At 43.3% G+C, this 72,089-nt stretch overlaps 1 protein-coding gene across 1 annotated transcript; it reads left to right on the top strand.

The window, feature by feature from the left end:
- The first annotated feature begins 30,667 nt into the window (after positions 1–30,667).
- Positions 30,668–55,760, top strand: LOC137580174 (ice-structuring glycoprotein-like). Its single transcript, XM_068294094.1, has 3 exons — positions 30,668–31,465; positions 54,616–55,440; positions 55,734–55,760. Exons 1-3 carry the CDS (start codon positions 30,668–30,670, stop codon positions 55,758–55,760), a joined length of 1,650 nt encoding a protein of 549 aa, XP_068150195.1.
- Positions 55,761–72,089: the final 16,329 nt, after the last annotated feature.

Genomic DNA, 72,089 nt, shown 5'->3' with positions numbered 1-72,089 from the left:
ATATCGAAGTTAGTATTTTAAGCATCGATTGTTAGTAGTAAGTTAGTATTTCAAGTATCGAATGTTAGTATTAAGTTGCATATGGAAAATATCGGTATGCGGCCTAAGGCCACACTAGAGAGTTCCTCTTTCTTCTTGCGGCAACAATACAACGAGACAGGCGCACTAGCTGCGCAGCTCAAAATAAATCTTTTGCCATCGTGACTTATAATTATATTTTTCAGAAAATAAATTTACAACTCAGAAGTGGAATGACTACCCGAAAGGACACATATTTCGGTACAAGGCAGGCCACATGCTCCACATCCAAGGTGGCCGCCTCCACGCCCGCTGCTGGTACTGACTCCACTGCCATGTCCACTACGGTGCCTGCCCCTGCGGTGCCGGTTGCCATTGTGCCCGCTGCTGCTACGGACTCCACTGCCATGTCCACTACGGTACCTGCCGCTGCGGTGCCGGTTGCCATTGCGCCCGCCGCTGATGTCGTACCCACTGCAGTGCCGGCCGCTGCGGTACACGTGGCCGCCGCAGCCACTGCTGTACCCGTCGCATCCACTGCTGTACCCGCCGCATCATGCTGTACCCGCCGCCGCTGCACCCGCTACCGCCGCATCCAATGCTCTACACGCTGCCGCCTTACTAGCTGCTGCGCCCGCCGCTGCCGCCTCCACCTCTCTATCACACCGGCTGCGTCCGCCTACCCCAGTCTGGACGAGCAACTGACGACGCTACGGAAACAACATGAGTTGCTACAGTTGCAACAGCAGATCCTCAAGCTGCAGCAGAACATGGATGAAGTCCCAGCACCAAGGCAGCAAGTCAGTGACTTGAGTGTGATCGAGAGCATGGTGGCCCGATTCTCAGTGGATACTGCATACGATGTAAAAAAATGGTTGAACAATCTGGAGGACGCGTTTGAAATCCTGCAGTTGAATGATCGCCTACGTTTGATTGCATGCTGGAAGGGACGGCGGCGGTATTGCTGCGCACGGTATCGGTGCACAGCTATGAAGAACTTAAACAATCCTCCTCCGAGAGTTTGGACGCTCGCGCAGTGTGGAAGAAGTGTACAACGCTCTGCGGAGACGGCGCATAAAGGCAGGCGAAGGATGTTTGAGATTCGCAGTCGAGATGAAGGAGATTGCCATGAATGCTCCGATTCCGGAGAACGAGTTGGTCGACATGATTATCGATGGACTGCGGGACAATTCTACTCGAGTCGGCATGCTGTACTCAGCTCGCACGGTGGCCGAACTGAAGCCCCTACTGGAACGCTACGAGCGCTTCCGTATGCAGGCGGCTGCCTCCAAGCAAAGTTTCAGTGTGAAGGTGCAGCCAACAACAACTGCCTCGTCGCCTGGTAACAAATCCTCAGGCACTGCTATAAGTGAGACCAGATGTTTCAACTGCTCGGGATGGGTGCATTATAAAAGCCAATGCCCGAAGCCGATCAGACCGCCGAACTCCTGCTTCAAGTGTGGCATAGTGGGCCACATCTATAAGAACTCCCCGTCTCGGATGGAAACTGCCGCCGCCACCACTGCCGCCACTACTGCCGCCACCACTGCCGCCGCCGCTTCTGATGATGTGGGAGATAGATTAAAACATCTACAACTGGTGAGTGTTGCTTGTGTTTGTGATGAAGTGCACGATAGGAAGTTTATAAATATGTTTTCCCTTCTCGATTCGGGCAGTCCGAAGAGTTTTATCCGTGAATCTGAAGTCCCCCCCCAACTGCCGTCTAAGTCCAAGTAGATTGAACTGATGTGGCTTAGGAAATAGCCAACTTTGGTCTATCTTTAGGCCAAGTCCAGTGTAGTGTTCACCTCCGCAGTGCGGAGACCATACATACGTTTGAAGTTTTGCCGAACAAAGCAACCGAACTGCCGATGATTATGGGCAGAGATCTCCTGTATAAAATTAATATTAGACTTTATAAACTGAAAGAAATGAAATATGAAAAAGAATCTATGTTACTTATGAATAAACCGACTGAATGTAGAAATATGAAACTCACTGATGTTCTGAAGTCCTTTGACATATTTAGGAAAGAGATAGTGATACTGCCGTATGATAGGAATGAGATTGTATCTGCCGAATTGTTGTCTGATTCTCCCCTTCCGAAAACTTCTGTACCTCCGGAAACACTGGATGATGCACTTCTGGCTATAAATGCTATTGAGGTCCCTGCTGTCAATGATTTAGAGTTTGATATAGAGCCCACTTTACGGGAAGAGCAAGCCGCACACTTATGGTCTATTATTTCCACTGCATATGTACAGGTTGCCCCTGAGTTAGTTGAGCCCGTGAACTATGAGATGAAAATAGAACTGACTACCCAAACTCCGATTTTCTGCCGTCCCCGCCGCCTGTCACACCACGAACGCATCGAGGTGCGTGAGATCTGTGACGATCTCTTGAAAGCTGGCATTATTCACCACAGTAGTTCGCCTTGCGCTGCCGCGATTGTCCCTGTACGTAAAAAAGACAATACCATGAGAAAGTGTGTAGATTATCGGCAGTTGAACAAAATTACGGTTCGAGATAATTTTCCGATTCCTCTGTTAGATGATTGTATCGAACACCTGGGTGGTAGATCGTTCTTCACCGTCTTGGACTCAATCAAATATACTGCCTTCGTAACCCCTGACCGTCAGTTTGAATATGTACGCATGCCCTTCGGACTTTGTAATGGCCCTTCAGTGTTCGCTAGATTCGTTTATTCTGTCCTTAAGAAATTCATAAACCAAGGTCAACTGGTGATATATATGGACGATATACTAGTAGCATCGCATGACTTTGAAATCCATCTCGAAATACTGACGGAAATACTGAATACGTTAAGGGTGAACGGGCTATGCCTAAAGCTTACCAAATGCCGTTTTGCGTATAGGGAATTGGAGTACTTGGGCTACTTGGCCAATTCTGGCGGTATCACGCCTAAACCAGCTCATCTTCAGGCGATAGGAGACTTGCCCATACCAAGGAATAGCAAGGAATTAGAGCGCTGCTTAGGTTTATTCTCATACTTCCGCCGGCTTGTACTTGGTTTCGCCAAGACTGCGTATCTGATGTCCCGATTGTTAAGAAAAAATACCCCTTACGTCTTCTCCGAGGAATGCCTCGAATCCTTCCGAACTCTGAAGTCGAAACTGATGGAATCACCCGTGTTATCTATCTATACAACTACACAATTGTACACCGCTCGGGGGTTAGCATGCCCCATGCCGATGCTTTAAGTAGAATAGAAACCGCCGCATACGTTGACGATATAAACCTTGACTTCCAACTGCAGTTAACCCATAACCGTGACCCCGATGTTGTTAAACTCCGAGATGATTTAGAAAAACATGAAATAGCATCTGTCTCCGACGAGTGTTCCCCAACTTTATGTCCCTTCCGAAATGATAAATCATGTCATACGAATAGTGCATGAAAAGCTTGGCCATATGGCCGCTGAGAAGTGTTGTGCACAAATCAAGAAGTACTACTGGTTTCCGTGTATGAAGTCTAACGTCAACAATTATATTAAAAGCTGCATCACGCTACACAGTATTCCGAAAGTGACCCTGCCGTTTGATACCAATCATATTGATCATCTAGGTCCCCTTCCGTCCATACGCTCTAAGAAAAAATATCTTCTAGTTGTCATTGACGCTTTCACTAAATTTGTGAAGCTGTACCCTGCAGCCACTACTAATTCGCGTGAAGTATGTCAGACGTTAAAATCTCAGTATTTCGCGAATTACAGCAGAACCCGACGAATTATCAGTGACCGCAGTACCTGCTTTACTTCTTCCGAGTTCGCAGAATTTCTAAGGGCCAACAATATAATTCATGAGCAGAATGCCACTGCCTCACCCCGGGCCAACGGCCAAGTCGAGCGGGTTAACCGTGTCTTGGGCCCTATGCTAGGTAAATTGACGGAACCTGTGGACCACGCGGATTGGGTCCAACAACTGCCGAACATAGAGTTTGCATTGAATAACTCCGTCCATTCCACAACGAAATTTGCCGCTTCCGTACTCCTATTCGGGGTGGAACAACGAGGTGTTGTAGTAGATGAACTAACCGAACGGTTGGGTGAGAGGACGGCGGAAGTCGATGCCTCAGAGGTAGACGTCCGGAGCTTGGCCTTCCGTAACATTGTCAAGTCTTAAGAATATAATGCTGAATATTATGCGAAGCATCACCCCCTGCCGTTAGTTTTGAGGAAGGGGATTTCGTAGTTATTAAGAATGTAGATACTTCGGCAGGTACAAACAAAAAACTTATCAGACGGTATCGTGGCCCATACGTTGTTCACAAAAAACTTCCGAATGACCGATATGTAATCCGGGATGTGGAGGGCTTCCAGATCACCCAACTGCCGTATGACGGGGTACTAGAAGCCTCCAAATTAAAGCCATGGGCAGCCCCTGATCAAGATTGCACTTCAGATATCCAAACAAAGGCGACACTAGCCACTTAATGATATTATTTACCCCTTTTGTAAGCAATCGAGGTCGATTCCTTGTCAGGACGGCCGAGTTGTAAGATGTCAGTTATTTATGAATTCTGTTAAATGTTCACACATATATCGAAGTTAGTATTTTAAGCATCGATTGTTAGTAGTAAGTTAGTATTTTAAGTATCGAATGTTAGTATTAAGTTGCATATGGAAAATATCGGTATGCGGCCTAAGGCCACACTAGAGAGTTCCTCTTTCTTCTTGCGGCAACAATACAACGAGACAGGCGCACTAGCTGCGCAGCTCAAAATAAATCTTTTGCCATCGTGACTTATAATTATATTTTTCAGAAAATAAATTTACAACTCAGAAGTGGGATGACTACCCGAAAGGACACATATTTCGGTACAAGGCAGGCCACATGCTCCACATCCAAGGTGGCCGCCTCCACGCCCGCTGCTGGTACTGACTCCACTGCCATGTCCACTACGGTGCCTGCCGCTGCGGTGCCGGTTGCCATTGTGCCCGCTGCTGCTACGGACTCCACTGCCATGTCCACTACGGTACCTGCCGCTGCGGTGCCGGTTGCCATTGCGCCCGCCGCTGATGTCGTACCCACTGCAGTGCCGGCCGCTGCGGTACACGTGACCGCCGCAGCCACTGCTGTACCCGTCGCATCCACTGCTGTACCCGCCGCATCATGCTGTACCCGCCGCCGCTGCACCCGCTACCGCCGCATCCAATGCTCTACACGCTGCCGCCTTACTAGCTGCTGTGCCCGCCGCTGCCGCCTCCACCTCTCTATCACACCGGCTGCGTCCGCCTACCCCAGTCTGGATGAGCAACTGATGACACTACGGAAACAACATGAGTTGCTACAGTTGCAACAGCCGATCCTCAAGCTGCAGCAGAACATGGATGAAGTCCAAGCACCAAGGCAGCAAGTCAGTGACTTGAGTGTGATCGAGAGCATGGTGGCCCGATTCTCAGTGGATACTGCATACGATGTAAAAAAATGGTTGAACGATCTGGAGGACGCGTTTGAAATCCTGCAGTTGAATGATCGCCTACGTTTGATTGCATGCTGGAAGGGACGGCGGCGGTATTGCTGCGCACGGTATCGGTGCACAGCTATGAAGAACTTAAACAATCCTCCTCCGAGAGTTTGGACGCTCGCGCAGTGTGGAAGAGGTGTACAACGCTCTGCGGAGCCGGCGCATAAAGGCAGGCGAAGGATGTTTGAGATTTTCAGTCGAGATGAAGGAGATTGCCATGAATGCTCCGATTCCGGAGAACGAGTTGGTCGACATGATTATCGATGGACTGCGGGACAATTCTACTCGAGTCGGCATGCTGTACTCAGCTCGCACGGTGGCCGAACTGAAGCCCCTACTGGAACGCTACGAGCGCTTCCGTATGCAGGCGGCTGCCTCCAAGCAAAGTTTCAGTGTGAAGGTGCAGCCAACAACAACTGCCTCGTCGCCTGGTAACAAATCCTCAGGCACTGCTATAAGTGAGACCAGATGTTTCAACTGCTCGGGATGGGTTCATTATAAATGCCAATGCCCGAAGCCGATCAGACCGCCGAACTCCTGCTTCATGGCATAGTGTGGCATAGTGGGCCACATCTATAAGAACTGCCCGTCTCGGATGGAAACTGCCGCCGCCACCACTGCCGCCACCACTGCCGCCGCCGCTCCTGATGATGTGGGAGATAGATTAAAACATCTACAACTGGAAGCTAGGAAGCTTATAAATATGTTTTCCCTTCTCGACTCGGGCAATCCGAAGAGTTTTATCCGTGAATCTGAAGTCCCCCCCCACTGCCGTCTAAGTCCAAGTAGATTGAACTGATGTGGTTTAGGAAATAGCCAACTTTGGTCTTTAGGCCAAGTCCAGTGTAGTGTTCACCTCCGCAGTGCGGAGACCATACATACGTTTGAAGTTTTGCCGAACAAAGCAACCGAACTGCCGATGATTATGGGCAGAGATCTCCTGTATAAAATTAATATTAGACTTTATAAACTGAAAGAAATGAAATATGAAAAAGAATCTATGTTACTTATGAATAAACCGACTGAATGTAGAAATATGAAACTCACTGATGTTCTGAAGTCCTTTGACATATTTAGGAAAGAGATAGTGATACTGCCGTATGATAGGAATGAGATTGTATCTGCCGAATTGTTGTCTGATTCTCCCCTTCCGAAAACTTCTGTACCTCCGGAAACACTGGATGATGCACTTCTGGCTATAAATGCTATTGAGGTCCCTGCTGTCAATGATTTAGAGTTTGATATAGAGCCCACTTTACGGGAAGAGCAAGCCGCACACTTATGGTCTATTATTTCCACTGCATATGTACAGGTTGCCCCTGAGTTAGTTGAGCCCGTGAACTATGAGATGAAAATAGAACTGACTACCCAAACTCCGATTTTCTGCCGTCCCCGCCGTCTGTCACACCACGAACGCATCGAGGTGCGTGAGATCTGTGACGATCTCTTGAAAGCTGGCATTATTCGCCACAGTAGTTCGCCTTGCGCTGCCGCGATTGTCCCTGTACGTAAATAAGACAATACAATGAGAAAGTGTGTAGATTATCGGCAGTTGAACAAAATTACGGTTCGAGATAATTTTCCGATTCCTCTGTTAGATGATTGTATCGAACACCTGGGTGGTAGATCGTTCTTCACCGTATTGGACTCAATCAAATATACTGCCTTCGTAACCCCTGACGGTCAGTTTGAATATGTACGCATCCCCATCGGACTTTGTAATGGCCCTTCCGTGTTCGCTAGATTCGTTTATTCTGTCCTTAAGAAATTCATAAACCAAGGTCAACTGGTGATATATATGGACGATATACTATTAGCATCGCATGACTTTGAAACCCATCTCTAAATACTGACCGAAATACTGAATACGTTAAGGGTGAACGGGCTATGCCTAAAGCTTACCAAATGCCGTTTTGCGTATAGGGAATTGGAGTACTTGGGCTACTTGGCCAATTCTGGCGGTATCACGCCTAAACCAGCTCATCTTCAGGCGATTGGAGACTTGCCCATACCAAGGAATAGCAAGGAATTAGAGCGCTACTTAGGTTTATTCTCATACTTCCGCCGGCTTGTACTTGGTTTCGCCAAGATTGCGTATCTGATGTCCCGATTGTTAAGAAAAAATACCCCTTACGTCTTCTCCGAGGAATGCCTCGAATCCTTCCGAACTCTGAAGTCGAAACTGATGAAATCACCCGTGTTATCTATCTATAACACGAAGTCTGAAACGGAGTTACACTGTGACGCTAGCCTAACTGGTTTCGGAGCAGTGCTCCTCCAGAAACAACCCGACGGTAAATTGCGCCCAGTGTTCTACTTCTCTAAGTTAGCCTCCGCTGCCGAATCGAAACTACACAGTTATGATGGTGGGCATTCCGCGAAAATTGCTCGCTGGGCCCTGCTGTTAGAAAATTACAACTACACAATTATACACCGCTCGGGGGTTAGCATTCCCCATGCCGATGCTTTAAGTAGAATAGAAACCGCCGCATACGTTGACGATATAAACCTTGACTTCCAACTGCAGTTAACCCATAACCGTGACCCCGATATTGTTAAACTCCAAGATGATATAGAAAAACATGAAATAGCATCTGTCCCCGACGAGTGTTCCCCAACTTTATGTCCCTTCCGAAATGATAAATCATGTCATACGAATAGTGCATGAAAAGCTTGGCCATATGGCCCCTGAGAAGTGTTGTGCACAAATCAAGAAGTACTACTGGTTTCCGTGTATGAAGTCTAACGTCAACAATTATATTAAAAACTGCATCAAGTGTATTTATTATTCCGCTTCCGCTTAAGACAACCGCATCACGCTACACAGTATTCCGAAAGTGACCCTGCCGTTTGATACCAATCATATTGATCATCTAGGTCCCCTTCCGTCCATACGCTCTAAGAAAAAATATCTTCTAGTTGTCATTGACGCTTTCACTAAATTTGTGAAGCTGTACCCTGCAGCCACTACTAATTCGCGTGAAGTATGTCAGACGTTAAAATCTCAGTATTTCGCGAATTACAGCAGAACCCGACGAATTATCAGTGACCGCAGTACCTGCTTTACTTCTTCCGAGTTCGCAAAATTTCTAAGGGCCAACAATATAATTCATGAGCAGAATGCCACTGCCTCACCCCGGGCCAACGGCCAAGTCGAGCGGGTTAACCGTGTCTTGGGCCCTATGCTAGGTAAATTGACGGAACCTGTAGACCACGCGGATTGGGTCCAACAACTGCCGAACATAGAGTTTGCATTGAATAACTCCGTCCATTCCACAACGAAATTTGCCGCTTCCGTACTCCTATTCGGGGTGGAACAACGAGGTGTTGTAGTAGATGAACTAACCGAACGGTTGGGTGACGGCGGAAGTCGATGCCTCAGAGGTAGACGTCCGGAGCTTGGCCTTCCGTAACATTGTCAAGTCTTAAGAATATAATGCTGAATATTATGCGAAGCATCACCCCCTGCCGTTAGTTTTGAGGAAGGGGATTTCGTAGTTATTAAGAATGTAGATACTTCGGCAGGTACAAACAAAAAACTTATCAGACGGTATCGTGGCCCATACGTTGTTCACAAAAAACTTCCGAATGACCGATATGTAATCCGGGATGTGGAGGGCTTCCAGATCACCCAACTGCCGTATGACGGGGTACTAGAAGCCTCCAAATTAAAGCCATGGGCAGCCCCTGATCAAGATTGCACTTCAGATATCCAAACAAAGGCGACACTAGCCACTTAATGATATTATTTACCCCTTTTGTAAGCAATCGAGGTCGATTCCTTGTCAGGACGGCCGAGTTGTAAGATGTCAGTTATTTATGAATTCTGTTAAATGTTCACACATATATCGAAGTTAGTATTTTAAGCATCGATTGTTAGTAGTAAGTTAGTATTTTAAGTATCGAATGTTAGTATTAAGTTGCATATGGAAAATATCGGTATGCTGCCTAAGGCCACACTAGAGAGTTCCTCTTTCTTCTTGCGGCAACAATACAACGAGACAGTCGCACTAGCTGCGCAGCTCAAAATAAATCTTTTGCCATCGTGACTTATAATTATATTTTTCAGAAAATAAATTTACAACTCAGAAGTGGAATGACTACCCGAAAGGACACATATTTCGGTACAAGGCAGGCCACATGCTCCACATCCAAGGTGGCCGCCTCCACGCCCGCTGCTGGTACTGACTCCACTGCCATGTCCACTACGGTGCCTGCCGCTGCGGTGCCGGTTGCCATTGTGCCCGCTGCTGCTACGGACTCCACTGCCATGTCCACTACGGTACCTGCCGCTGCGGTGCCGGTTGTTATTGCGCCACCCACTGCCGTGCCGGCCGCTGCGGTACACGTGGCCGCCGCAGCCACTGCTGTACCCGTCGCATCCACTGCTGTACCCGCCGCATCATGCTGTACCCGCCGCCGCTGCACCCGCTACCGCCGCATCCAATGCTCTACACGCTGCCGCCTTACTAGCTGCTGTGCCCGCCGCTGCCGCCTCCACCTCTCTATCACACCGGCTGCGTCCGCCTACCCCAGTCTGGATGAGCAACTGATGACGCTACGGAAACAACATGAGTTGCTACAGTTGCAACAGCAGATCCTCAAGCTGCAGCAGAACATGGATGAAGTCCAAGCACCAAAGCAGCAAGTCAGTGACTTGAGTGTGATCGAGAGCATGGTGGCCCGATTCTCAGTGGATTCTGCATACGATGTAAGAAAATGGTTGAACGATCTGGAGGACGCGTTTGAAATCCTGCAGTTGAATGATCGCCTACGTTTGATTGCATGCTGGAAGGGACGGCGGCGGTATTGCTGCGCACGGTATCGGTGCACAGCTATGAAGAACTTAAACAATCCTCCTCCGAGAGTTTGGACGCTCGCGCAGTGTGGAAAAAGGTGTACAACGCTCTGCGGAGCCGGCGCATAAAGGCAGGCGAAGGATGTTTGAGATTCGCAGTCGAGATGAAGGAGATTGCCATGAATGCTCCGATTCCGGAGAACGAGTTGGTCGACATGATTATCGATGGACTGCGGGACAATTCTACTCGAGTCGGCATGCTGTACTCAGCTCGCACGGTGGCCGAACTGAAGCCCCTACTGGAACGCTACGAGCGCTTCCGTATGCAGGCGGCTGCCTCCAAGCAAAGTTTCAGTGTGAAGGTGCAGCCAACAACAACTGCCTCGTCGCCTGGTAACAAATCCTCAGGCACTGCTATAAGTGAGACCAGATGTTTCAACTGCTCGGGATGGGTTCATTATAAATGCCAATGCCCGAAGCCGATCAGACCGCCGAACTCCTGCTTCATGGCATAGTGTGGCATAGTGGGCCACATCTATAAGAACTGCCCGTCTCGGATGGAAACTGCCGCCGCCACCACTGCCGCCGCCGCACCTGATGATGTGGGAGATAGATTAAAACATCTACAACTGGTGAGTGTTGCTTTTGTTTGTGATGAAGTGCACGATAGGAAGCTTATAAATATGTTTTCCCTTCTCGACTCGGGCAGTCCGAAGAGTTTTATCCGTGAATCTGAAGTCCCCCCCCAACTGCCGTCTAAGTCCAAGTAGATTGAACTGATGTGGTTTAGGAAATAGCCAATTTTGGTCTTTAGGCCAAGTCCAGTGTAGTGTTCACCTCCGCAGTGCGGAAACCATACATACGTTTGAAGTTTTGCCGAACAAAGCAACCGAACTGCCGATGATTATGGGCAGAGATCTCCTGTATAAAATTAATATTAGACTTTATAAACTGAAAGAAATGAAATATGAAAAAGAATCTATGTTACTTAAGAATAAACCGACTGAATGTAGAAATATGAAACTCACTGATGTTCTGAAGTCCTTTGACATATTTAGGAAAGAGATAGTGATACTGCCGTATGATAGGAATGAGATTGTATCTGCCGAATTGTTGTCTGATTCTCCCCTTCCGAAAACTTCTGTACCTCCGGAAACACTGGATGATGCACTTCTGGCTATAAATGCTATTGAGGTCCCTGCTGTCAATGATTTAGAGTTTGATATAGAGCCCACTTTACGGGAAGAGCAAGCCGCACACTTATGGTCTATTATTTCCACTGCATATGTACAGGTTGCCCCTGAGTTAGTTGAGCCCGTGAACTATGAGATGAAAATAGAACTGACTACCCAAACTCCGATTTTCTGCCGTCCCCGCCGTCTGTCACACCACGAACGCATCGAGGTGCGTGAGATCTGTGACGATCTCTTGAAAGCTGGCATTATTCGCCACAGTAGTTCGCCTTGCGCTGCCGCGATTGTCCCTGTACGTAAATAAGACAATACAATGAGAAAGTGTGTAGATTATCGGCAGTTGAACAAAATTACGGTTCGAGATAATTTTCCGATTCCTCTGTTAGATGATTGTATCGAACACCTGGGTGGTAGATCGTTCTTCACCGTCTTGGACTCAATCAAATATACTGCCTTCGTAACCCCTGACGGTCAGTTTGAATATGTACGCATCCCCATCGGACTTTGTAATGGCCCTTCAGTGTTCGCTAGATTCGTTTATTCTGTCCTTAAGAAATTCATAAACCAAGGTCAACTGGTGATATATATGGACGATATACTAGTAGCATCGCATGACTTTGAAACCCATCTCGAAATACTGACCGAAATACTGAATACGTTAAGGGTGAACGGGCTATGCCTAAAGCTTACCAAATGCCGTTTTGCGTATAGGGAATTGGAGTACTTGGGCTACTTGGCCAATTCTGGCGGTATCACGCCTAAACCAGCTCATCTTTAGGCGATAGGAGACTTGCCCATACCAAGGAATAGCAAGGAATTAGAGCGCTGCTTAGGTTTATTCTCATACTTCCGCCGGCTTGTACTTGGTTTCGCCAAGATTGCGTATCTGATGTCCCGATTGTTAAGAAAAAATACCCCTTACGTCTTCTCCGAGGAATGCCTCGAATCCTTCCGAACTCTGAAGTCGAAACTGATGGAATCACCCGTGTTATCTATCTATAACACGAAGTCTGAAACGGAGTTACACTGTGACGCAAGCCTAACTGGTTTCGGAGCAGTGCTCCTCCAGAAACAACCCGACGGTAAATTGCGCCCAGTGTTCTACTTCTCTAAGTTAGCCTCCGCTGCCGAATCGAAACTACACAGTTATGATGGTGGGCATTCCGCGAAAATTGCTCGCTGGGCCCTGCTGTTAGAAAATTACAACTACACAATTATACACCGCTCGGGGGTTAGCATGCCCCATGCCGATGCTTTAAGTAGAATAGAAACCGCCGCATACGTTGACGATATAAACCTTGACTTCCAACTGCAGTTAACCCATAACCGTGACCCCGATATTGTTAAACTCCGAGATGATATAGAAAAACATGAAATAGCATCTGTCCCCGACGAGTGTTCCCCAACTTTATGTCCCTTCCGAAATGATAAATCATGTCATACGAATAGTGCATGAAAAGCTTGGCCATATGGCCGCTGAGAAGTGTTGTGCACAAATCAAGAAGTACTACTGGTTTCCGTGTATGAAGTCTAACGTCAACAATTATATTAAAAACTGCATCAAGTGTATTTATTATTTCGCTTCCGCTTAAGACAACCGCATCACGCTACACAGTATTCCGAAAGTGACCCTGCCGTTTGATACCAATCATATTGATCATCTAGGTCCCCTTCCGTCCATACGCTCTAAGAAAAAATATCTTCTAGTTGTCATTGACGCTTTCACTAAATTTGTGAAGCTGTACCCTGCAGACACTACTAATTCGCGTGAAGTATGTCAGACGTTAAAATCTCAGTATTTCGCGAATTACAGCAGAACCCGACGAATTATCAGTGACCGCAGTACCTGCTTTACTTCTTCCGAGTTCGCAGAATTTCTAAGGGCCAACAATATAATTCATGAGCAGAATGCCACTGCCTCACCCCGGGCCAACGGCCAAGTCGAGCGGGTTAACCGTGTCTTGGGCCCTATGCTAGGTAAATTGACGGAACCTGTGGACCACGCGGATTGGGTCCAATAACTGCCGAACATAGAGTTTGCATTGAATAACTCCGTCCATTCCACAACGAAATTTGCCGCTTCCGTACTCCTATTCGGGGTGGAACAACGAGGTGTTGTAGTAGATGAACTAACCGAACGGTTGGGTGACGGCGGAAGTCGATGCCTCAGAGGTAGACGTCCGGAGCTTGGCCTTCCGTAACATTGTCAAGTCTTAAGAATATATGCGAAGCATCACCCCCTGCCGTTAGTTTTGAGGAAGGGGATTTCGTAGTTATTAAGAATGTAGATACTTCGGCAGGTACAAACAAAAAACTTATCAGACGGTATCGTGGCCCATACGTTGTTCACAAAAAACTTCCGAATGACCGATATGTAATCCGGGATGTGGAGGGCTTCCAGATCACCCAACTGCCGTATGACGGGGTACTAGAAGCCTCCAAATTAAAGCCATGGGCAGCCCCTGATCAAGATTGCACTTCAGATATCCAAACAAAGGCGACACTAGCCACTTAATGTTATTATTTACCCCTTTTGTGAGCAATCGAGGTCGATTCCTTGTCAGGACGGCCGAGTTGTAAGATGTCAGTTATTTATGAATTCTGTTAAATGTTCACACATATATCGAAGTTAGTATTTTAAGCATCGATTGTTAGTAGTAAGTTAGTATTTTAAGTATCGATTGTTAGTATTAAGTTGCATATGGAAAACATCGGTATGCGGCCTAAGGCCATACTAGAGAGTTCCTCTTTCTTCTTGCGGCAACGATACAACGAGACAGGCGCACTAGCTGCGCAGCTCAAAATAAATCTTTTGCCATCGTGACTCATAATTATATTTTTCAGAAAATAAATTTACAACTCAGAAGTGGGATGACTACCCGAAAGGACACATATTTCGGTACAAGGCAGGCCACACGCTCCACATCCAAGGTGGCCGCCTCCACGCCCGCTGCTGGTACTGACTCCACTGCCATGTCCACTACGGTACCTGCCGCTGCGGTGCCGGTTGCCATTGCGCCCGCCGCTGATGTCGTACCCACTGCAGTGCCGGCCGCTGCGGTACACGTGGCCGCCGTGCCAACCACCGCGGTACCCGCTGCCGCCGCTGAGGTACACGTGGCCGCCGCAGCCACTGCTGTACCCGCTGCCGCCGCTGCTGTACCCGCCGCATCCACTGCTATATATGGTGCCGCTCACCCGCTGCCGCCGCATCCACTGCCGCACCCACCGCATCCACTGCTGTACCCGCCGCCGTATCCACTGCTGTACCCGCCGCATCCACTGCTGTACCCGCCGCATCAACTGCTGTACCCGCCGCCGCTGCACCCGCTACCGCCGCATCCAATGCTCTACCCGCTGCCGCCTTACTAGCTGCTGTGCCCGCCTCTATCACACCGGCTGCGTCCGCCTACCCCAGTCTGGACGAGCAACTGACGACGCTACGGAAACAACATGAGTTGCTACAGTTGCAACAGCAGAGCTGCAGCAGAACATGGATGATAAGAACTGCCCGTCTCGGATGGAAACTGCCGCCGCCACCACTGCCGCCACTACTGCCGCCACCACTGCCGCCGCCGCTCCTGATGATGTGGGAGATAGATTAAACCATCTACAACTGGTGAGTGTTGCTTTTGTTTGTGATGAAGTGCACGATAGGAAATTTATAAATATGTTTTCCCTTCTCGACTCGGGCAGTCCGAAGAGTTTTATCCGTGAATCTGAAGTCCCCCCCAACTGCCGTCTAAGTCCAAGTAGATTGAACTGATGTGGTTTAGGAAATAGCCAACTTTGGTCTTTAGGCCAAGTCCAGTGTAGTGTTCACCTCCGCAGTGCGGAGACCATACATACGTTTGAAGTTTTGCCGAACAAAGCAACCGAACTGCCGATGATTATGGGCAGAGATCTCCTGTATAAAATTAATATTAGACTTTATAAACTTTATAAACGGTTTACTTATAAATAAACCGACTGAATGTAGAAATATGAAACTCACTGATGTTCTGAAGTCCTTTGACATATTTAGGAAAGAGATAGTGATACTGCCGTATGATAGGAATGAGATTGTATCTGCCGAATTGTTGTCTGATTCTCCCCTTCCGAAAACTTCTGTACCTCCGGAAACACTGGATGATGCACTTCTGGCTATAAATGCTATTGAGGTCCCTGCTGTCAATGATTTAGAGTTTGATATAGAGCCCACTTTACGGGAAGAGCAAGCCGTACACTTAAGGTCTATTATTTCCACTGCATATGTACAGGTTGCCCCTGAGTTAGTTGAGCCCGTGAACTATGAGATGAAAATAGAACTGACTACCCAAACTCCGATTTTCTGCCGTCCCCGCCGTCTGTCACACCACGAACGCATCGAGGTGCGTGAGATCTGTGACGATCTCTTGAAAGCTGGCATTATTCGCCACAGTAGTTCGCCTTGCGCTGCCGCGATTGTCCCTATACGTAAAAAAGACAATACCATGAGAAAAAGTGTAGATTATCGGCAGTTGAACAAAATTACGGTTCGAGATCATTTTCCGATTCCTCTGTTAGATGATTGTATCGAACACCTGGGTGGTAGATCGTTCTTTACCGTCTTGGACTCAATCAAATATACTGCCTTCGTAACCCCTGACGGTCAGTTTGAATATGTACGCATGTCCTTCGGACTTTGTAATGGCCCTTCAGTGTTCGCTAGATTCGTTTATTCTGTTCTTAAGAAATTCATAAACCAAGGTCAACTGGTGATATATATGGACGATATACTAGTAGCATCGCATGACTTTGAAACCCATCTCGAAATACTGACGGAAATACTGAATACGTTAAGGGTGAACGGGCTATGCCTAAAGCTTACCAAATGCCGTTTTGCGTATAGGGAATTGGAGTACTTGGGCTACTTGGCCAATTCTGGCGGTATCACGCCTAAACTAGCTCATCTTCAGGCGATAGGAGACTTGCCCATACCAAGGAATAGCAAGGAATTAGAGCGCTGCTTAGGTTTATTCTCATACTTCTGCCGGCTTGTACTTGGTTTCGCCAAGATTGCGTATCTGATGTCCCGATTGTTAAGAAAAAATACCCCTTACGTATTCTCCGAGGAATGCCTCGAATCCTTCCGAACTCTGAAGTCGAAACTGATGGAATCACCCGTGCTATCTATCTATAACACGAAGTCTGAAACGGAGTTACACTGTGACGCTAGCTTAACTGGTTTCGGAGTAGTGCTCCTCCAGAAACAAACCGACGGTAAATTGCGCCCAGTGTTCTACTTCTCTAAGTTAGCCTCCGCTGGCGAATCGAAACTACACAGTTATGATGGTGGGCATTCCGCGAAAATTGCTCGCTGGGCCCTGCTGTTAGAAAATTACAACTACACAATTGTACACCGCTCGGGGGTTAGCATGCCCCATGCCGATGCTTTAAGTAGAATAGAAACCGCCGCATACGTTGACGATATAAACCTTGACTTCCAACTGCAGTTAACCCATAACCGTGACCCCGATATTGTTAAACTCCGAGATGATTTAGAAAAACATGAAATAGCATCTATCCCCGACGAGTGTTCCCCAACTTTATGTCCCTTCCGAAATGATAAATCATGTCATACGAATAGTGCATGAAAAGCTTGGCCATATGGCCGCTGAGAAGTGTTGTGTACAAATCAAGAAGTACTACTGGTTTCCGTGTATGAAGTCTAACGTCAACAATTATATTAAAAACCGCATCAAGTGTATTTATTATTCCGCTTCCGATTAAGACAATCGCATCACGCTACACAGTATTCCGAAAGTGACCCTGCCGTTTGATACCAATCATATTGATCATCTAGGTCCCCTTCCGTCCATACGCTCTAAGAAAAAATATCTTCTAGTTGTCATTGACGCTTTCACTAAATTTGTGAAGCTGTACCCTGCAGCCACTACTAATTCGCGTGAAGTATGTCAGACGTTAAAATCTCAGTATTTCGCGAATTACAGCAGAACCCGACGAATTATCAGTGACTGCAGTACCTGCTTTACTTCTTCCGAGTTCGCAAAATTTCTAAGGGCCAACAATATAATTCATGAGCAGAATGCCACTGCCTCACCCCGGGCCAACGGCCAAGTCGAGCGGGTTAACCGTGTCTTGGGCCCTATGCTAGGTAAATTGACGGAACCTGTGGACCACGCGGATTGGGTCCAACAACTGCCGAACATAGAGTTTGCATTGAATAACTCCGGCCATTCCACAAAGAAATTTGCCGCTTCCGTACTCCTATTCGGGGTGGAACAACGAGGTGTTGTAGTAGATGAACTAACCGAACGGTTGGGTGACGGCGGAAGTCGATGCCTCAGAGGTAGACGTCCGGAGCTTGGCCTTCCGTAACATTGTCAAGTCTTAAGAATATATGCGAAGCATCACCCCCTGCCGTTAGTTTTGAGGAAGGGGATTTCGTAGTTATTAAGAATGTAGATACTTCGGAAGGTACAAACAAAAAACTTATCAGACGGTATCGTGGCCCATACGTTGTTCACAAAAAACTTCCGAATGACCGATATGTAATCCGGGATGTGGAGGGCTTCCAGATCACCCAACTGCCGTATGACGGGGTACTAGAAGCCTCCAAATTAAAGCCATGGGCAACCCCTGATCAAGATTGCACTTCAAATATCCAAACAAAGGCGACACTAGCCACTTAATGTTATTATTTACCCCTTTTGTAAAGAATCGAGGTCGATTCCTTGTCAGGACGGCCGAGTTGTATATACCATCACAAGAACCAATGGTATTGTTAGCGCTACGTAGGAGACTATAACATGATGAGCCGGCTGGCTGGGGTCTTCTGGCAATTTCCAGTTTTGCTTAGTTTCCAGTTTTCCTTGAATGTTGCTTAGTTCATCGTAGCTTAGCTGCATCTTTGTGAATTGTGTTGTTGTTGGCGCTACTTTTGTTGGGCCCATGCTGAAGTTGCCAAATCGGACATATGACAATTTCATTGTGTCTGTCGTAGTTATACGGTGACCTGTTATTCGTATACCAGAACTCCTAGCTGTACACGTCGGGTCTAGAGTTAACAATCCAGTCTTCCTAATAGTGACACCTTGTATATTATCGTCACAGGTCACTGCGAGTTCAATTGGTCTAGTGGTGGCAAAAATCCACTGATTTTTGTGATACATGTCGTACCACACGAATGATCTGTTTGTGTGTTGTATTTGGCAAGTTGATGATTTTGTGTTTTTGAATAGCTGGAACTCACAGTTGCTATTAGCCGAAAACGTCGTTTGTTTATCAAAACAAATATATTGCTCGTTGTTGAGCTGATGGCATTGTTCCAAATCGGCTCTTGAGCGCCCAATGTATTGATTCTGTTCCTTGTTGACAGCAATGATGGGAATTTTAATGTTCATGATTACAATCCCATGAGTTCCAATTGCTGGAATGGGTACCAGGTTATACAGTTGCACTGCCTGCGTTGCCACTAATGGAAATGTGACCTTAAATATCACATGATTGTTTGCGATTGTTCCTTGTGCCTTCATTAAGCCATATAGTTGCAAGACGTCGTTATCTGGAACTGGCAAATCCAAACCAAACGGAAGATGTCTCTTCAGTTGGTTCAGATGTTCCCGAAGCTGGCCTGGTGATAATAGTAACGGGCTTATTTTGCTATGATGGGCATCTGTAAATAATCGGGAAATTTCGGTTTGAATTCGTTGCAAATTCCCTGCAATAACTGTCATCTGAGTAGTTAGCGTGATATACCATTGCAACGCCTTTACCGCATTGTCCTGGACTTTGGTCATGTCGTTCATTTGTTGTTCCATTAGTTTCATCTGATTTTCAATTGTGGCTTCATCTCGCTTAATGATATTTATCGTTGAATCAATTACAGATGTCTGATTTTGCAGCAAGTTCAATAAGTAATCTTCATTTGATTTAACCTTTCTTATGGTGCCTGACATCTCTGTTGCATACTTTGAGTCCAGCACACCAAATAAGCCGTTCGCAATGTTCCCAATTATATCTAAAGGCGATCGTCGTTGGCGTTCTATGTGAAGGAGATCATTTCCTGTCCGTAGCTCTGAGTTGACATGCTCGAAGTGCCTCTGCATTGCGGTGCATGCCTCTGGAACCTTCATTAATACGCATATTTCTCCAACCTTTACTACTCCGTCTGAAAATGTCTTCAGGTCGGCCCAATATGGTTCGAGATCGTAGAATGCCACAATAGTCCAGTCAGACGTTGCCATCCTTCCTGTGCCAATACTTTCATATTATATGCCTGGTTTGGGGTTGAATCGAGTTACATTAGTTCTTTGAGCAAATGCTATAGGCAATAACAACAGCATTAGGCAGATCGTCATTGCCAACGGTGGCAGACCGATCGATAAGCGTCTTTTTGTTTTTGGTTCTGCGTTGTCCTCGATACCAGGGTCTTTTTTGGGAATTCGCTTCTGTGTCATCTGCCTCGATTTTACGTTTTGTTGCCGTCTCTCTAAACAAGGTAGGTGCCTCTGGCTGTTTTAACGTCTACCATGCGGACGTATCCATCCAAGCCTGGATATAACTTAACAATTCGTCCAATTGGCCACTGCAAAATTGGCACATTATCCTCCTTTAGAATTACCATCATGCCTTCTTTGACATTGTTATATGGTTTTTTCCACTTGGATGTACCCTGCAATTCTTGTAAGTACTCTTGAGACCATTGTGTCCAGAATGTATGCTTAAGCCGTTGCACTAATTCCCATTGCTCTGGAATCGATCGCTGTGTTATTGGTTCTGCATCTGGTTGGGCTACTAATGGTTCTCCGATCAATAGGTGGCCTGGGGTTAGAGCTGTTAAGTCGTTGGGATCGTCTGAGTTCGGCGTTAACGGACGAGAGTTCAGCACTGCTTCAACATTGACAATGATGGTAGACAGTTGTTCGAACGTTAAGTTTGCTGTCGATACGTTTTTCAACAGTAAATGCTTAGCGGACTTTACCGCAGCTTCCCATAATCCTCCGAAATGTGGAGACCGTGGTGGTATAAACTTAAATTGCACTCCTTTTTGATTGCAAAATTCCTTGATACTACCTGCTGCCGTTTCTGAGTGTATTGTATCGGTCAGTTCCTTAAGTTGGTTGTTTGCTCCAACAAAGTTTGTTGCATTATCGCAGTATAATGTCTGGCATCTTCCTCTGCGCCCAATAAAGCGCTGAAGCGCGCCCACAAATGAAGAGGTGGACAGGTCTCCGACCAACTCCAAGTGTACTGCCTTGGTTGCAAAGCATACAAATACTGCAATGTAGGCTTTGTCGGGACGTTTTCCTTGAATCTTATGGTGGATCCAGAATGGTCCACAATAGTCTACTCCGGCATTGAGAAAGGGTCTATTCTGAGATACCCGATGCTCAGGTAAGTCGCCCATGACTTGTTTAAAGAACTGAGGCCGGTACTTGGTGCATACTACGCAGCCCTGAATCACATTCCGGACCATCGGTTTCACCTTAATGATGTGGTACTGTTGCCGAGCTATTCCGCGTAGTGCCTCATGTAAACAATGAAGATTATCTTCATGAAGTTTCCGTAGCATCATTTTTACCACCGGATCATTATACGGCAAGAGATATGGATTCCTTGTTTCCGTTGATACTGGTGCTTGTTGTAGCCTAGTTGCTACTCGTATCATTGAATCTTCATCCAGTATTAGTGGCAATGTTGCCACCGTGCTTTTGCGATCTAGCGGTTGATCAGGTCGTTTCTTTAAGTGCAGTAATTCATATGCAAATCCTGTTTCTTGAATTTGCTTAATGATCACTCTCCGTGCTTGGTCTAACTCTTCCAACTCTAACTGAGCCGTTGGTTTCCTGCTCTGCTTGTGACAAAACCGTAGCACATACGCCACTATTCGCTGTAGCCGGTAAAACGAATTTTTGTGATTTACCGTATATATCCATTCACTCTTGTTGTTTGCCGTGGCAGTCACCATGCTGAATACCTTGGTTTTCTTCTCAGCGGTATCCATCGTGTGCTCTGTAGGCTTAAATGGTGCTGGCCAGCCACGTTGTGGTCCATGCAGAAATAGTGGTCCATACAACCATAATGTATGTGTGCTAAGCTGAACTGCTGATATGCCTCGAGACAGAACATCAGCTGCGTTGAGCGCTGATGACACATGCCGCCATTGCCTTGGATGTGATACTGCGTGTATTTTTGTCAACCGATTAGCCACAAACGTGTGGAAATGTGATGCCCTTGAATTAATCCACGAGAGTACTACTGTTGAGTCTGACCAGAGGAATGATTCTACACTTTCTGATCCGAATTGGAGATCCTGTCGAACTCTATCCGTGAGTTCAGCTCCAAGTAGAGCTGCACATAGTTCCAGCCGGGGCAGTGTCTGTTTTTCCAGGGGAGCCACTCTCGACTTGGCGCACAACAATCTGACCGAAATTTGTCCATTTTTATAGGTTGATCGGACATAAACTGCCGCACCATACGCCCTTTCTGATGCATCAACAAATGTATGCAATTCCTTTGTAGTGGGGACCTTGCCATCAAAAATATGCCTTGGAATTTTCATGTGGCTTAGTGCCTGTACATCCTCTCGGTAAGCTTCCCATTGCTTCTCCAAATACGGCGGTAGGTCACCATCCATCTCAATTCGTTCGGTAGCAACATGTTGAAGAAACATTTTCGCTCTTACCACTACCGGTGCGAACAGTCCTAGAGGATCAAAGATACTGCCTTCGTAACCCCTGACGGTCAGTTTGAATATGTACGCATGCCCTTCGGACTTTGTAATGGCCCTTTGTAATGGCCCTTCCGTTGACCAAGGTCAACTGGTGATATATATGGACGATATACTAGTAGCATCGCATGACTTTGAAACCCATCTCGAAATACTGACGGAAATACTGAATACGTTAAGGGTGAACGGGCTATGCCTAAAGCTTACCAAATGCCGTTTTGCGTATAGGGAATTGGAGTACTTGGGCTACTTGGCCAATTCTGGCGGTATCACGCCTAAACCAGCTCATCTTCAGACGATAGGAGACTTGCCCATACCAAGGAATAGCAAGGAATTAGAGCGCTGCTTAGGTTTATTCTCATACTTATGCCGGCTTGTACTTGGTTTCGCCAAGATTGCGTATCTGATGTCCCGATTGTTAAGAAAAAATACCACTTACGTCTTCTCCGAGGAATGCCTCGAATCCTTCCGAACTCTGAAGTCGAAACTGATGGAATCACCCGTGTTATCTATCTATAACACGAAGTCTGAAACGGAGTTACACTGTGACGCTAGCTTAACTGGTTTCGGAGCAGTGCTCCTCCAGAAACAAAACGACGGTAAATTGCGCCCAGTGTTCTACTTCTCTAAGTTAGCCTCCCCTGCCGAATCGAAACTACACAGTTATGATGGTGGGCATTCCGCGAAAATTGCTCGCTGGGCCCTGCTGTTAGAAAATTACAATTATACACCGCTCGGGGGTTAGCATGCCCCATGCCGATGCTTTAAGTAGAATAGAAACCGCCGCATACGTTGACGATATAAACCTTGACTTCCAACTGCAGTTAACCCATAACCGTGACCCCGATATTGTTAAACTCTGAGATGATATAGAAAAACATGAAATAGCATCTGTCCCCGACGAGTGTTCCCCAACTTTATGTCCCTTCCGAAATGATAAATCATGTCATACGAATAGTGCATGAAAAGCTTGGCCATATGGCCGCTGAGAAGTGTTGTGCACAAATCAAGAAGTACTACTGGTTTCCGTGTATGAAGTCTAACGTCAACAATTATATTAAAAACTGCATCAAGTGTATTTATTATTCCGCTTCCGATTAAGACAACCGCATCACGCTACACAGTATTCCGAAAGTGACCCTGCCGTTTGATACCAATCATATTGATCATCTAGGTCCCCTTCCAACCATACGCTCTAAGAAAAAATATCTTCTAGTTGTCATTGACGCTTTCACTAAATTTGTGAAGCTGTACCCTGCAGCCACTACTAATTCGCGTGAAGTATGTCAGACGTTAAAATCTCAGTATTTCGCGAATTACAGCAGAACCCGACGAATTATCAGTGACCGCAGTACCTGCTTTACTTCTTCCGAGTTCGCAGAATTTCTAAGGGCCAACAATATAATTCATGAGCAGAATGCCACTGCCTCACCCCGGGCCAACGGCCAAGTCGAGCGGGTTAACCGTGTCTTGGGCCCTATGCTAGGTAAATTGACGGAACCTGTGGACCACGCGGATTGGGTCCAATAACTGCCGAACATAGAGTTTGCATTGAATAACTCCGTCCATTCCACAACGAAATTTGCCGCTTCCGTACTCCTATTCGGGGTGGAACAACGAGGTGTTGTAGTAGATGAACTAACCGAACGGTTGGGTGACGGCGGAAGTCGATGCCTCAGAGGTAGACGTCCGGAGCTTGGCCTTCCGTAACATTGTCAAGTCTTAAGAATATATGCGAAGCATCACCCCCCTGCCGTTAGTTTTGAGGAAGGGGATTTCGTAGTTATTAAGAATGAAGATACTTCGGCAGGTACAAACAAAAAACTTATCAGACGGTATCGTGGCCCATACGTTGTTCACAAAAAACTTCCGAATGACCGATATGTAATCCGGGATGTGGAGGGCTTCCAGATCACCCAACTGCCGTATGACGGGGTACTAGAAGCCTCCAAATTAAAGCCATGGGCAGCCCCTGATCAAGATTGCACTTCAGATATCCAAACAAAGGCGACACTAGCCACTTAATGTTATTATTTACCCCTTTTGTAAAGAATCGAGGTCGATTCCTTGTCAGGACGGCCGAGTTGTATATACCATCACAAGAACCAATGGTATTGTTAGCGCTACGTAGGAGACTATAACATGATGAGCCGGCTGGCTGGGGTCTTCTGGCAATTTCCAGTTTTGCTTAGTTTCCAGTTTTCCTTGAATGTTGCTTAGTTCATCGTAGCTTAGCTGCATCTTTGTGAATTGTGTTGTTGTTGGCGCTACTTTTGTTGGGCCCATGCTGAAGTTGCCAAATCGGACATATGACAATTTCATTGTGTCTGTCGTAGTTATACGGTGACCTGTTATTCGTATACCAGAACTCCTAGCTGTACACGTCGGGTCTAGAGTTAACAATCCAGTCTTCCTAATAGTGACACCTTGTATATTATCGTCACAGGTCACTGCGAGTTCAATTGGTCTAGTGGTGGCAAAAATCCACTGATTTTTGTGATACATGTCGTACCACACGAATGATCTGTTTGTGTGTTGTATTTGGCAAGTTGATGATTTTGTGTTTTTGAATAGCTGGAACTCACAGTTGCTATTAGCCGAAAACGTCGTTTGTTTATCAAAACAAATATATTGCTCGTTGTTGAGCTGATGGCATTGTTCCAAATCGGCTCTTGAGCGCCCAATGTATTGATTCTGTTCCTTGTTGACAGCAATGATGGGAATTTTAATGTTCATGATTACAATCCCATGAGTTCCAATTGCTGGAATGGGTACCAGGTTATACAGTTGCACTGCCTGCGTTGCCACTAATGGAAATGTGACCTTAAATATCACATGATTGTTTGCGATTGTTCCTTGTGCCTTCATTAAGCCATATAGTTGCAAGACGTCGTTATCTGGAACTGGCAAATCCAAACCAAACGGAAGATGTCTCTTCAGTTGGTTCAGATGTTCCCGAAGCTGGCCTGGTGATAATAGTAACGGGCTTATTTTGCTATGATGGGCATCTGTAAATAATCGGGAAATTTCGGTTTGAATTCGTTGCAAATTCCCTGCAATAACTGTCATCTGAGTAGTTAGCGTGATATACCATTGCAACGCCTTTACCGCATTGTCCTGGACTTTGGTCATGTCGTTCATTTGTTGTTCCATTAGTTTCATCTGATTTTCAATTGTGGCTTCATCTCGCTTAATGATATTTATCGTTGAATCAATTACAGATGTCTGATTTTGCAGCAAGTTCAATAAGTAATCTTCATTTGATTTAACCTTTCTTATGGTGCCTGACATCTCTGTTGCATACTTTGAGTCCAGCACACCAAATAAGCCGTTCGCAATGTTCCCAATTATATCTAAAGGCGATCGTCGTTGGCGTTCTATGTGAAGGAGATCATTTCCTGTCCGTAGCTCTGAGTTGACATGCTCGAAGTGCCTCTGCATTGCGGTGCATGCCTCTGGAACCTTCATTAATACGCATATTTCTCCAACCTTTACTACTCCGTCTGAAAATGTCTTCAGGTCGGCCCAATATGGTTCGAGATCGTAGAATGCCACAATAGTCCAGTCAGACGTTGCCATCCTTCCTGTGCCAATACTTTCATATTATATGCCTGGTTTGGGGTTGAATCGAGTTACATTAGTTCTTTGAGCAAATGCTATAGGCAATAACAACAGCATTAGGCAGATCGTCATTGCCAACGGTGGCAGACCGATCGATAAGCGTCTTTTTGTTTTTGGTTCTGCGTTGTCCTCGATACCAGGGTCTTTTTGGGAATTCGCTTCTGTGTCATCTGCCTCGATTTTACGTTTTGTTGCCGTCTCTCTAAACAAGGTAGGTGCCTCTGGCTGTTTTAACGTCTACCATGCGGACGTATCCATCCAAGCCTGGATATAACTTAACAATTCGTCCAATTGGCCACTGCAAAATTGGCACATTATCCTCCTTTAGAATTACCATCATGCCTTCTTTGACATTGTTATATGGTTTTTTCCACTTGGATGTACCCTGCAATTCTTGTAAGTACTCTTGAGACCATTGTGTCCAGAATGTATGCTTAAGCCGTTGCACTAATTCCCATTGCTCTGGAATCGATCGCTGTGTTATTGGTTCTGCATCTGGTTGGGCTACTAATGGTTCTCCGATCAATAGGTGGCCTGGGGTTAGAGCTGTTAAGTCGTTGGGATCGTCTGAGTTCGGCGTTAACGGACGAGAGTTCAGCACTGCTTCAACATTGACAATGATGGTAGACAGTTGTTCGAACGTTAAGTTTGCTGTCGATACGTTTTTCAACAGTAAATGCTTAGCGGACTTTACCGCAGCTTCCCATAATCCTCCGAAATGTGGAGACCGTGGTGGTATAAACTTAAATTGCACTCCTTTTTGATTGCAAAATTCCTTGATACTACCTGCTGCCGTTTCTGAGTGTATTGTATCGGTCAGTTCCTTAAGTTGGTTGTTTGCTCCAACAAAGTTTGTTGCATTATCGCAGTATAATGTCTGGCATCTTCCTCTGCGCCCAATAAAGCGCTGAAGCGCGCCCACAAATGAAGAGGTGGACAGGTCTCCGACCAACTCCAAGTGTACTGCCTTGGTTGCAAAGCATACAAATACTGCAATGTAGGCTTTGTCGGGACGTTTTCCTTGAATCTTATGGTGGATCCAGAATGGTCCACAATAGTCTACTCCGGCATTGAGAAAGGGTCTATTCTGAGATACCCGATGCTCAGGTAAGTCGCCCATGACTTGTTTAAAGAACTGAGGCCGGTACTTGGTGCATACTACGCAGCCCTGAATCACATTCCGGACCATCGGTTTCACCTTAATGATGTGGTACTGTTGCCGAGCTATTCCGCGTAGTGCCTCATGTAAACAATGAAGATTATCTTCATGAAGTTTCCGTAGCATCATTTTTACCACCGGATCATTATACGGCAAGAGATATGGATTCCTTGTTTCCGTTGATACTGGTGCTTGTTGTAGCCTAGTTGCTACTCGTATCATTGAATCTTCATCCAGTATTAGTGGCAATGTTGCCACCGTGCTTTTGCGATCTAGCGGTTGATCAGGTCGTTTCTTTAAGTGCAGTAATTCATATGCAAATCCTGTTTCTTGAATTTGCTTAATGATCACTCTCCGTGCTTGGTCTAACTCTTCCAACTCTAACTGAGCCGTTGGTTTCCTGCTCTGCTTGTGACAAAACCGTAGCACATACGCCACTATTCGCTGTAGCCGGTAAAACGAATTTTTGTGATTTACCGTATATATCCATTCACTCTTGTTGTTTGCCGTGGCAGTCACCATGCTGAATACCTTGGTTTTCTTCTCAGCGGTATCCATCGTGTGCTCTGTAGGCTTAAATGGTGCTGGCCAGCCACGTTGTGGTCCATGCAGAAATAGTGGTCCATACAACCATAATGTATGTGTGCTAAGCTGAACTGCTGATATGCCTCGAGACAGAACATCAGCTGCGTTGAGCGCTGATGACACATGCCGCCATTGCCTTGGATGTGATACTGCGTGTATTTTTGTCAACCGATTAGCCACAAACGTGTGGAAATGTGATGCCCTTGAATTAATCCACGAGAGTACTACTGTTGAGTCTGACCAGAGGAATGATTCTACACTTTCTGATCCGAATTGGAGATCCTGTCGAACTCTATCCGTGAGTTCAGCTCCAAGTACAGCTGCACATAGTTCCAGCCGGGGCAGTGTCTGTTTTTCCAGGGGAGCCACTCTCGACTTGGCGCACAACAATCTGACCGAAATTTGTCCATTTTTATAGGTTGATCGGACATAAACTGCCGCACCATACGCCCTTTCTGATGCATCAACAAATGTATGCAATTCCTTTGTAGTGGGGACCTTGCCATCAAAAATATGCCTTGGAATTTTCATGTGGCTTAGTGCCTGTACATCCTCTCGGTAAGCTTCCCATTGCTTCTCCAAATACGGCGGTAGGTCACCATCCATCTCAATTCGTTCGGTAGCAACATGTTGAAGAAACATTTTCGCTCTTACCACTACCGGTGCGAACAGTCCTAGAGGATCAAAGATACTGCCTTCGTAACCCCTGACGGTCAGTTTGAATATGTACGCATGCCCTTCGGACTTTGTAATGGCCCTTTGTAATGGCCCTTCCGTTGACCAAGGTCAACTGGTGATATATATGGACGATATACTAGTAGCATCGCATGACTTTGAAACCCATCTCGAAATACTGACGGAAATACTGAATACGTTAAGGGTGAACGGGCTATGCCTAAAGCTTACCAAATGCCGTTTTGCGTATAGGGAATTGGAGTACTTGGGCTACTTGGCCAATTCTGGCGGTATCACGCCTAAACCAGCTCATCTTCAGACGATAGGAGACTTGCCCATACCAAGGAATAGCAAGGAATTAGAGCGCTGCTTAGGTTTATTCTCATACTTATGCCGGCTTGTACTTGGTTTCGCCAAGATTGCGTATCTGATGTCCCGATTGTTAAGAAAAAATACCACTTACGTCTTCTCCGAGGAATGCCTCGAATCCTTCCGAACTCTGAAGTCGAAACTGATGGAATCACCCGTGTTATCTATCTATAACACGAAGTCTGAAACGGAGTTACACTGTGACGCTAGCTTAACTGGTTTCGGAGCAGTGCTCCTCCAGAAACAAAACGACGGTAAATTGCGCCCAGTGTTCTACTTCTCTAAGTTAGCCTCCCCTGCCGAATCGAAACTACACAGTTATGATGGTGGGCATTCCGCGAAAATTGCTCGCTGGGCACTGCTGTTAGAAAATTACAATTATACACCGCTCGGGGGTTAGCATGCCCCATGCCGATGCTTTAAGTAGAATAGAAACCGCCGCATACGTTGACGATATAAACCTTGACTTCCAACTGCAGTTAACCCATAACCGTGACCCCGATATTGTTAAACTCTGAGATGATATAGAAAAACATGAAATAGCATCTGTCCCCGACGAGTGTTCCCCAACTTTATGTCCCTTCCGAAATGATAAATCATGTCATACGAATAGTGCATGAAAAGCTTGGCCATATGGCCGCTGAGAAGTGTTGTGCACAAATCAAGAAGTACTACTGGTTTCCGTGTATGAAGTCTAACGTCAACAATTATATTAAAAACTGCATCAAGTGTATTTATTATTCCGCTTCCGATTAAGACAACCGCATCACGCTACACAGTATTCCGAAAGTGACCCTGCCGTTTGATACCAATCATATTGATCATCTAGGTCCCCTTCCGTCCATACGCTCTAAGAAAAAATATCTTCTAGTTGTCATTGACGCTTTCACTAAATTTGTGAAGCTGTACCCTGCAGCCACTACTAATTCGCGTGAAGTATGTCAGACGTTAAAATCTCAGTATTTCGCGAATTACAGCAGAACCCGACGAATTATCAGTGACCGCAGTACCTGCTTTACTTCTTCCGAGTTCGCAGAATTTCTAAGGGCCAACAATATAATTCATGAGCAGAATGCCACTGCCTCACCCCGGGCCAACGGCCAAGTCGAGCGGGTTAACCGTGTCTTGGGCCCTATGCTAGGTAAATTGACGGAACCTGTGGACCACGCGGATTGGGTCCAATAACTGCCGAACATAGAGTTTGCATTGAATAACTCCGTCCATTCCACAACGAAATTTGCCGCTTCCGTACTCCTATTCGGGGTGGAACAACGAGGTGTTGTAGTAGATGAACTAACCGAACGGTTGGGTGACGGCGGAAGTCGATGCCTCAGAGGTAGACGTCCGGAGCTTGGCCTTCCGTAACATTGTCAAGTCTTAAGAATATAATGCTGAATATTATGCGAAGCATCACCCCCTGCCGTTAGTTTTGAGGAAGGGGATTTCGTAGTTATTAAGAATGTAGATACTTCGGCAGGTACAAACAAAAAACTTATCAGACGGTATCGTGGCCCATACGTTGTTCACAAAAAACTTCCGAATGACCGATATGTAATCCGGGATGTGGAGGGCTTCCAGATCACCCAACTGCCGTATGACGGGGTACTAGAAGCCTCCAAATTAAAGCCATGGGCAGCCCCTGATCAAGATTGCACTTCAGATATCCAAACAAAGGCGACACTAGCCACTTAATGTTATTATTTACCCCTTTTGTGAGCAATCGAGGTCGATTCCTTGTCAGGACGGCCGAGTTGTAAGATGTCAGTTATTTATGAATTCTGTTAAATGTTCACACATATATCGAAGTTAGTATTTTAAGCATCGATTGTTAGTAGTAAGTTAGTATTTTAAGTATCGATTGTTATTATTAAGTTGCATATGGAAAACATCGGTATGCGGCCTAAGGCCATACTAGAGAGTTCCTCTTTCTTCTTGCGGCAACGATACAACGAGACAGGCGCACTAGCTGCGCAGCTCAAAATAAATCTTTTGCCATCGTGACTCATAATTATATTTTTCAGAAAATAAATTTACAACTCAGAAGTGGGATGACTACCCGAAAGGACACATATTTCGGTACAAGGCAGGCCACACGCTCCACATCCAAGGTGGCCGCCTCCACGCCCGCTGCTGGTACTGACTCCACTGCCATGTCCACTACGATACCTGCCGCTGCGGTGCCGGTTGCCATTGCGCCCGCCGCTGATGTCGTACCCACAGCAGTGCCGGCCGCTGCGGAACACGTGGCCGCCGTGCCAACCACCGCGGTACCCGCTGCCGCCGCTGCGGTACACGTGGCCGCCGCAGCCACTGCCGTACCCGCTGCCGACGCTGCTGTACCCGCCGCATCCACTGCTATACCCGGCGCCGCTGCACACGCTGCCGCCGCATCCACTGCCGCACCCGCCGCATCCACTGCTGTACCCGCCGCCGTATCCACTGCTGTACCCGCCGCATCCACTGCTGTACCCGCCGCATCAACTGCTGTACACGCCGCCGCTGCACCCGCTACCGCCGCATCCAATGCTCTACCCGCTGCCGCCTTACTAGCTGCTGTGCCCGCCGCTGCCGCACCCACCTCTGCTGTGCCCGCCACTATCACACCGGCTGCGTCCGCCTACCCCAGTCTGGACGAGCAACTGACGACGCTACGGAAACAACATGAGTTGCTACAGTTGCAACATCAGATCCTCAAGCTGCAGCAGAACATGGATGATAAGAACTGCCCGTCTCGGATGGAAACTGCCGCCGCCACCACTGCCGCCACCACTGCCGCCACTACTGCCGCCACCACTGCCGCCGCCGCTCCTGATGATGTGGGAGATAGATTAAACCATCTACAACTGGTGAGTGTTGCCTTTGTTTGTGATGCCAATAGCCAACTTTGGTCTTTAGGCCAAGTCCAGTGTAGTGTTCACCTCCGCAGTGCGGAGACCATACATACGTTTGAAGTTTTGCCGAACAAAGCAACCGAACTGCCGATGATTATGGGCAGAGATCTCCTGTATAAAATTAATATTAGACTTTATAAACTGAAAGAAATGAAATATGAAAAAGAATCTATGTTACTTATGAATAAACCGACTGAATGTAGAAATATGAAACTCACTGATGTTCTGAAGTCCTTTGACATATTTAGGAAAGAGATAGTGATACTGCCGTATGATAGGAATGAGATTGTATCTGCCGAATTGTTGTCTGATTCTCCCCTTCCGAAAACTTCTGTACCTCCGGAAACACTGGATGATGCACTTCTGGCTATAAATGCTATTGAGGTCCCTGCTGTCAATGATTTAGAGTTTGATATAGAGCCCACTTTACGGGAAGAGCAAGCCGTACACTTAAGGTCTATTATTTCCACTGCATATGTACAGGTTGCCCCTGAGTTAGTTGAGCCCGTGAACTATGAGATGAAAATAGAACTGACTACCCAAACTCCGATTTTCTGCCGTCCCCGCCGTCTGTCACACCACGAACGCATCGAGGTGCGTGAGATCTGTGACGATCTCTTGAAAGCTGGCATTATTCGCCACAGTAGTTCGCCTTGCGCTGCCGCGATTGTCCCTATACGTAAAAAAGACAATACCATGAGAAAAAGTGTAGATTATCGGCAGTTGAACAAAATTACGGTTCGAGATCATTTTCCGATTCCTCTGTTAGATGATTGTATCGAACACCTGGGTGGTAGATCGTTCTTCACCGTCTTGGACTCAATCAAATATACTGCCTTCGTAACCCCTGACGGTCAGTTTGAATATGTACGCATGTCCTTCGGACTTTGTAATGGCCCTTCAGTGTTCGCTAGATTCGTTTATTCTGTTCTTAAGAAATTCATAAACCAAGGTCAACTGGTGATATATATGGACGATATACTAGTAGCATCGCATGACTTTGAAACCCATCTCGAAATACTGACGGAAATACTGAATACGTTAAGGGTGAACGGGCTATGCCTAAAGCTTACCAAATGCCGTTTTGCGTATAGGGAATTGGAGTACTTGGGCTACTTGGCCAATTCTGGCGGTATCACGCCTAAACTAGCTCATCTTCAGGCGATAGGAGACTTGCCCATACCAAGGAATAGCAAGGAATTAGAGCGCTGCTTAGGTTTATTCTCATACTTCTGCCGGCTTGTACTTGGTTTCGCCAAGATTGCGTATCTGATGTCCCGATTGTTAAGAAAAAATACCCCTTACGTATTCTCCGAGGAATGCCTCGAATCCTTCCGAACTCTGAAGTCGAAACTGATGGAATCACCCGTGCTATCTATCTATAACACGAAGTCTGAAACGGAGTTACACTGTGACGCTAGCTTAACTGGTTTCGGAGTAGTGCTCCTCCAGAAACAAACCGACGGTAAATTGCGCCCAGTGTTCTACTTCTCTAAGTTAGCCTCCGCTGGCGAATCGAAACTACACAGTTATGATGGTGGGCATTCCGCGAAAATTGCTCGCTGGGCCCTGCTGTTAGAAAATTACAACTACACAATTGTACACCGCTCGGGGGTTAGCATGCCCCATGCCGATGCTTTAAGTAGAATAGAAACCGCCGCATACGTTGACGATATAAACCTTGACTTCCAACTGCAGTTAACCCATAACCGTGACCCCGATATTGTTAAACTCCGAGATGATTTAGAAAAACATGAAATAGCATCTATCCCCGACGAGTGTTCCCCAACTTTATGTCCCTTCCGAAATGATAAATCATGTCATACGAATAGTGCATGAAAAGCTTGGCCATATGGCCGCTGAGAAGTGTTGTGTACAAATCAAGAAGTACTACTGGTTTCCGTGTATGAAGTCTAACGTCAACAATTATATTAAAAACCGCATCAAGTGTATTTATTATTCCGCTTCCGATTAAGACAATCGCATCACGCTACACAGTATTCCGAAAGTGACCCTGCCGTTTGATACCAATCATATTGATCATCTAGGTCCCCTTCCGTCCATACGCTCTAAGAAAAAATATCTTCTAGTTGTCATTGACGCTTTCACTAAATTTGTGAAGCTGTACCCTGCAGCCACTACTAATTCGCGTGAAGTATGTCAGACGTTAAAATCTCAGTATTTCGCGAATTACAGCAGAACCCGACGAATTATCAGTGACTGCAGTACCTGCTTTACTTCTTCCGAGTTCGCAAAATTTCTAAGGGCCAACAATATAATTCATGAGCAGAATGCCACTGCCTCACCCCGGGCCAACGGCCAAGTCGAGCGGGTTAACCGTGTCTTGGGCCCTATGCTAGGTAAATTGACGGAACCTGTGGACCACGCGGATTGGGTCCAACAACTGCCGAACATAGAGTTTGCATTGAATAACTCCGGCCATTCCACAAAGAAATTTGCCGCTTCCGTACTCCTATTCGGGGTGGAACAACGAGGTGTTGTAGTAGATGAACTAACCGAACGGTTGGGTGACGGCGGAAGTCGATGCCTCAGAGGTAGACGTCCGGAGCTTGGCCTTCCGTAACATTGTCAAGTCTTAAGAATATATGCGAAGCATCACCCCCCTGCCGTTAGTTTTGAGGAAGGGGATTTCGTAGTTATTAAGAATGTAGATACTTCGGAAGGTACAAACAAAAAACTTATCAGACGGTATCGTGGCCCATACGTTGTTCACAAAAAACTTCCGAATGACCGATATGTAATCCGGGATGTGGAGGGCTTCCAGATCACCCAACTGCCGTATGACGGGGTACTAGAAGCCTCCAAATTAAAGCCATGGGCAACCCCTGATCAAGATTGCACTTCAAATATCCAAACAAAGGCGACACTAGCCACTTAATGTTATTATTTACCCCTTTTGTAAAGAATCGAGGTCGATTCCTTGTCAGGACGGCCGAGTTGTATATACCATCACAAGAACCAATGGTATTGTTAGCGCTACGTAGGAGACTATAACATGATGAGCCGGCTGGCTGGGGTCTTCTGGCAATTTCCAGTTTTGCTTAGTTTCCAGTTTTCCTTGAATGTTGCTTAGTTCATCGTAGCTTAGCTGCATCTTTGTGAATTGTGTTGTTGTTGGCGCTACTTTTGTTGGGCCCATGCTGAAGTTGCCAAATCGGACATATGACAATTTCATTGTGTCTGTCGTAGTTATACGGTGACCTGTTATTCGTATACCAGAACTCCTAGCTGTACACGTCGGGTCTAGAGTTAACAATCCAGTCTTCCTAATAGTGACACCTTGTATATTATCGTCACAGGTCACTGCGAGTTCAATTGGTCTAGTGGTGGCAAAAATCCACTGATTTTTGTGATACATGTCGTACCACACGAATGATCTGTTTGTGTGTTGTATTTGGCAAGTTGATGATTTTGTGTTTTTGAATAGCTGGAACTCACAGTTGCTATTAGCCGAAAACGTCGTTTGTTTATCAAAACAAATATATTGCTCGTTGTTGAGCTGATGGCATTGTTCCAAATCGGCTCTTGAGCGCCCAATGTATTGATTCTGTTCCTTGTTGACAGCAATGATGGGAATTTTAATGTTCATGATTACAATCCCATGAGTTCCAATTGCTGGAATGGGTACCAGGTTATACAGTTGCACTGCCTGCGTTGCCACTAATGGAAATGTGACCTTAAATATCACATGATTGTTTGCGATTGTTCCTTGTGCCTTCATTAAGCCATATAGTTGCAAGACGTCGTTATCTGGAACTGGCAAATCCAAACCAAACGGAAGATGTCTCTTCAGTTGGTTCAGATGTTCCCGAAGCTGGCCTGGTGATAATAGTAACGGGCTTATTTTGCTATGATGGGCATCTGTAAATAATCGGGAAATTTCGGTTTGAATTCGTTGCAAATTCCCTGCAATAACTGTCATCTGAGTAGTTAGCGTGATATACCATTGCAACGCCTTTACCGCATTGTCCTGGACTTTGGTCATGTCGTTCATTTGTTGTTCCATTAGTTTCATCTGATTTTCAATTGTGGCTTCATCTCGCTTAATGATATTTATCGTTGAATCAATTACAGATGTCTGATTTTGCAGCAAGTTCAATAAGTAATCTTCATTTGATTTAACCTTTCTTATGGTGCCTGACATCTCTGTTGCATACTTTGAGTCCAGCACACCAAATAAGCCGTTCGCAATGTTCCCAATTATATCTAAAGGCGATCGTCGTTGGCGTTCTATGTGAAGGAGATCATTTCCTGTCCGTAGCTCTGAGTTGACATGCTCGAAGTGCCTCTGCATTGCGGTGCATGCCTCTGGAACCTTCATTAATACGCATATTTCTCCAACCTTTACTACTCCGTCTGAAAATGTCTTCAGGTCGGCCCAATATGGTTCGAGATCGTAGAATGCCACAATAGTCCAGTCAGACGTTGCCATCCTTCCTGTGCCAATACTTTCATATTATATGCCTGGTTTGGGGTTGAATCGAGTTACATTAGTTCTTTGAGCAAATGCTATAGGCAATAACAACAGCATTAGGCAGATCGTCATTGCCAACGGTGGCAGACCGATCGATAAGCGTCTTTTTGTTTTTGGTTCTGCGTTGTCCTCGATACCAGGGTCTTTTTGGGAATTCGCTTCTGTGTCATCTGCCTCGATTTTACGTTTTGTTGCCGTCTCTCTAAACAAGGTAGGTGCCTCTGGCTGTTTTAACGTCTACCATGCGGACGTATCCATCCAAGCCTGGATATAACTTAACAATTCGTCCAATTGGCCACTGCAAAATTGGCACATTATCCTCCTTTAGAATTACCATCATGCCTTCTTTGACATTGTTATATGGTTTTTTCCACTTGGATGTACCCTGCAATTCTTGTAAGTACTCTTGAGACCATTGTGTCCAGAATGTATGCTTAAGCCGTTGCACTAATTCCCATTGCTCTGGAATCGATCGCTGTGTTATTGGTTCGGCATCTGGTTGGGCTACTAATGGTTCTCCGATCAATAGGTGGCCTGGGGTTAGAGCTGTTAAGTCGTTGGGATCGTCTGAGTTCGGCGTTAACGGACGAGAGTTCAGCACTGCTTCAACATTGACAATGATGGTAGACAGTTGTTCGAACGTTAAGTTTGCTGTCGATACGTTTTTCAACAGTAAATGCTTAGCGGACTTTACCGCAGCTTCCCATAATCCTCCGAAATGTGGAGACCGTGGTGGTATAAACTTAAATTGCACTCCTTTTTGATTGCAAAATTCCTTGATACTACCTGCTGCCGTTTCTGAGTGTATTGTATCGGTCAGTTCCTTAAGTTGGTTGTTTGCTCCAACAAAGTTTGTTGCATTATCGCAGTATAATGTCTGGCATCTTCCTCTGCGCCCAATAAAGCGCTGAAGCGCGCCCACAAATGAAGAGGTGGACAGGTCTCCGACCAACTCCAAGTGTACTGCCTTGGTTGCAAAGCATACAAATACTGCAATGTAGGCTTTGTCGGGACGTTTTCCTTGAATCTTATGGTGGATCCAGAATGGTCCACAATAGTCTACTCCGGCATTGAGAAAGGGTCTATTCTGAGATACCCGATGCTCAGGTAAGTCGCCCATGACTTGTTTAAAGAACTGAGGCCGGTACTTGGTGCATACTACGCAGCCCTGAATCACATTCCGGACCATCGGTTTCACCTTAATGATGTGGTACTGTTGCCGAGCTATTCCGCGTAGTGCCTCATGTAAACAATGAAGATTATCTTCATGAAGTTTCCGTAGCATCATTTTTACCACCGGATCATTATACGGCAAGAGATGTGGATTCCTTGTTTCCGTTGATACTGGTGCTTGTTGTAGCCTAGTTGCTACTCGTATCATTGAATCTTCATCCAGTATTAGTGGCAATGTTGCCACCGTGCTTTTGCGATCTAGCGGTTGATCAGGTCGTTTCTTTAAGTGCAGTAATTCATATGCAAATCCTGTTTCTTGAATTTGCTTAATGATCACTCTCCGTGCTTGGTCTAACTCTTCCAACTCTAACTGAGCCGTTGGTTTCCTGCTCTGCTTGTGACAAAACCGTAGCACATACGCCACTATTCGCTGTAGCCGGTAAAACGAATTTTTGTGATTTACCGTATATATCCATTCACTCTTGTTGTTTGCCGTGGCAGTCACCATGCTGAATACCTTGGTTTTCTTCTCAGCGGTATCCATCGTGTGCTCTGTAGGCTTAAATGGTGCTGGCCAGCCACGTTGTGGTCCATGCAGAAATAGTGGTCCATACAACCATAATGTATGTGTGCTAAGCTGAACTGCTGATATGCCTCGAGACAGAACATCAGCTGCGTTGAGCGCTGATGACACATGCCGCCATTGCCTTGGATGTGATACTGCGTGTATTTTTGTCAACCGATTAGCCACAAACGTGTGGAAATGTGATGCCCTTGAATTAATCCACGAGAGTACTACTGTTGAGTCTGACCAGAGGAATGATTCTACACTTTCTGATCCGAATTGGAGATCCTGTCGAACTCTATCCGTGAGTTCAGCTCCAAGTACAGCTGCACATAGTTCCAGCCGGGGCAGTGTCTGTTTTTCCAGGGGAGCCACTCTCGACTTGGCGCACAACAATCTGACCGAAATTTGTCCATTTTTATAGGTTGATCGGACATAAACTGCCGCACCATACGCCCTTTCTGATGCATCAACAAATGTATGCAATTCCTTTGTAGTGGGGACCTTGCCATCAAAAATATGCCTTGGAATTTTCATGTGGCTTAGTGCCTGTACATCCTCTCGGTAAGCTTCCCATTGCTTCTCCAAATACGGCGGTAGGTCACCATCCATCTCAATTCGTTCGGTAGCAACATGTTGAAGAAACATTTTCGCTCTTACCACTACCGGTGCGAACAGTCCTAGAGGATCAAAGATACTGCCTTCGTAACCCCTGACGGTCAGTTTGAATATGTACGCATGCCCTTCGGACTTTGTAATGGCCCTTTGTAATGGCCCTTCCGTTGACCAAGGTCAACTGGTGATATATATGGACGATATACTAGTAGCATCGCATGACTTTGAAACCCATCTCGAAATACTGACGGAAATACTGAATACGTTAAGGGTGAACGGGCTATGCCTAAAGCTTACCAAATGCCGTTTTGCGTATAGGGAATTGGAGTACTTGGGCTACTTGGCCAATTCTGGCGGTATCACGCCTAAACCAGCTCATCTTCAGACGATAGGAGACTTGCCCATACCAAGGAATAGCAAGGAATTAGAGCGCTGCTTAGGTTTATTCTCATACTTATGCCGGCTTGTACTTGGTTTCGCCAAGATTGCGTATCTGATGTCCCGATTGTTAAGAAAAATACCACTTACGTCTTCTCCGAGGAATGCCTCGAATCCTTCCGAACTCTGAAGTCGAAACTGATGGAATCACCCGTGTTATCTATCTATAACACGAAGTCTGAAACGGAGTTACACTGTGACGCTAGCTTAACTGGTTTCGGAGCAGTGCTCCTCCAGAAACAAAACGACGGTAAATTGCGCCCAGTGTTCTACTTCTCTAAGTTAGCCTCCCCTGCCGAATCGAAACTACACAGTTATGATGGTGGGCATTCCGCGAAAATTGCTCGCTGGGCCCTGCTGTTAGAAAATTACAATTATACACCGCTCGGGGGTTAGCATGCCCCATGCCGATGCTTTAAGTAGAATAGAAACCGCCGCATACGTTGACGATATAAACCTTGACTTCCAACTGCAGTTAACCCATAACCGTGACCCCGATATTGTTAAACTCTGAGATGATATAGAAAAACATGAAATAGCATCTGTCCCCGACGAGTGTTCCCCAACTTTATGTCCCTTCCGAAATGATAAATCATGTCATACGAATAGTGCATGAAAAGCTTGGCCATATGGCCGCTGAGAAGTGTTGTGCACAAATCAAGAAGTACTACTGGTTTCCGTGTATGAAGTCTAACGTCAACAATTATATTAAAAACTGCATCAAGTGTATTTATTATTCCGCTTCCGATTAAGACAACCGCATCACGCTACACAGTATTCCGAAAGTGACCCTGCCGTTTGATACCAATCATATTGATCATCTAGGTCCCCTTCCAACCATACGCTCTAAGAAAAAATATCTTCTAGTTGTCATTGACGCTTTCACTAAATTTGTGAAGCTGTACCCTGCAGCCACTACTAATTCGCGTGAAGTATGTCAGACGTTAAAATCTCAGTATTTCGCGAATTACAGCAGAACCCGACGAATTATCAGTGACCGCAGTACCTGCTTTACTTCTTCCGAGTTCGCAAAATTTCTAAGGGCCAACAATATAATTCATGAGCAGAATGCCACTGCCTCACCCCGGGCCAACGGCCAAGTCGAGCGGGTTAACCGTGTCTTGGGCCCTATGCTAGTTAAATTGACGGAACCTGTGGACCACGCGGATTGGGTCCAACAACTGCCGAACATAGAGTTTGCATTGAATAACTCCGACCATTCCACAAAGAAATTTGCCGCTTCCGTACTCCTATTCGGGGTGGAACAACGAGGTGTTGTAGTAGATGAACTAACCGAACGGTTGGGTGACGGCGGAAGTCGATGCCTCAGAGGTAGACGTCCGGAGCTTGGCCTTCCGTAACATTGTCAAGTCTTAAGAATATATGCGAAGCATCACCCCCTGCCGTTAGTTTTGAGGAAGGGGATTTCGTAGTTATTAAGAATGAAGATACTTCGGCAGGTACAAACAAAAAACTTATCAGACGGTATCGTGGCCCATACGTTGTTCACAAAAAACTTCCGAATGACCGATATGTAATCCGGGATGTGGAGGGCTTCCAGATCACCCAACTGCCGTATGACGGGGTACTAGAAGCCTCCAAATTAAAGCCATGGGCAGCCCCTGATCAAGATTGCACTTCAGATATCCAAACAAAGGCGACACTAGCCACTTAATGTTATTATTTACCCCTTTTGTAAAGAATCGAGGTCGATTCCTTGTCAGGACGGCCGAGTTGTATATACCATCACAAGAACCAATGGTATTGTTAGCGCTACGTAGGAGACTATAACATGATGAGCCGGCTGGCTGGGGTCTTCTGGCAATTTCCAGTTTTGCTTAGTTTCCAGTTTTCCTTGAATGTTGCTTAGTTCATCGTAGCTTAGCTGCATCTTTGTGAATTGTGTTGTTGTTGGCGCTACTTTTGTTGGGCCCATGCTGAAGTTGCCAAATCGGACATATGACAATTTCATTGTGTCTGTCGTAGTTATACGGTGACCTGTTATTCGTATACCAGAACTCCTAGCTGTACACGTCGGGTCTAGAGTTAACAATCCAGTCTTCCTAATAGTGACACCTTGTATATTATCGTCACAGGTCACTGCGAGTTCAATTGGTCTAGTGGTGGCAAAAATCCACTGATTTTTGTGATACATGTCGTACCACACGAATGATCTGTTTGTGTGTTGTATTTGGCAAGTTGATGATTTTGTGTTTTTGAATAGCTGGAACTCACAGTTGCTATTAGCCGAAAACGTCGTTTGTTTATCAAAACAAATATATTGCTCGTTGTTGAGCTGATGGCATTGTTCCAAATCGGCTCTTGAGCGCCCAATGTATTGATTCTGTTCCTTGTTGACAGCAATGATGGGAATTTTAATGTTCATGATTACAATCCCATGAGTTCCAATTGCTGGAATGGGTACCAGGTTATACAGTTGCACTGCCTGCGTTGCCACTAATGGAAATGTGACCTTAAATATCACATGATTGTTTGCGATTGTTCCTTGTGCCTTCATTAAGCCATATAGTTGCAAGACGTCGTTATCTGGAACTGGCAAATCCAAACCAAACGGAAGATGTCTCTTCAGTTGGTTCAGATGTTCCCGAAGCTGGCCTGGTGATAATAGTAACGGGCTTATTTTGCTATGATGGGCATCTGTAAATAATCGGGAAATTTCGGTTTGAATTCGTTGCAAATTCCTGGACTTTGGTCATGTCGTTCATTTGTTGTTCCATTAGTTTCATCTGATTTTCAATTGTGGCTTCATCTCGCTTAATGATATTTATCGTTGAATCAATTACAGATGTCTGATTTTGCAGCAAGTTCAATAAGTAATCTTCATTTGATTTAACCTTTCTTATGGTGCCTGACATCTCTGTTGCATACTTTGAGTCCAGCACACCAAATAAGCCGTTCGCAATGTTCCCAATTATATCTAAAGGCGATCGTCGTTGGCGTTCTATGTGAAGGAGATCATTTCCTGTCCGTAGCTCTGAGTTGACATGCTCGAAGTGCCTCTGCATTGCGGTGCATGCCTCTGGAACCTTCATTAATACGCATATTTCTCCAACCTTTACTACTCCGTCTGAAAATGTCTTCAGGTCGGCCCAATATGGTTCGAGATCGTAGAATGCCACAATAGTCCAGTCAGACGTTGCCATCCTTCCTGTGCCAATACTTTCATATTATATGCCTGGTTTGGGGTTGAATCGAGTTACATTAGTTCTTTGAGCAAATGCTATAGGCAATAACAACAGCATTAGGCAGATCGTCATTGCCAACGGTGGCAGACCGATCGATAAGCGTCTTTTTGTTTTTGGTTCTGCGTTGTCCTCGATACCAGGGTCTTTTTGGGAATTCGCTTCTGTGTCATCTGCCTCGATTTTACGTTTTGTTGCCGTCTCTCTAAACAAGGTAGGTGCCTCTGGCTGTTTTAACGTCTACCACGCGGACGTATCCATCCAAGCCTGGATATAACTTAACAATTCGTCCAATTGGCCACTGCAAAATTGGCACATTATCCTCCTTTAGAATTACCATCATGCCTTCTTTGACATTGTTATATGGTTTTTTCCACTTGGATGTACCCTGCAATTCTTGTAAGTACTCTTGAGACCATTGTGTCCAGAATGTATGCTTAAGCCGTTGCACTAATTCCCATTGCTCTGGAATCGATCGATGTGTTATTGGTACTGCATCTGGTTGGGCTACTAATGGTTCTCCGATCAATAGGTGGCCTGGGGTTACAGCTGTTAAGTCGTTGGGATCGTCTGAGTTCGGCGTTAACGGACGAGAGTTCAGCACTGCTTCAACATTGACAATGATGGTAGACAGTTGTTCGAACGTTAAGTTTGCTGTCGATACGTTTTTCAACAGTAAATGCTTAGCGGACTTTACCGCAGCTTCCCATAATCCTCCGAAATGTGGAGACCGTGGTGGTATAAACTTAAATTGCACTCCTTTTTGATTGCAAAATTCCTTGATACTACCTGCTGCCGTTTCTGAGTGTATTGTATCGGTCAGTTCCTTAAGTTGGTTGTTTGCTCCAACAAAGTTTGTTGCATTATCGCAGTATAATGTCTGGCATCTTCCTCTGCGCCCAATAAAGCGCTGAAGCGCGCCCACAAATGAAGAGGTGGACAGGTCTCCGACCAACTCCAAGTGTACTGCCTTGGTTGCAAAGCATACAAATACTGCAATGTAGGCTTTGTCGGGACGTTTTCCTTGAACCTTATGGTGGATCCAGAATGGTCCACAATAGTCTACTCCGGCATTGAGAAAGGGTCTATTCTGAGATACCCGATGCTCAGGTAAGTCGCACATGACTTGTTTAAAGAACTGAGGCCGGTACTTGGTGCATACTACGCAGCCCTGAATCACATTCCGGACCATCGGTTTCACCTTAATGATGTGGTACTGTTGCCGAGCTATTCCGCGTAGTGCCTCATGTCCACAATGAAGATTATCTTCATGAAGTTTCCGTAGCATCATTTTTACCACCGGATCATTATACGGCAAGAGATATGGATTCCTTGTTTCCGTTGATACTGGTGCTTGTTGTAGCCTAGTTGCTACTCGTATCATTGAATCTTCATCCAGTATTAGTGGCAATGTTGCCACCGTGCTTTTGCGATCTAGCGGTTGATCAGGTCGTTTCTTTAAGTGCAGTAATTCATATGCAAATCCTGTTTCTTGAATTTGCTTAATGATCACTCTCCGTGCTTGGTCTAACTCTTCCAACTCTAACTGAGCCGTTGGTTTCCTGCTCTGCTTGTGACAAAACCGTAGCACATACGCCACTATTCGCTGTAGCCGATAAAACGAATTTTTGTGATTTACCGTATATATCCATTCACTCTTGTTGTTTGCCGTGGCAGTCACCATGCTGAATACCTTGGTTTTCTTCTCAGCGGTATCCATCGTGTGCTCTGTAGGCTTAAATGGTGCTGGCCAGCCACGTTGTGGTCCATGCAGAAATAGTGGTCCATACAACCATAATGTATGTGTGCTAAGCTGAACTGCTGATATGCCTCGAGACAGAACATCAGCTGCGTTGAGCGCTGATGACACATGCCGCCATTGCCTTGGATGTGATACTGCGTGTATTTTTGTCAACCGATTAGCCACAAACGTGTGGAAATGTGATGCCCTTGAATTAATCCACGAGAGTACTACTGTTGAGTCTGACCAGAGGAATGATTCTACACTTTCTGATCCGAATTGGAGATCCTGTCGAACTCTATCCGTGAGTTCAGCTCCAAGTACAGCTGCACATAGTTCCAGCCGGGGCAGTGTCTGTTTTTCCAGGGGAGCCACTCTCGACTTGGCGCACAACAATCTGACCGAAATTTGTCCATTTTTATAGGTTGATCGGACATAAACTGCCGCACCATACGCCCTTTCTGATGCATCAACAAATGTATGCAATTCCTTTGTAGTGGGGACCTTGCCATCAAAAATATGCCTTGGAATTTTCATGTGGTTTAGTGCCTGTACATCCTCTCGGTAAGCTTCCCATTGCTTCTCCAAATACGGCGGTAGGTCACCATCCATCTCAATTCGTTCGGTTGACCAAGGTCAACTGGTGATATATATGGACGATATACTAGTAGCATCGCATGACTTTGAAACCCATCTCGAAATACTGACGGAAATACTGAATACGTTAAGGGTGAACGGGCTATGCCTAAAGCTTACCAAATGCCGTTTTGCGTATAGGGAATTGGAGTACTTGGGCTACATGGCCAATTCTGGCGGTATCACGCCTAAACCAGCTCGTCTTCAGACGATAGGAGACTTGCCCATACCAAGGAATAGCAAGGAATTAGAGCGCTGCTTAGGTTTATTCTCATACTTATGCCGGCTTGTACTTGGTTTCGCCAAGATTGCGTATCTGATGTCCCGATTGTTAAGAAAAATACCACTTACGTCTTCTCCGAGGAATGCCTCGAATCCTTCCGAACTCTGAAGTCGAAACTGATGGAATCACCCGTGTTATCTATCTATAACACGAAGTCTGAAACGGAGTTACACTGTGACGCTAGCTTAACTGGTTTCGGAGCAGTGCTCCTCCAGAAACAAAACGACGGTAAATTGCGCCCAGTGTTCTACTTCTCTAAGTTAGCCTCCCCTGCCGAATCGAAACTACACAGTTATGATGGTGGGCATTCCGCGAAAATTGCTCGCTGGGCCCTGCTGTTAGAAAATTACAATTATACACCGCTCGGGGGTTAGCATGCCCCATGCCGATGCTTTAAGTAGAATAGAAACCGCCGCATACGTTGACGATATAAACCTTGACTTCCAACTGCAGTTAACCCATAACCGTGACCCCGATATTGTTAAACTCCGAGATGATATAGAAAAACATGAAATAGCATCTGTCCCCGACGAGTGTTCCCCAACTTTATGTCCCTTCCGAAATGATAAATCATGTCATACGAATAGTGCATGAAAAGCTTGGCCATATGGCCGCTGAGAAGTGTTGTGCACAAATCAAGAAGTACTACTGGTTTCCGTGTATGAAGTCTAACGTCAACAATTATATTAAAAACTGCATCAAGTGTATTTATTATTCCGCTTCCGATTAAGACAACCGCATCACGCTACACAGTATTCCGAAAGTGACCCTGCCGTTTGATACCAATCATATTGATCATCTAGGTCCCCTTCCAACCATACGCTCTAAGAAAAAATATCTTCTAGTTGTCATTGACGCTTTCACTAAATTTGTGAAGCTGTACCCTGCAGCCACTACTAATTCGCGTGAAGTATGTCAGACGTTAAAATCTCAGTATTTCGCGAATTACAGCAGAACCCGACGAATTATCAGTGACCGCAGTACCTGCTTTACTTCTTCCGAGTTCGCAAAATTTCTAAGGGCCAACAATATAATTCATGAGCAGAATGCCACTGCCTCACCCCGGGCCAACGGCCAAGTCGAGCGGGTTAACCGTGTCTTGGGCCCTATGCTAGGTAAATTGACGGAACCTGTGGACCACGCGGATTGGGTCCAACAACTGCCGAACATAGAGTTTGCATTGAATAACTCCGTCCATTCCACAACGAAATTTGCCGCTTCCGTACTCCTATTCGGGGTGGAACAACGAGGTGTTGTAGTAGATGAACTAACCGAACGGTTGGGTGACGGCGGAAGTCGATGCCTCAGAGGTAGACGTCCGGAGCTTGGCCTTCCGTAACATTGTCAAGTCTTAAGAATATATGCGAAGCATCACCCCCTGCCGTTAGTTTTGAGGAAGGGGATTTCGTAGTTATTAAGAATGTAGATACTTCGGAAGGTACAAACAAAAAACTTATCAGACGGTATCGTGGCCCATACGTTGTTCACAAAAAACTTCCGAATGACCGATATGTAATCCGGGATGTGGAGGGCTTCCAGATCACCCAACTGCCGTATGACGGGGTACTAGAAGCCTCCAAATTAAAGCCATGGGCAGCCCCTGATCAAGATTGCACTTCAGATATCCAAACAAAGGCGACACTAGCCACTTAATGTTATTATTTACCCCTTTTGTAAAGAATCGAGGTCGATTCCTTGTCAGGACGGCCGAGTTGTATATACCATCACAAGAACCAATGGTATTGTTAGCGCTACGTAGGAGACTATAACATGATGAGCCGGCTGGCTGGGGTCTTCTGGCAATTTCCAGTTTTGCTTAGTTTCCAGTTTTCCTTGAATGTTGCTTAGTTCATCGTAGCTTAGCTGCATCTTTGTGAATTGTGTTGTTGTTGGCACTACTTTTGTTGGGCCCATGCTGAAGTTGCCAAATCGGACATATGACAATTTCATTGTGTCTGTCGTAGTTATACGGTGACCTGTTATTCGTATACCAGAACTCCTAGCTGTACACGTCGGGTCTAGAGTTAACAATCCAGTCTTCTTAATAGTGACACCTTGTATATTATCGTCACAGGTCACTGCGAGTTCAATTCAAATCCACTGATTTTTGTGATACATGTCGTACCACACGAATGATCTGTTTGTGTGTTGTATTTGGCAAGTTGATGATTTTGTGTTTTTGAATAGCTGGAACTCACAGTTGCTATTAGCCGAAAACGTCGTTTGTTTATCAGAACAAATATATTGCTCGTTGTTGAGCTGATGGCATTGTTCCAAATCGGCTCTTGAGAGCCCAATGTATTGATTCTGTTCCTTGTTGACAGCAATGATGGGAATTTTAATGTTCATGATTACAATCCCATGAGTTCCAATTGCTGGAATGGGTACCAGGTTATACAGTTGCACTGCCTGCGTTGCCACTAATGGAAATGTGACCTTAAATATCACATGATTGTTTGCGATTGTTCCTTGTGCCTTCATTAAGCCATATAGTTGCAAGACGTCGTTATCTGGAACTGGCAAATCCAAACCAAACGGAAGATGTCTCTTCAGTTGGTTCAGATGTTCCCGAAGCTGGCCTGGTGATAGAAGTAACGGGCTTATTTTGCTATGATGGGCATCTGTAAATACTCGGGAAATTTCGGTTTGAATTCGTTGCAAATTCCCTGCAATAACTGTCATCTGAGTAGTTAGCGTGATATACCATTGCAACGCCTTTACCGCATTGTCCTGGACTTTGGTCATGTCGTTCATTTGTTGTTCCATTAGTTTCATCTGATTTTCAATTGTGGCTTCATCTCGCTTAATGATATTTATCGTTGAATCAATTACAGATGTCTGATTTTGCAGCAAGTTCAATAAGTAATCTTCATTTGATTTAACCTTTCTTATGGTGCCTGACATCTCTGTTGCATACTTTGAGTCCAGCACACCAAATAAGCCGTTCGCAATGTTCCCAATTATATCTAAAGGCGATCGTCGTTGGCGTTCTATGTGAAGGAGATCATTTCCTGTCCGTAGCTCTGAGTTGACATGCTCGAAGTGCCTCTGCATTGCGGTGCATGCCTCTGGAACCTTCATTAATACGCATATTTCTCCAACCTTTACTACTCCGTCTGAAAATGTCTTCAGGTCGGCCCAATATGGTTCGAGATCGTAGAATGCCACAATAGTCCAGTCAGACGTTGCCATCCTTCCTGTGCCAATACTTTCATATTATATGCCTGGTTTGGGGTTGAATCGAGTTACATTAGTTCTTTGAGCAAATGCTATAGGCAATAACAACAGCATTAGGCAGATCGTCATTGCCAACGGTGGCAGACCGATCGATAAGCGTCTTTTTGTTTTTGGTTCTGCGTTATCCTCGATACCAGGGTCTTTTTGGGAATTCGCTTCTGTGTCATCTGCCTCGATTTTACGTTTTGTTGCCGTCTCTCTAAGCAAGGGGGCCAATTTATGGATAGCCCGCTTGTAGGTGCCTCTGGCTGTTTTAACGTCTACCACGCGGACGTATCCATCCAAGCCTGGATATAACTTAACAATTCGTCCAATTGGCCACTGCAAAATTGGCACATTATCCTCCTTTAGAATTACCATCATGCCTTCTTTGACATTGTTATATGGTTTTTTCCACTTGGATGTACCCTGCAATTCTTGTAAGTACTCTTGAGACCATTGTGTCCAGAATGTATGCTTAAGCCGTTGCACTAATTCCCATTGCTCTGGAATCGATCGATGTGTTATTGGTTCTGCATCTGGTTGGGCTACTAATGGTTCTCCGATCAATAGGTGGCCTGGGGTTACAGCTGTTAAGTCGTTGGGATCGTCTGAGTTCGGCGTTAACGGACGAGAGTTCAGCACTGCTTCAACATTGACAATGATGGTAGACAGTTGTTCGAACGTTAAGTTTGCTGTCGATACGTTTTTCAACAGTAAATGCTTAGCGGACTTTACCGCAGCTTTCCATAATCCTCCGAAATGTGGAGACCGTGGTGGTATGAACTTAAATTGCACTCCTTTTTGATTGCAAAATTCCTTGATACTACCTGCTGCCGTTTCTGAGTGTATTGTATCGGTCAGTTCCTTAAGTTGGTTGTTTGCTCCAACAAAGTTTGTTGCATTATCGCAGTATAATGTCTGGCATCTTCCTCTGCGCCCAATAAAGCGCTGAAGCGCGCCCACAAATGAAGAGGTGGACAGGTCTCCGACCAACTCCAAGTGTACTGCCTTGGTTGCAAAGCATACAAATACTGCAATGTAGGCTTTGTCGGGACGTTTTCCTTGAACCTTATGGTGGATCCAGAATGGTCCACAATAGTCTACTCCGGCATTGAGAAAGGGTCTATTCTGAGATACCCGATGCTCAGGTAAGTCGCACATGACTTGTTTAAAGAACTGAGGCCGGTACTTGGTGCATACTACGCAGCCCTGAATCACATTCCGGACCATCGGTTTCACCTTAATGATGTGGTACTGTTGCCGAGCTATTCCGCGTAGTGCCTCATGTCCACAATGAAGATTATCTTCATGAAGTTTCCGTAGCATCATTTTTACCACCGGATCATTATACGGCAGGAGATATGGATTCCTTGTTTCCGTTGATACTGGTGCTTGTTGTAGCCTAGTTGCTACTCGTATCATTGAATCTTCATCCAGTATTAGTGGCAATGTTGCCACCGTGCTTTTGCGATCTAGCGGTTGATCAGGTCGTTTCTTTAAGTGCAGTAATTCATATGCAAATCCTGTTTCTTGAATTTGCTTAATGATCACTCTCCGTGCTTGGTCTAACTCTTCCAACTCTAACTGAGCCGTTGGTTTCCTGCTCTGCTTGTGACAAAACCGTAGCACATACGCCACTATTCGCTGTAGCCGGTAAAACGAATTTTTGTGATTTACCGTATATATCCATTCACTCTTGTTGTTTGCCGTGGCAGTCACCATGCTGAATACCTTGGTTTTCTTCTCAGCGGTATCCATCGTGTGCTCTGTAGGCTTAAATGGTGCTGGCCAGCCACGTTGTGGTCCATGCAGAAATAGTGGTCCATACAACCATAATGTATGTGTGCTAAGCTGAACTGCTGATATGCCTCGAGACAGAACATCAGCTGCGTTGAGCGCTGATGACACATGCCGCCATTGCCTTGGATGTGATACTGCGTGTATTTTTGTCAACCGATTAGCCACAAACGTGTGGAAATGTGATGCCCGTGAATTAATCCACGAGAGTACTACTGTTGAGTCTGACCAGAGGAATGATTCTACACTTTCTGATCCGAATTGGAGATCCTGTCGAACTCTATCCGTGAGTTCAGCTCCAAGTACAGCTGCACATAGTTCCAGCCGGGGCAGTGTCTGTTTTTCCAGGGGAGCCACTCTCGACTTGGCGCACAACAATCTGACCGAAATTCGTCCATTTTTATAGGTTGATCGGACATAAACTGCCGCACCATACGCCCTTTCTGATGCATCAACAAATGTATGCAATTCCTTTGTAGTGGGGACCTTGCCATCAAAAATATGCCTTGGAATTTTCATGTGGTTTAGTGCCTGTACATCCTCTCGGTAAGCTTCCCATTGCTTCTCCAAATACGGCGGTAGGTCACCATCCATCTCAAAGTTGACTGCTATTTGAACACCATTTTCGTAAGTTGAAACCCTTAGGTTTCAAGATTTCTAGAAGCTCTTGTCTTATTTGCAGGGCTTCTGGTAAACTGTCTGCTCCTGTGAGACAATCATCAACATAAAAGTCATTTTTTAATGCTGACGCTCCAGACGACAATTTTTCAATGTTTTTCAGTGTATTCCAGACACTTCGTCTAAATATGGGGCTTACGTGGTTCCATAAGTTACCGTTTTTAAACGATAAAACTTTAGTTCTTGACTTGGATCCTCTCTCCACACAATCATCTGATTGAATTGATCGGCAGGGTTTATCCAAACTTGACGATACATTTTTTCAATATCTGCCGTGAACACATATTTGTGTGTCCTGAACTGCAGAAGAATTGAGAAGAGTTGACTCTGTACAACTGGTCCAGGATATAAAATGTCGTTCAGTGATTTTCCTGATGACGTTTTGCATGAAGCATCAAATACCAGTCTTAGCTTGGTGGTGGTACTTTCTGGTTTTAGTACACAATGAAGCGGTATAAAGTAATGGTTCTTGGGAATTTGTTCTACCATTACTTGCTTCATATGTCCAAGCTGTTCATATTCTGACATAAATTTTCCTTTTTTATGTCAGGGTTCATTCGCCTCTCTAACGACATGAATCTTCTTATGGCTACTTCCCGAGATTCTCCAAGAGATGACGCCTCTTCAGCAAATGGAAGCTTTACAATTAGCCGATTGTCCGCCGCCGTGTGTAGGTTATCGAGGAAGAATTTTTCACAATACTCTTCTTCCGGACCCCTGTACCTTTTTATTGGCTCTAGTGTGTCTAGTTGCCAGAATCTTTCCAGTGATTCCTCTGGATTCGTCATGCCTACCATGCATGTGATTGAAGCTGACGTTGACATATTAATTCTGCCAGCAACAATCCATCCAAACTCTGAGTTTTGTAATGTTGGACGGTTTCGATTGCCCCGTCTCCTTTCTGGTAGCAGTATAGCATAGTGATCATCAGCTCCCAACAGCATATCAATTTTTCCGGGTTTATCAAATGTTGGGTCCGCTAATTGAATGTTGTCTGGTAATGTGACTTTCTGCGTTATTTGTTCTGTGGGTTGGTCACCTATTATGTGTGGCAATACAAATGCCTCAACTAGCATTGCGAACTTGTTGTATCTTGACCTTACAACCAAGCTTACTCGCGCCTTGCTTATCTGTGGTTGACCACCCACTCCATTTATATGAACATGAGTCTCGCTAATTTTTAACGATAACTTCTTTACCAGTCTCTCTGAGACGAGATTTACTTGAGAGCCGCTATCCAGGAGTGCTCGAAATTCTCCTTTCCTTTCATTGATCCCCTTTACAACTACCTTGGCCGTTGCCAACAGGGTGTATTTTCTGCCAATTCCATACGCAGAAGCTGCAGAATCAGATGTAGCAATTTGGTTGCCTGTTTCTAAATGCAACATTGTGTTATGTTTTTTATCGCATTTAAAGCATCCCCTCCAAGAGCAATTTTTTGCTATATGGTCCGGCTTGAAGCAATTGACACACAATTTGTGTCTCTGCACCCGATTAAGCCGCTCTGCTGCGGATTTGATTTTGAACTTTTCACATTGGAAGAGTTTGTGCTTTGCTCTTTCGCAGAAAGCACACATGGTACTGTTTGTCCCAGATGCTGTTGCGCATGTCTTCCTTGGACTTGGTTTCTCAATGCTGCGATTTTCGTTTCTCGGTTTCCCAATCGCCTCTAATGTTAGGAAGCGCTGTTCCAAGAAGGATAAGAAGTCCTTTACTTCCTGCAGATCCCTTGTGTTGGAAAGAGATTGCTCATATAGTGCGTGGTTGAATGTATCCAATTTTCTTGTCATATGAAACATTATGACAGAATCTGACGATTCCATATTGACGCCGATATTTTTTAAGGCTTGCAATGATTCAAAAATGTTATCATGCAAATTCTTTATAGAAGCTGCGTCATTTCCCACATTTGGGTGATCAAACAGCTTTGCCAGTATGGCTGTTACTAGAACTCGTTTGTTATTAAAACGTTCCTGCAACACTGACCAAGCAGTGTTGTAATTGGCTTCTGTTAATTCCAGGTGCCGTATCAGTCTCTCTGCTTCTCCAGAAAGGTTTGATTTTAGGTACCACATTTTCTCTATCGTGGATACATTTGACTCATGAACCACCTTTTTATAGATGTCATGAAATTGTTGCCATTTCATATAATCCCCATCAAATTTTGGAATGGGAATTTTGGGTAGTTGCAATGATTGTATCGATTGCAATACAGGTGGTGATTGTATTACTACATTTTCTGCTGGTGCCACACAGAATTTCAGCATTGTATTTTCTGCGGCCACAAACGTAGCTATATTATATCCGGCTTCGGCTGGATTTTCAGCTAGCCGATGAATCTCATAATGGATTTCTTCAATTTGCATCCATAATTTGTCGACTACCGATTTGTAAGTCATTTTTTCTTCAGGCAGAATTTGTCTTAATGTCCTGGACAATGACTCCAGCAGAGCACTTTGCTTACGAACCAGTGGTTTGACCATGACTCGCTCTTCCTCTCTTTGGCGAGCTTGTCTCTCTAGCTTTATTTTTGCCAAATGGTCCTTCCAATCTTCCACTATATTAGATACAACCGTCTTCATTTTGCTGAAATAGTCCGTTATAAAGTAGTCATCTTCAGTTGGCACGTTATTTAATTTGTCCATCAACTCCTGATGACCTTTCTCGAAGTTCTCCTACATGTATTCCAGGAGCTCAAGTTTCTCCTCGAAATAAGATGGCTTCATTTTCCTGGCGAAAGAACCTTTTTTGCTATTCCGAATCAAGGCCTGGATTGCCTCTCCTCGTTCTGTCTGCTGTTTATAAAAATCCTCCATGTTCTTTTATATTCTTATGTAATTGCTTGTCTGTACTAGTACTTGACCCGATGGGAGTTTATTTATTTTGTCAAAGACAGGGAACGCTCCGACTCGTTCCTAAAAATGGCCAAGTGTAGCACAAATAAGAATAAGAAATAAATCGAAGTTGCCTTTTAAATAGTGTTTTAACAATAGTTTTATTTTTATTTCCAATATACCTATTCTTTTACACTGATAACTGCCACGACAGTGAAACCAATTTTTGGAGTTTCTTTTCTTTGTTTAAAAAAAATTGCTGATCAACGCCAAAATCTATACTCGTGCGTACTACCTGGGTTACTGACCGAGTTAACTAGGTCAGATATTGCTGACGCCAGGGAATGCAACAGAGTTGATTTGATCAAACTTTATTTTATACAAAAATAACTTTTTATGATTTGATTCAAAATGATTTATGATTTGGTCGCCTCGTTGACACAAATCGTTGTTAAATGATTTTTATAAGGTGATCGCCTAGTTGATCAACTTTTATTCAATGGGCATGCACTGCTACCCCGTTGCGGAAACCAACTCCTAGTTTTCCAGTAAATCTTTTTTATTCGCCAAGGTGGCTACGCAATGATTGCCAAGTTAATCAATTGCGATGTTTTTAGTCGGGACCCCAGATTGATGTGAGATGTTCATCAATTTGTGCCCTCGCTTAGGATTGTCGTGTCCAAAGCGTGCAAAGAAAGTAGTCGCCTAGTTGACCAGTTTCCTTTTTGTTGAGAGACTGGTCGCCTGAGTTGACCAAATGTTCTCGCTTGATGACGGTTTCACCAAGTCTGTTATTCTTTTAACTTGGAGCCGCCAATGTCGGGGTCACGTCGGGGTCACCAAAATGTTCAATGAAAGGCGTTAGTGTTTCTTGAAGTTATTAAATGTTTATTTATTTATATATATATCTAGGCACTAGCACATAAACCAGTGACTAAAGGTTGTCGCAACCAACACATAAATTGGGTGGACCTCGGAGTGAGATTACAAAGGTAGAGATGGGGGCCAAAGACACAGCGATGCACACCCGATGTAGCTACAATTGGTATCTGATCTTACTAAGAATAATGCATTTCTTTTATAGTACAAAATAGCGAGCTCACCAGTGCATAGTTCGACATAGTGTTAGGTCAGCAAAATACGTTTTTATTGATTAACTAGGTCTTTATTGTTTACTGCTGACCATATCAGACCTACTTATGACTGATGAGCCATCTATATCTATAATCGGGTTACATACTTAATTGACATACATTTCTATTTGTTCTATATTATAATTGTCTTAATGTTAGCTTATTTTATATAATCAAAACACCAACAGCCACACTAGAGAGTTCCTCTTTCTTCTTGCGGCAACGATACAGGCGCACTAGCTGCGCAGCTCAAAATAAATCTTTTGCCATCGTGACTCATAATTATATTTTTCAGAAAATAAATTTACAACTCAGAAGTGGGATGACTACCCGAAAGGACACATATTTCGGTACAAGGCAGGCCACACGCTCCACATCCAAGGTGGCCGCCTCCACGCCCGCTGCTGGTACTGACTCCACTGCCATGTCCACTACGATACCTGCCGCTGCGGTGCCGGTTGCCATTGCGCCCGCCGCTGATGTCGTACCCACAGCAGTGCCGGCCGCTGCGGAACACGTGGCCGCCGTGCCAACCACCGCGGTACCCGCTGCCGCCGCTGCGGTACACGTGGCCGCCGCAGCCACTGCCGTACCCGCTGCCGACGCTGCTGTACCCGCCGCATCCACTGCTATACCCGGCGCCGCTGCACACGCTGCCGCCGCATCCACTGCCGCACCCGCCGCATCCACTGCTGTACCCGCCGCCGTATCCACTGCTGTACCCGCCGCATCCACTGCTGTACCCGCCGCATCAACTGCTGTACACGCCGCCGCTGCACCCGCTACCGCCGCATCCAATGCTCTACCCGCTGCCGCCTTACTAGCTGCTGTGCCCGCCGCTGCCGCACCCACCTCTGCTGTGCCCGCCACTATCACACCGGCTGCGTCCGCCTACCCCAGTCTGGACGAGCAACTGACGACGCTACGGAAACAACATGAGTTGCTACAGTTGCAACATCAGATCCTCAAGCTGCAGCAGAACATGGATGATAAGAACTGCCCGTCTCGGATGGAAACTGCCGCCGCCACCACTGCCGCCACCACTGCCGCCACTACTGCCGCCACCACTGCCGCCGCCGCTCCTGATGATGTGGGAGATAGATTAAACCATCTACAACTGGTGAGTGTTGCCTTTGTTTGTGATGCCAATAGCCAACTTTGGTCTTTAGGCCAAGTCCAGTGTAGTGTTCACCTCCGCAGTGCGGAGACCATACATACGTTTGAAGTTTTGCCGAACAAAGCAACCGAACTGCCGATGATTATGGGCAGAGATCTCCTGTATAAAATTAATATTAGACTTTATAAACTGAAAGAAATGAAATATGAAAAAGAATCTATGTTACTTATGAATAAACCGACTGAATGTAGAAATATGAAACTCACTGATGTTCTGAAGTCCTTTGACATATTTAGGAAAGAGATAGTGATACTGCCGTATGATAGGAATGAGATTGTATCTGCCGAATTGTTGTCTGATTCTCCCCTTCCGAAAACTTCTGTACCTCCGGAAACACTGGATGATGCACTTCTGGCTATAAATGCTATTGAGGTCCCTGCTGTCAATGATTTAGAGTTTGATATAGAGCCCACTTTATGGGAAGAGCAAGCCGCACACTTATGGTCTATTATTTCCACTGCATATGTACAGGTTGCCCCTGAGTTAGTTGAGCCCGTGAACTATGAGATGAAAATAGAACTGACTACCCAAACTCCGATTTTCTGCCGTCCCCGCCGTCTGTCACACCACGAACGCATCGAGGTGCGTGAGATCTGTGACGATCTCTTGAAAGCTGGCATTATTCGCCACAGTAGTTCGCCTTGCGCTGCCGCGATTGTCCCTGCACGTAAAAAAGACAATACCATGAGAAAGTGTGTAGATTATCGGCAGTTGAACAAAATTACGGTTCGAGATCATTTTCCGATTCCTCTGTTAGATGATTGTATCGAACACCTGGGTGGTAGATCGTTCTTCACCGTCTTGGACTCAATCAAATATACTGCCTTCGTAACCCCTGACGGTCAGTTTGAATATGTACGCATGCCCTTCGGACTTTGTAATGGCCCTTCCGTGTTCGCTAGATTCGTTTATTCTGTCCTTAAGAAATTCATAAACCAAGGTCAACTGGTGATATATATGGACGATATACTAGTAGCATCGCATGACTTTGAAACTTTGAAACTTAGAGCGCTGCTTAGGTTTATTCTCATACTTCCGCCGGCTTGTACTTGGTTTCGCCAAGATTGCGTATCTGATGTCCCGATTGTTAAGAAAAAATACCCCTTACGTCTTCTCCGAGGAATGCCTCGAATTCTTCCGAACTCTGAAGTCGAAACTGATGGAATCACCCGTGTTATCTATCTATAACACGAAGTCTGAAACGGAGTTACACTGTGACGCTAGCTTAACTGGTTTCGGAGCAGTGCTCCTCCAGAAACAAACCGACGGTAAATTGCACCCAGTGTTCTACTTCTCTAAGTTAGCCTCCGCTGCCGAATCGAAACTACACAGTTATGATGGTGGGCATTCCGCGAAAATTGCTCGCTGGGCCCTGCTGTTAGAAAATTACAACTACACAATTGTACACCGCTCGGAGGTTAGCATGCCCCATGCCGATGCTTTAAGTAGAATAGAAACCGCCGCATACGTTGACGATATAAACCTTGACTTCCAACTGCAGTTAACCCATAACCGTGACCCCGATGTTGTTAAACTCCGAGATGATTTAGAAAAACATGAAATAGCATCTGTCCCCGACGAGTGTTCCCCAACTTTATGTCCCTTCCGAAATGATAAATCATGTCATACGAATAGTGCATGAAAAGCTTGGCCATATGGCCGCTGAGAAGTGTTATGCACAAATCAAGAAGTACTATGCAGTACCTGCTTTACTTCTTCCGAGTTCTCAGAATTTCTAAGGGCCAACAATATAATTCATGAGCAGAATGCCACTGCCAAACCCCGGGCCAACGGCCAAGTCGAGCGGGTTCACCGTGTCTTGGGCCCTATGCTAGGTAAATTGACGGAACCTATGGACCACGCGGATTGGGTCCAACAATCCTTTTGCAAAAAAAACAGAAAACATAAAAGAGATAAAAAGTTTAAAATTCTATTTCTTGCACATTTCGGCCCAAAAGCTCCGGAACCGACAACATTTGTAGCCCGTTTATTTCTAAGAAAGTGCTTAAAATAAATGAATCGTTTAGAAGCAAAAAAGCACAATCCCTTTTTGAAAAAAGGGCACATTTGATAAAAAGGACGACTGTCTTGCCGACTTAGATATACCATACACCAGTAAAGCAAATAATTAAATATTATTAAACAAATGCATTTCCACATGATTTTCACAAGCATATCAAGTATCTCGCTCACTCAAACATACGAGCATAGCGCCCCCCACCAGCGAACGGCCACCTCCGGCCTTATGGAAAAACGTTTATATGCATAACTAGTATTTAATTTAAGTGTGCCAAATTTGATAGCATAAGGTAAAAAAATACGGGAGATAATCGAGTTTTTTCAAATTACGGTATATGGTTTTTGAAATAAACGCCTTTTTTAAATTCCACACGAGTCTAAATACCAAACTTGGTGGCTCTACCTAGTCTCCGAGATGTAGGTGTTTATACGGACAGACGGACAAGGCTAGATCGACTCGGCTGTTGATCCTGATCAAGAATATATGTACTTTATGTGGTCGAAGAATCTTTCCTCTGCCTGTTACAAACATTTTGGCGACTTTAATATACCATTTCACCCTATGGGTGTATAGTATAAAATACCCTCAAAACATGTTGTAGGAAACCATCTTGATAACTTTAAAAACTAATGATGACGTTCAATACGCAGCACCCGAAATAGAGTTTTGACATATCTTTTTTTTGGCTTTCCAGTTGGACAGATATAGGTAAGGCTCGATTCTTACTAGCAGCCATAAGTCATCTCATTGGGAGTTGGTGCATAAGGTTTTGCCATGCTAAAATCCATTTCACATTTAAAAGACACGTTCCTATCTCAGGCAGTTCGATTGGTCTTTTTATCGAAATTTTTCTTTTCATTCGCAGGAAAATATGTGCCATTCACAGTAAAAATGTAAGCAATGAATTTAAAACCATAGGGCCGGGGCTAACTTCGACCGCGTCAAAGTTTGTAAACCCTTGCAACTTTTTTCTAACTCTTTCCTTACCTATTAGCCATCAATGGCTAATGTTTGCGAAAGAATGGCCTACAATCATAGGAAATAACGAAGATATTGATCAGAGTCACTGTTTTCTACCGATCGTTCCTATGGGAGCTATATGATATAGTCACCCGATATTTATCAAATTCGGCACAGTCATTAACAGATATATTAAATTAAAAAATGTTTAATTTGAAAGCAATCGCGTTAAAAGTAACGAAGTTATTTACAAAAGTCACTGTTTTCCACCGATCGTTCCTATGGGAGCTATATGATATAGTCACCCGATCTTTATCAAATTCGGCACAGTCATTAACAGATATATTAAATTAAGAAATGTTTAATTTGAAAGCAATCGCGTTAAAAGTAACGAAGTTATTTACAAAAGTCACTGTTTTCGACCGATCGTTCCTATGGGAGCTTTATGATATAGTCATCCGATCTTGATAAAATTTGGCACAGTCTTTAACAGATATATTAAACTAACAAATGTTTAATTTGAAAACAATCACGTTAAAAGTAACGAAGTTATTTATAAAAGTCACTGTTTGCGACCGATCGTTTCTATGGCAGCTATATGATATAGTCATCCGATCTTGATCAAATTTGGCACAGTCATTAACAGATATATTAAATTAAGAAATGTTTAATTTGCAAGCAATCGCGTTTAAAGTAACGGAGTTTTTAAAAAAGTCACTGTTTTCGACCGATCATTCCTATGGGAGCTATATGATATAGTCATCCGATCTTGATCAAATTTGGCACAGTCATTAACAGATATATTAAACTAACAAATGTTTAATTTGAAAGCAATCGCGTTAAAAGTAACGAAGTTATTTACCAAAGTCACTGTTTTCGACCGATCATTCCTATGGGAGCTATATGATATAGTCATCCGATCTTGATCAAATTTGGCACAGTAGTTTATAGGTAATAATCTCTCTAATATTAAGTTTCACGATAATAGCGCAGAAAATAACGAAGTTATTGAGAAAAGTCACTGTTCGTGACTTTGGGGTTTGTATGGGAGCTATATGATATGGTGGTTCGATCCGGCTGAATCCGAGATATACAACCCCTGCAGTATATACCAGCCTACGTGCAAAATTTCAGCTCTGTAGCTCTTACGGTCTAGGAGGAGTTTGCGTTGATCTAGACGGACGGACATACGGACGGACATGGCTATTTGAACTCGTCTCGTCGTGCTGATCAAGAATATATATACTTTGTATGGTCGGAGATGCTTCGTTCTATGCGTTGCACACTTCTGACCAAAATTAATATACCGTTTTTGCAAGGGTATAAAAAAAACAAAAACAAACAGAAAGAAACAAAATTTAAATATATTTTGCAACGGGCCAATAGTTTTAGGCCTATCATGCCAGAAGGTTCGTTGCAGAGTTTAAACTTGTCAAAGATCGAATTTCAGTAAAATATTAATTTTTAAACAATTAAACAATTTCTGAAATTAAAAATTACTTTCCCGCTGCACTTTACATCAAGTCTGCTTAAGGCAGCTATAAAATTAGCTGTTAAGAGATACTGGATGATGTATGGTGCCAGTGCGAATAGCTGGGAATCGTACCTAAGGGAAGCGTTAAAAAAAACTTTGCAGAGGTATGTATACAAATTTCTGCGCGGCCGAAGTTAGGTTTGGATTTTTCATGTTCCTTGAAATACAAATCAAAATCCCTTACTCCTATCTCCTTGGTGGTCCTGTACTGCTAAAATTTTCTGGTGTATCGGGCACTGCATAACAAATAACTATGCTTATGTTTATATGTGCAAAACACAATGTAATTAATTTTTGATGGTCTTCCCTATAATTTGTAATTAATAATAAAATAATACATATACATACATATGTACATATAATAAACTTCAATGAATTTTGGTAATGTTTCAGAATTCATCGTTCCAACCGATGTCAAGCTACCGACGTTATTTTCACCAACAAAATTTTCACCAAAAATTGCATGAGTTGAATTTGTAATTAATAGTGTACCGGCGTTTCTACACTACAAAAATGTTTCGCTTCGCTGCATTAAATAATCCTGCTGACCGTAATCAATACGATTCGGCTATTCGTGGTGTCAAAATGGCAAAGGAGGCGCAAGTTTGTTTCTTCATTGTTTTTTCGTCCTATTTATTATATACACACATATGTACATATGTACATATGTAGTACATATACATACATACATATGTATGTAAAAACACCCTCCTCCCTCTTTGTGTCATAATATTTTGTAGTCTTGACATTTAATTTGCTTAAGGCGGGGTGGTAAGGTTTAAAAAAATGTTTTTCCAACTTTTTTGTATATTTTTTAAATTTAGAGTAAATCGAAGTAAAACAGACAAGTACATACATATGTATGTATGTGCAGTATGCGCAATAATTGTTTGCAAAATTGGAATTCTTGAATTTTTTTTTTACTTTCCTATAGTCAATACCTATGTATGTTAATAAAAGTTTATAAAAATTTGTTGTACAAAAAGCCCTCCTTGTTCATTTTTCGCTGTTCAAGTTAAACTTGTGAAACTTTTTTCATTCTGCAAACAATTATTGGACATACTGTGTGTATGTATGTATGTATATGTATTATAGCGCTTCAAGTGATTGGCCTTCACTAAGGCTGTTTGAGTATTAAGAACTTTCTGACAGAGCATTTTCCAAGTCGGTGTGCACTCTAGCGGACAAAAAACTTGATCGGTCGTTGTGAAATTTTTTACAAAAATTTTAACCGTAAATAACCAGGCCGTGACAAAGCGTTTTTATATCCTTGCAGAGGGTATTAACGTTTCCTACCCCATAAAGTATATGTATGTATTCTTGATTATCATGATAAGCTGAGTCGATATAGCCATGTCCATCCTGGAGCAGATAAAGTATGAAAATCTCTAGGATCGGACCACTATATCGTATAGTTTTATACAGAAAGTACATACATACATACATATGTAGGTGAAGCAGTTGGACTATCGCAACGCAGCTTTCGATATTCGGTAATAGTTTTGCCCAGTGTCTCCAAAATCTTTCATATTATAGTTAAACATATGAATTTTTTAAAGAAGTTGCAGATCTAGGTAATCTAAGATAAATGTTCAATTTAGCTCCAGTGCTTGTTTTGGGGCCAATCGAAATTTTGGGTTTTTATTTGAAATTTTTGAGGACGTTTGTTTTGACGACGCTTTACGATAACAATTAAAAAGTAAAGTACTTTTTTCTTGATCAAGGAATGAAAGTAAATTGCATTTCCCGTCAAGTGATACATGTTTTTTAAAAATGCGACAAAATTAGATACATATGATTCTCCACCCATCTATTTTAAAAACTAGGTAAACAAAATTCCCAGCGCTGCCTGCTACCTACTACGTCATTCGTCATCAAAGAAGCACATGCATACACACACACAAACAACGCTACATAAACTGTATGTGTACGCGTGCGTTGCTTTGCTAGGGGAATGATGAACAAAAAATTGAGTTGAATTGAGTTGCAGAAAACAAACTTCCAACATGTAAAATTATTATTGCCAAGGACTGCAGGGGTACATATGTATGTACATAACATAAAAATTAGTAAAAAATTTGCCCGAAAAACGATATTTTAACTTTAAAACCGCATATTTAAAACAGGGCTTTGAGGTGGCCACTGCATTGGATTGACCTCAATATGATGCAACGAGCAAATCCTTGTCTAATGCGCCGGTCACCGGATGTAAGCGCGTTGTCCTAAAAGGGTATATTAATTTTGGTCAGAAGTGTGCAACGCATAGAACAAAGCATCTCCGACCATACAAAGTATATGTATATATTCTTGATCAGCACGACGACGAGTTCAAGTAGCAATGTCCGTCCGTCTGTCCCTTTCGTCTGGATCAACGCAAACTCCTTCTAGACCGTAAGAGCTACAGAGCTGAAATGCACGTAGGCTTGTATATACTGCACGGGTTGTATATCTCGGATTCAGCCCGATCGGACCACCATATCATATAAAAAATATCAAAGAAGTTAAATTCGGCTATGCCGAAGTTTATATACCCTTGTAGTCCTTGACAATAATAATTTCACATGTTCAAAATTTGTTTTCTGCAACTCAATTCATTAATATACAAACAAAACAATTTTACTCTTCATACTATGTACAATTTGTTCTTCTTCTTCCCTCATTCCCTAAGCAAAGCAACGCACGCATACACATACAGTTTATGTAGCGTTGCGTCTGTGTGTGTATGCATGTGCTCTGTTGATTTGATGATGACGTAGTAGGCAGCAAGCAGAGCTGCCGGCAGCGATTGAACCGATTTATATAGACTGTAACTTGTGTTCTATTTATCCGATCAGGGTCAAATTTTGGGATCTGAGATTTTATATCAAATTCTATTATATTGGTAAATTTCATGGGGATACTCCAATTTTTGCAAAAATTTTTGTTCCAGAGTTATATGATATAGTAGTCCGATCCCAAAGATTTTCATACTTTATCTCACCCGGGTAAAAAAAAACTCCCAAAAAAAATTTCATCCCGATAGCTCTTAAGATGGCTGAGTAAAACGCGTACGCACCGACGGACAGACGGTCAGACGGACAGACGGACATGGCTATATCGACTTAGCTTCTCATGCTGATCAAGAATATATATACTTTATGGGGTCGGAAACGTCTCCTTCTGTGCGTTACAAACATCTGACCAATTTTATAATACCCTCTGCAAGGGTATAAAAAGACTAGAACTAGCAAAATTTCCCACACATCCTCCGTCTCTTTCTTTGCACGCATGTATGGGAAATTTTGCTTACCTAGTTTTTTGAAAGTATGGGCGATGAAATCAATCTAATTTTTGTCGGATTTTTATGAAACATGTATCATTTGACGGGAAATTCAATTCACTTTCATACTTACATTAAGAAAATATTACTTTAGTTTAAATTGGTATCGTAAAACGTCGTCAAACAAAGAGACCTCAAGAATTACATACAAAATCCCGAAATTTCGATGGGCCCCAAAACAAATACTGGGGCTAAAATGAAAATTTTTGGTATGCAGTTTATCTTAGATTACCTAGATCTACAACTTTTTCAAAGAATACACATGTGTAATTATAATATTAAAGATTTTGAAATGACCGGGCTAAACTATTGTCAAACATTTTGGGGGAGCTTTTTTTTCAAACGCACCTGTAAAAAAAACGTCGAAAGCTGGAATGACAATAATTACGTGTCAGATTCTAAATACAATAACCAACAAATAACTGAAAAAATTTCTTCATTAAATTTCGTGGGAGCCGAGAAAATCAAATTTAAAATCAAAAAAAAAAAAAAAGGGGCTTACCCGCTGACCACCACTGTAGCTCCCATACAAACGACAAAGTCACGAACAGTGACTTTTCTCAATAACTTCGTTATTTTCTAAGCTATTCCCGTGAAACTTAACATTATACAGTTTATTACGCCTATAAACGACTGTGCGACTGCGATTGCGAAATTTGATCAAGATCGGGCGACTATATCATATATCTCCCATATGAACGAACGGTCGAAAACAGTGACAGATGATCAATATCTTCGTTATTTCCTATGATTGTAGGCCATTTTTTTGCGAACATAAGCCTTTTTACATAAAACGTTCTTCCACATTGATGGCTAATAGGTTGGGAAAGAGTTACCAAAAAAGTTGCAAGGGTATACAAACTTTGACGCGGTCAAAGGCCCCGGCCTTCTGGTTCATTGTTTCGACAGTTGAAATCAAATTGCTCACGCCTTTAAAGGATACGTAACCCGTAAACATAACCGATACGCCGCCATGCGTTACCCGTTCACACACAGGTCTTATTTTGTTGCGAATATTCCTGTCTAGGTACAAAGTAGAGAGCTACATGATAGGCCAAAAAGGCACATTCGAATTAACAAGACTCAAAATAAGTTAAATTAAATTGAATGCGATACGGCATGAATTTGAGTGAATGAATAAATTGAATGAGCGAGAATGCCGAAAAATGATTGAATGCCGATTGAACTCTTTCGAATGCTAAACATATTCGTCCGCTTTATTGCTTTTATTATGCCGCACTTGTCACAATTGTCTATCTTTGTCTTTGCTATAAATAGAAAAAAATTCGAATGTTTATGCCAAATTTTTCATTCAGGTTTAGGCTTCATTCATTCTAATTCAGTCCACTGTAGTGAATTTAATTATAGGTCGCAGCACATAACAACATTTATGCGCATTTAATTTATTGTGTGCGTCTCACTCTCTCAGTTCAAGTCTTATGCATTCTTTTTAACGTATGTACGTTGTAAGCGAAGCCATGCAGCTCTCTAGTACATAGGTTTCACCGAATGTTAACTTTTTGAGTTTTTCTGTTTTTCTCTAGTTCCATAGGTTTCACCGAATGTTAGTTTTTTGTGTTTTTCTGTTTTTGAAATGTTTAATTGCTCACTTAGTTTAATGGACGCTGATTGTGATCTAATTAGCGCAATTTTTTTTTATTTTCTTTACATTATGCGGATTTTGTTTGAAGTGGTTGATAATTTATTCGTTTATTTATTTGATAAGAAATATGTGGTTTGTTTTGGCACTTTATACAATATGCTAAGGTAATCTACAAAAATACCATTATTATACTTTGTGACCATTTCATTTCACCTAATTCACGTGATTGGCCCATGTCTTAACAAAAAAAGATCACCCTTTTTCGACTTGACTGCGAATTGACCTGCATCTTATGTATGTTTTCCAAAGCTATCAGACAATCATCTTCAAATGCTGCTCTACTGATTTTGAAGACGAATCGCTTGCTATTTAACCGTTAATTGTTCCGTTCTATTGGATTCCAAAGGTGCATGTGAGACGAAAACGGAGGTGCTCTCAGTCTCTCGCACTCAACCAAAGTCCGCTTCCACAGACAGACTAGTAGAAGCGTTGATCATAAGGGTGCAAGCGAGTTGGATCGTCGCCCTCGTGCTCTCTGTGTGCCTAACAAAGTATGCTAAATATACATATTTCGCAGCTTAAATACTGAACTAATCTCCTGAAACACTTAAGCATTGATCGTAGGAGTTGCAGCGAGACGAATCTGTGCAGACGAAAGTACACGAAACTTCTTTAACTTTTTGGGCTTAAAAGTACACATATCTATGTATGAATGTATGTGTACCGTAAATTAATGCGAAAAACCGATTGATAACAACAATATTTTTTCTTAATGTGAATATTTTATCATATTCTTATGGTGATGGGATGTAAAAGAAAAAGTCGATGAAAAATTATATATTGTAAAATGGAAGGACACAAAAGGTGTTACACTCCATTTCTACGAAGAACGAAATAGACAGTGCGGGCCTTCAGTCACTTTTTAGATTTGGTTGTAGACATAATGTTCACACGCTGCTTTAAAAAGAGTGTACTCAAACAATTCAGCCAAGGCGATACTAAACTACGATGGTGGAAGTTGTGATCCTCATTTTATTAGCTCAGGGAATAATGGCAGAGGCAGCCCAAGCTCCAATACTAGTTATACTGAAACAGAGCTCTACATTACACGAAAGTTAGACTCTACAATGTAGGGCACTTACATAAATTCCAACACCCAAACGTTCCTCAGGGTGCCGCACCATTTGCATTAAATGTAAAAACTTATATGTATATGTATAACTTATGTATTTTGAAAAACAATTGTTTTAAATTTATCACACAAATAAGAATTTTTCTCTTAGCTAAAGTCTAAAGTACACATATGTATGTGTAAAAGGACTTTTTTCCAATTTACAGTTAAATAAATTTTTTTTTTTTTGAATTGTGTATAATTTTAACCCAAATCATCAAAAAGAATAACTAAAATGTTTACTTATTCGTTTAAATAATGAATTGTTTTCTTTGTATTTTTATGACATTTGTTTAGTGACTGCGCTCGTTGTCTTAATTGAGGCCGAATTCGTATAGTTTTGTGCGAAATTGGTTATTTTCAAAAAACGCCCACACACACATATTTACACTTCGAGAACGGCCTATTTTAAATTTTTAAATAATGTTCAAATAATTTATTTGAAATAATTATGTGTCAAGTTTTTTGATCAAAAAGTAAAATTAGTCATTCTTAATAGTAATAACTAACCTTAACCTTTTTTTTTTTACCATAATTCGTAAAATACCCAGTTGCCCAGAATAATAGGTATGTTCAAGGAATCTAGTGATATTTAAAAAAATATGTAACTATGGTCTATTATTTTATTCAATTTTGCGAATACATTTAGTATCGTGAATATTCAAAAATATTCTTGATAATTTGTTCACATTAGTGGGGACAGACGACATTTTTTACCTGAAGGTTCTACACAGGTGTGTTTCAGTATTTTCAGTATTGTGTGCTATTGAAGCAATTGCTCTTAGGCTCTTTGGGAAGCTTGTTAAAACAGTTGGCAAATAGTTGAGTTACGATTTCCAATAAAATCTTGTACAGGAATTTTCAAAATTTCACAAACTACATTAACTCATTCAAACGAATAACTTAGTAAGAAAAACAATCCAAAACCACTAGCCTGCCAATCTGCATATACGGAGCCAATTTTTTGGAATTTTTGTCCTTGAACATTAAAGTCAGTATGACACTATTTCTTCCAAATTTCGGTATTTCAAGGAATCGTTTCTGAAATTATCTCTCTAGGTGATTCTCACGTGGTCATGTAAGTATGATTAATTTTTGTACATTTCGATGTCGATTGTGTCAAACTAATTTAATAGTCTAAAAATCCGGTTGTGACAATGTTTTTAGTGATGTTTATTTTGGTTTTATTTAAATTTAATTTAATTTCTCGTTTATTCCCCCCAGCGAACATCCATACTTTAACCATCCTTATTTACAAAAAAGTTTTAAATAAATATTTTTTATTCCTAGTGTAAAATGAAAATAAATATCTTAAGCGATATCTTAAGTTTTATTTAAACATTACCCCGCAGGTAGATTATTATAATTTAAAATAAAACGAGAACAACACGCAAAGTGGCTCACGCTGGTTCGCTTTTACTTTTATTTACCTTTTCATGAGCGCGTCAGCTTCTATCTGTCTTTATTCACAAGTAACGGGCAGCAGAAACATTGAGAAGCGCAAAGAGCATAAAATGCAGATTAAAGAACATACGGTACATAAACTTACTCTACAATGTGTAGAGAAGACTCTCTTTCTTGACTCAATATCTAGCCAATGTACTACTATGATATAGACACATTATACATCTAACAAGAAATCGACCTCGACTCAAAATATTAAATTACAAAAATGATATGTTAGGTTAGAGATTTGTCAAGAGATTTTGGGATTTGATGTTTTATATAAATGAAGTAAGTAAGACGACTCGTCGACTTGGGTATACTATACACCAGGTGAAACAAATTTTTTTAAATTTTGGAAACCAAATGTATGTCTGTTGTTTTTACATGCTTCATCCTATGTGCTATCTCGCTCACTCTACAGACACACGAGCACTCTAGCGCCGCCACTAGCCAACGGCTAGCCCCGGCCCTCTGGTTTTTCATAGTGCCTCATCAGATGCGCTGCCACGGATCAATATATATATATATACATATATGTATATATATAATTAAAAAGTCTATCAAAGATACTTGCAAGCGATTCTACCTAAATCCCGCAATAATCTATCAAGAGCCTCCAGCGATTTTTTCCCATACCTGATCCTCTGGAATTCGAACGATATCTTTCTGGGCCGCAATCAGTCAATATAATTGCAAACAATGCGTGCAGTGTTGCATGCATCATGCATGCAGATATTCCAATGCCGGTCGTTGCTGCTTGCAGATGTATTTAATCGATTTTACTGAATCGCAATACGTTTATGTGCGCTTTGAATGTTTTCGACAACAGAGGCGAATATGGTACCACCCAATGATTGTCTACCTCAATATCACCATTTCGCTTGTGTGTATAGTTAAAGAAGTCCCGCCATCTTTAGTTGAACGTTGTCTATACAATGAGTAACCATCGTCCCCTGTTTGCATATCTTTATCAACGTCGGTCTGTGGAATCTCCGCGCATATCACATCGTCGATTTCGTCTGAAGTAATTTCATCAAAGAGATTAGTATGTGCTCCTGTGGCAGTCCTCTCTTGTGCCATTCTACTGAATACATCCAGCACCGGACCGATCCAAATACTTCATATTTCACCCAAAAATCCATTAGTGACTTCAGTTTTTGTCTGAAAACGCGGGCTGTGATGTCATGCCTATCCGGGGACGATTGCCCACAAAATAAGAGCTGCAATATCTCGTCGCAAGCTGGATTGCATGTGAACGTAATAAATAAATCTCGACGGCCATAATACCGAACGTATGCATCGCATCGCAACGCATCGAACGTAAGCATAGCATCTTGAGCATATTCCTGCATGTGGCGTGGACTACCTATATATGAAGATCTTAAAATCGTGAGCTTCCCAACATTGGTTTTGGGTCATTTACAACGGCATCTCGCAAATGAATATATTCCTCCGAGCGAAGTTTCTTCTGATTCAATCTGAGAAATGGCAAACGTTCTGTTTCAATTTTCGCGTACATATCCACAATGTACTGATGAAACAACTGACGACACTTTAATATGTGGTTGTCCTCGTTATTCCGAACCATTAAACGGTATACGTAAAAGTTCATGACACTACACTTTTTATTGCTTTCTACTCCATTCACTGAATCTACCATCATCATATTGGAGTGACCCATCGGAACTATCCCAGAAGATAATTGGATACTGCAAAGCATCGTAATTTTAATTTTAAAGCAAATTTAAAAATTTTGAAAGCTCAAAGTGCTGTAATATTCAAAGTCAGAAAATATTTCCAAAGATGTTTTTTCCTTAAAAATGGATCGAAAATCGGATATTTTTCAATCACAAACAGAATTTATCATTATTTTAAACGACTTTGTAACAATTTTATACACGAACAGTGACTTTTCTCAATAACTTCGTTATTTTCCGTGCTATTGTCGTGAAACTTAATATTAGACAGTTTATTACGCCTATAAACGACTGTGCCAAATTTGATCAAGATAGGATGACTATATCATATAGCTCCCATAGGAACGATCGGTCAAAAACAGTGACTTTTGGAAATAATTTCGTTACTTTTAACGCGATTGCTTTCAAATTAAACATTTGTTAGTTTAATATATCTGTTAATGACTGTGCGAAATTTGATCAAGATCGGGAGACTAAATCATATAGCTCCCATAGGAAGGATTGGTGGAAAACAGTGACTTTGATCAATATTGTAGGCCATTTTTTCGCGAACATAAGCCTTTTTATATAAAACGTTCTTCCACATTGATGGCTAATAGGTAAGGAAAGAGTTACAAAAAAAGTTGCAAGGGTATACAAACTTTGACGCGGTCGAAGTTAGCCCCGGCCCTCTGGTTTTAGGTTAATTTCGAAAATTTGCTGATTTTTGTCCAAATAATTTGCAATATTTACATCATTATCTAATAAACTCAACATTTCGGGACTATAGTTGCTATTTTCCAGATCCAGTGATGCAATAAATGGGTCTGAAGAGGCTGCCAGAATGTTAAAAACGGATTTATTTTGTCTAACACGGGAAGTTTTTAATGTATTATTGTATCTGAACCTTTTGTAGTCCTTGTTTTTACATTTCTGTGCTTCTTCGGATAGCTCTCCAATTGGTAAGCACTGATATTCTATTAAATCCTTTCCGCGAGCCGGCTGGATGGTTGATGGTCTTCTTTGATTTTTACCTTACGCTCCGTACCAGCGTTTTCGAATGAAACGCCCATCTCCTTCAGCAATCCCATTTCAAAATAAAATTGCCCTGAATTGTATTGACAAATACTATTGCACGTTTCAGCATATTGGGACAAGACATGTACATCTGATAGGTAAAAATTTCACCTGCCTAGTGTATGTAGTCCGGTTGTGATCCTAGTTGATCCTTGTTAGTTGTATTCCACCAAAGTATAAAAAACGCTAATATTTAGTGGATTTTTTTTAACGCTTCTAGTTCAATAACGATTTAAGTAATTATTAAAATTTATAAAACATGCTATTAATATAGAACATACTTTTCAGAGAAAACCAAAAAATTCAAGATCGATTGTAGAAATCGCCCAATATTCAGTTTTAAAGTTGCGATTTTTTTTGTAAAAATGATCATTTATTCCCATTTACTAAAAATGTCTCAACTTTGGGCGCCTCTAGCACCCATGAATCTCAACCGATTTCAAAAATTTGTTGGATTCATAATCTATGAATGTGGATGACAATTTAGTGAGTATCCGAGTGCATCATATCAAGTGTCGTTTTGAACAAACGCACCAAATTGTTTCGATTGTGGAGAAGCTCCTGTAGCTGCGAAATGATGGACCTCCGGAGGGATGTATTCTAGATCGTGCATTGGCTTCGTCTCTATCATCACCGATGAAGTACATTTAAAGAAATTTATGTTCACTATCTGGGAAGGGGAGAAGGGCGCCAGCTTTGTGATAGATTTGCCTTTTACTTTGAAAGTTGTCATGAATTGGGCAGCCACAACTTGATTTTGCCGCCAGCTCAACATATTCCTTTCATTTCATTGTTGAACTTCAGAGCCAGCTTATTTGCGTCACTGCTACTGTGTTATTAAAAACTAATTACATAATGAGGTATAATAAGCCCCTCTTTCAGAGCGGAGTTGCAATTTATTGGTGTGGAGAGGGCATGACGTTGTGTTGATTAGGTCATAAACAACAAGTAACACTGTTCAAATCTAAGTTAGTTTTGAATTTTTAACCTTGTTCTTGACAGGGATTTTGTTCGATATGCAATGAAAAACCCTACGCACAATTGGTAAGGCACCATTTGTAAAGGATGAATTAGCATTAGATATTATTATTATTATTTTTAATATTATTATTATTATTATTATTATTATTATTATTATTATTATTATTATTATTATTATTATTATTATTATTATTATTATTATTATTATTATTATTATTATTATTATTATTATTATTATTATTATTATTATTATTATTATTATTATTATTATTATTATTATTATTATTATTATTATTATTATTATTATTATTATTATTATTATTATTATTATTATTATTATTATTATTATTATTATTATTATTATTATTATTTGTTGAGATTTATTCAACTTCATGGGTTTACAGAGTTATTGATAGATATATATTAGTAGTGAATATATTATTTGTGGTAGAACTATGAGAAACACGACCGGCACAGACGGTGCCATATACGAGAGTGCGTCTTGACACGTATAGGGTTGCCAGATGGGCGGGTGACCAAGTAGGCTGCCAGATGTATTCGCAATACTTCCCCTCAGATGGCGCCTTATTTCTCTATTTTTTGTACTCCCAACAGTGTCACACAGGACTCATGCTTTGCTGTTCCTAGTCCTTTGGTTAAAACGTCTGCAGGCATTTCACTTGTTGAGATGTAATCAATGCGAAGGTCCCCTTTGTCCACCAATTCCCTTATAAAATGATGACGGATGTCGACATGACAAACCTCGTGTGGAATAGAGGATTTCGTGTGAGTTGGCCAGCTCCTT

Source organism: Drosophila tropicalis, unplaced genomic scaffold, assembly GCF_018151085.1.
Source record: "Drosophila tropicalis isolate 14030-0801.00 unplaced genomic scaffold, ASM1815108v1 contig_829, whole genome shotgun sequence".
Classification (NCBI taxonomy): domain Eukaryota; kingdom Metazoa; phylum Arthropoda; class Insecta; order Diptera; family Drosophilidae; genus Drosophila; species Drosophila tropicalis.
Note: the sequence above shows the minus strand (reverse complement) of the source record. Positions and strands in the feature narration are given on the sequence as shown.

Coding starts and splice junctions, on each gene's coding strand:
- LOC137580174 (XM_068294094.1), top strand. CDS start 30,668: ATGACTACCCGAAAGGACACATATTTCGGTACAAGGCAGGCCACACGC. Junction 31,466..54,615: donor GATTAAACCATCTACAACTG/GTGAGTGTTGCC, acceptor TATATTTTTCAG/AAAATAAATTTACAACTCAG. Junction 55,441..55,733: donor GATTAAACCATCTACAACTG/GTGAGTGTTGCC, acceptor TGACATATTTAG/GAAAGAGATAGTGATACTGC.